This window comes from Hylobates moloch, unplaced genomic scaffold, assembly GCF_009828535.3.
Source record: "Hylobates moloch isolate HMO894 unplaced genomic scaffold, HMol_V3 SCAFFOLD_2, whole genome shotgun sequence".
Taxonomy (NCBI): Eukaryota; Metazoa; Chordata; class Mammalia; order Primates; family Hylobatidae; genus Hylobates; species Hylobates moloch.
The window spans coordinates 23986053-24058141 of record NW_026652277.1 but is presented as its reverse complement, the minus strand read 5'-3'; the positions used below and the strand labels follow the sequence as shown (position 1 = coordinate 24058141).

The window sequence follows — 72089 nt, the reverse complement described above, 5'->3', positions numbered from 1 at the left end:
TGGCCCCCTTCCTCCTTTTTCTTTAGTATCTTCTATATTTGGGACACTCTGCTAGAGGAAACAGTAGAGTCAGGAAACTCTTTCTCAAAAAATTGTCTGTAAACCAACTGCATCCGATTAACCTGCGGTGCTGGGGAGGAAAACTCTTGAACTCCTCTAAACTTACCAAATATACTCCCAGCATGATAGGGCCAAGAAATGCATTGTTAGCTCACACCCCTGGTGATTCTCATGCACACAGAAGACTGAGAACAACCAGTGAATCAGGAAAGATACAAACTCTGCAACTTAGAAGTTGTCAGCCGGGCGTGGTGGCTCAAGCCTGTAATCCCAGCACTTTGGGAGGCGGAGGCGGGTGGATCACGAGGTCAGGAGATCGAGACCATCCTGGCTAACATGGTGAAACCCCGTCTCTACTAAAAATACAAAAAATTAGCTGGGCGTGGTGGCGGGCGCCTGTAGTCCCAGCTACTCGGGAGGCTGAGGCGGGAGAATGGCGTGAACCCGGGAGGCAGAGCTTGCAGTGAGCCGAGATCGCGCCACTGCACTCCAGCCTGGGTGACAGAGCGAGACTCCGTCTCAAAAAAAAAAAAAAAGAAGTTGTTTGTCCTTAGTAGAGTTACCTGACTTCGCTGAGTTTCAGCTTCCTTAGCTGAAAAACCTCCAGGGTCCCTCTGAGGAATGGAGAGGAGAAATGTAAAGCATACTTTCTGGCATACAGCATGTGCTCCATAGAGAGTCATTACTTGAAACTAGATGCTGTGGAGGGTAAGAGGTTTAGACAATGTAATTGTCATCACCTTTCTTTTTTCCTAAAACCTGTCCAACTCCCCTCGACATCAGTGGTTCTCAGTCTTGGCTGCTCATTGGAATCACCTCATGAGTTGGGGTGTTTTAAAAATTCTGATGCTGGGTTCCCAGATTAATTCCATCAGAATCTCTGGGGGTGAGACCATGGCATCATGATTTTTAAAAATTCCCCAGGTGAGTCCAACATGCGTCTGTCTACATTCCCTTCATTTTCTGTCTTTTCTTTCTGTCCAATAGCAGGCTTGAGCCTCTGTTTTGGAAAATAGCCTGGGATTATGCCATGCCCACCTCTGACCAATTAGAGAATTGTACTTTTTTGATTGTTTTTAAAAGGGACAGGTTCTGGTGTCCATCTTGTTTATTGTGAAAATGGACACCATATAAGTCTCGAATTAGGGCTAAATGACAATGCTGGTAAGGTGTGTGGTTTTTTTTTTTTTTTGATCGTTTTTTTTTTTTGAGACGGAGTCTCGCTCTGTCGCCCAGGCTGGAGTGCAGTGGCGCAATCTCGGCTCACTGCAAGCTCCGCCTCCCATGTTCACGCCATTCTCCCGCCTCAGCCTCTCCGAGTAGCTGGGACTACAGGCGCCCGCCACCATGCCCGGCTAATTTTTTGTATTTTTAGTAGAGACGGGGTTTCACCGTGGTCTCGAACTCCTGACCTCGTGATCCGCCCGCCTCGGCCTCCCAAACTGCTGGGATTACAAGCGTGAGCCACCGCGCCCGGCCGGTAAGGTGTGTTATTAAACGACCTTCAAAGCGCACATGAGGAGCTTGACAGGGAAGCTTGGAGTAGGAGTGAAAAGCCCCAGTGAAGACAGACATGAAGGAAAGCTAGGGGGCTCTGCTGGAAGGCTTGGCAAATAAATATTTTCTAAGCTCTGCTGTGGAAAAAAAGGAGGAATTTTCTTTTTAACCTCCTGTTTACATTCAAACTAGTGTAAGACAAAAACCAACCAACTGGCTGGGTGTGGTAGCTCATGCCTGTAATCCCAACACTTTGGGAGGCCTAGGTGGGAGGATTGCTTGAGCTTAGGAGATCGAGACCAGCCTGAGCAACATAGTGAGGCTCCATCTCTACAAAAAATAACACACACACACACACACACACACACACACACACACACACACACACACACACACAACCAACCAACATGGATACAAACGGATACAAGTGAAAAGGATGATAGGATGGGATGGAGATTCCAGGGCCGCTGGAACGAAAAACCCCCAAACTCTCAGAGTTCCTTCTCCTAACCCTGCTTTTCTGCTTCTTTTTGTACAACTGTTTTACTGCTCTTTCTCTGGTGAACAGATTTCTCTGTTCCTCTAGGCACGGGGTATATGGTTTCCTCAGAGTTCCTGAGTTTATGTGTACATTTCTGGCTAAACAAAGAGATTCAAACCACTCTTTGTTCTAGTTTCAGATTTTGTAGCAGAGGATTTTAATGGTCTAGGGTCAGGCATAACTTGTGACTACACAGATAATTTCTCTAAGGCCAACCAGCAGCTAATTCTGTGTGCAGTTGGTAATTTTACTTCCTTCAGATGGTGGAACAATTCGACTATAAAATGTACTTGCTGTAACTGAGGTTATAAGGTGTGTGCTCTTCCTCCTCCATGATCTCATTTTTACCATGATAAATGAGAACTCATTCATCAATAACGTCATGGTTATTTGCCAATTCTCTCTCTCTCTGTTTTTCACCATTTATCTAATCAGATGAATCAGTTATCTGATATGTGGCCATCAGCTGTAGATAAATGACACATGTTGGGGAATGTACTATTATTGTGACAGTCATTCATTGTAGAAATAGAACACATGGCATGTGAGCTGGATTGTATGCATGAGTGTGTGTGTATATCTACCATTCCAATCCATAACTTGTCCTTACACAAATTTAGATATTGAGTAAATGTTTCCAGTTTACTAGTTGTGGGACGTTGAGTAAATTATACCTCCTCTAAGGCCCAGTTGACTTATTTGTCAGATGAGGAAGAAAAATAATACTTATTATCATGTGAGGGTTAAACACAATAATACACCTAAAATGCTTAGCAAAACGCTTGGCACATTTAATAGTCACTCAAGATATCTTAACAATTACTGTTTTGGTTTTTATTATTAAGAGACCAATCTTCATCCCTAACTCACAAAATCTGCAAAGGACATACACATAAAACCTATATGCCATAGGTGCTTTATGACATTATTTTAAAGGGATCTCAATTCATGATGAATTCTTAAAAAAAAATAAAATTCTACCACCATTTGTTACAATCTGGCAGTGCTTACCAGTAGGGATCAAATTCTACAGGTTCACTTTCTCTAGACTCAAGGGCAGAGTAAAAGGGGTGGGGAGAAAACCCTCTGCCAATTGGTGACTTTGGCAGAAGGCTTGTTTAGAGATAAGCATTATTGAATGAGCTTCACTTTGCCCTATACCTAAGGTGATAAAACTGATAGACGTCATGACTTTCAGAAAGAGCAAGAGGTAACCTCACTGTCCAGTCAACATTGCTTTTGTACGGGACAGAATGTAAGTCCAAGACAGCATGTAGGGCACTCCTGAATATGTAACCCTTATAGAAGTTGTCCTCTCATCTCTGGCTGTAATCTTACTAGAGATTTTTGGGGAGGGGGAACGAAATCAGCATTTTAAAAAATTATTTATCATGTGCTAAGTACTGTAATTGTGCTATTTGTAATACAGTAGACCACTCTTATCCAGGGGGTTATGTTCTGAGACCCCTAATGGATGTGTGAAATTGTGGATAGTATGGAATCCTATATATGTATATTACGCTTTTTTCTCTATATACATACCTATGATAAAGTTTAATCTATAAATTAGGCACAGTAAGAGATTAGCAGCAATAATTAACAATAAAATAGAAGAATTATAACAATATATTGTAATAAAGGGCTGCTCTGCCTATGGAGTAGTCATTCTTTTATTCTTTTACTTTGTTAATAAACTTGTTTCCACTTTAAAAACAAACAAAAAATCCCCCAATATACTGTAATAAAAGTTATGTGACTATGGCCTCTCTCTCTCTCTCTCTTTCTGTCTCAAAATATAATGGCCGAGCTCAGTGGCTCATGCCTGTAATCCCGGCACTTTGCGAGGCTGAGGCAAGTGGATCACATGATGCCAGGAGTTTGAGATCAGCCTGACCAACATAGCGAAACCCCGTCTCTACTAAAAGAATAAAAATTAGCCGGGCATGGTGATGAATGTCTGTAATCCCAGTGATATGGTTTGGCTGTGTCCTCATACAAATTTCTTCTTGAATTGTAGTTCCCATAATCCCCACATGTCATGGGAGGGACCCGGTGGGAAGTAATTGAATCACGGGGCGGTTACCCTCATGCTGTTTTATATATATTTACATAATTTTACTGTATTCACCTACTTTCGAACCTCAGTCGACTGTAGAAAGTGCACAGGCAGATAAGGGGGGACTACTGTATTGTATGAGGAGACAAATCTGTGATGCAGTTATTAGCTCCATTTGACAAATGGGAAAGTTGCGGAGAGAAAGACACTAATGGAACAAGGACTAATGTAACAACTAGCTAAGAGGTGGAGTTGGAAATTTAAAAGTATTTCATTATGAAATATACACACAAAAATTAAACAAAAAACATACATATTTTAATAAATAATTATAAAGCAGACATATAACTGTAATCAAGTCAAGAAATAAAACTCCTTATGTATCCTTCCCAAATGATGATCCTTACATCTCCCTACAGGTAACCACTCTACTGACTTGTGTAGTAATCAATTCCTTGCTCTATTTAAAACTTATCAACCCCTAAGAACCACTGGTGTTTAACTTTATAAAAATTGAATCATACTGTAAATATGTCAATTCTCCCGAAATTGATTTATAGACTCAACAATCACAATCAAAATCTCAATAATTATTGTTACGAGTTGATTGTAAAATATCTACAGAAATGCAAAAGCCCAAGAATTGGTGAAGCAGTCTAGAAGTAAAATAATAAAGTAGGAAAACCTGTTCTACCAAATAGAAAAACTTACAAGCCATACTGAGGAAGACAGGGTGGTGTTGCCCCAAGAATGGACACATAGACCAATGGGACAGAAAAGAGCCTGAATCAAACTCATATTCATGGAGATACTTGATATGTAAGAAGGTGACATTGTAGACCAGTGGAAAAAAGGTGGTTTTTTGATAAAAGTTGTTGGGATAATTGGGTAACCATATGGAGGAAAATTCCCAAATACAAAAGTCAATGCTAGAATGATTAAATACTGAAATGTTAAAGCTATACAGCTTTTAGAAAATATATTGGAATATGTTTTCATGACTTCAGGGTTTGGAAGGATTTTTTAAGCCACAAAAGCAGAATTAGAGTTAAGTCTATAATTGATTGGGTCAAAGTCCATGCTCTTTTAACAGAGGGACAAATATCTCTGTCCTGTGGATTTCTTGATGCTGCATTTATATTTATGAAAGAAAAAAGAGAAAGAGATACTGGATTAAAAAATCTTGGAACAGCCTTGCAAGTAATGCTATTTCTTAACATCAAACACCATCATCTTTACACATACACGACTAATGCCCCAAAATAGCATCTTCTGTGTGCAAAATCAGGTGAAATGAATCTAATTCTGCTCCCTGACAGCCAAAGTTGAGCAGGGATGAGCACCGGCATGAGTCACAAGGTTCTGGAGCTTGTCACTTCTTCATACAGGGATCTGGGGTCCCCATATGTGATTTGTCTTTTGATTTTATTTCCTGCTGGACAATGCCAGGTCCACAGTCCTGAGTCTGTCAGGTAGAAGGGACTGCAGAAGAACTGCGTTAGACAGTGCTTGTTTCCTGGGAGGGGACCCAGATTAGCTAGGCTTGCAGAAAGGGCCATAACGACACGATCCAAGAACACACAGAGACCATGACAGCAAGTAGTCGTGATGGGATTGCAGATAGAGAAATGGAGAAAGCCACTGCTAGGCTGTCCAAAGAAGTGTTTGAGGGCAGCAGCCGGGCGCGGTGGCTTATGCCTGTAATCCCAGCACTTTGGGAGGCCGAGGCGGGCGGATCATGAGGTCAGGAGATCAAGACCATCCTGGCTAACACAGTGAAACCCCGTCTCTACTAAAAATACAAAAAATTAGCCAGGCGTGGTGGTGGGCACCTGTAGTCCCAGCTACTCGGGAGGCTGAGGCAGGAGAATGGCGTGAACCCCGGAGGCGGAGCTTGCAGTGAGCCGAGATTGCGCCACTGCACTCCAGCCTGGGCGACAGAGCGAGACTCCATCTCAAAAAAAAAAAAAAAAAGTGTTTGAGGGCAGTAATCCAGATCATCAGACAAGCTGAGCTGTGGCCTAGGCCCTTGTGGCCAGCTTTTTATATGCATCCCCATCAAGTGGGCATCCTAGTGTTCTTAGCAATGTCCCTTCCATGCTTTATCCTTCTGGACTAGTAAAGCAGCTCTCCATGTCTCTCTGTGTCAGTGTTTCCTCAGCAGCCAACAGGAGAAGAGAGGATCAGGCAGGCTCCCTGCTTGACAGTTTAGAGCACAAGCAGAGTTATATCAGCACTAATATCTACTCGCACTTAGTGTGGAAGGTATTAATTAGTATTCTTTGGTTGCAAGTAATAGAAGCAAGTTACTTGAATTAATATAAGGGGGGAAACGGGCAGGGGGAGGGAGGAAAAGAGGCACCATGGAACTCAAGAGTAGGAATGTAGTTGGGCTAAGTGAGGGACTGGAAAGGGGAACGAGAAGGCCCAGGGCTCACTGTCTCCATGTTTTTCTGATTTCTGCACAGCTGCTTCACTATGCTGCCCAGTTTCTCTGTTCCTTTGTACGTAGATACAAGGCAGGGGAATATGGTTGTCTAACATACTTACAATGATATTTCTTGAATTTACAAATTGTATTTCTAGCCACATAGTCTTAATCATAGGTAGTTCAATTACGGAGGCAAATCAAGTGATTGACACAGCTGGGTATACATCCCTGGCCCAGTCAGTTATAGCAAGTGGGCTAAGTGCACAGGACACAAACACGGCTCTTAGGGATCTACTCTTGTTAAGGAAAATTCCCACAGAAGGTGTAGGGAGGTTATTAGCTTACAGACTTGGCAGACCCACCAAAAGCTGTCTACTTCAGAGGGGCACTGTACAACCCTGGGAACATCACTTAATCTCCCTAGGTCTCTATTTCTTTCTATATAATAGAAAGGGGTTGAAATCAAACACCTTTTTTTGTGATCAATTACAGCTTCAATTTGCTGTATTTATAAACTCAGTACCACTCCTTTTCTCATTCTATGAAATTTTCTTTCTCTTTTTTTTTTTTTGAGGTGGAGTTTCACTCTTGTTGCCAGGCTGGAGTGCAACGGCGCGATCTTGGCTCACCACAACCTCCGCCTCCCAGGTTCAAGCGATTCTCTTGCCTCAGCCTCCTGAGTAGCTGGGGTTACAGGCATGCGTCACCAGGCCCGCATAATTTTTTTTTGTATTTTTAGTAGAGATGGGGTTTCACCATGTTGGTCAGGCTGGTCTCGAACTCCTGACCTCGTAATCTGCCTCCCTCAGCCTCCCGAAGTGCTGGGATTACAGGCATGAGCCACTGCGCCCAGCCATTCTATGAAATTTTCTAGAGCCCGACAACCAATCATTTCTGGTAACTACCGGGGTACATCTTTACAGAAGAGCCGCCATGTTTTACCCAAGACTCCTTTCCCTTTCAAATTGGCCTAAATTATTTTCCTTCTGGAAATTGGGACCAGATCAAGAAGACTATGTATAATAGGTGGCTCAGAAGGCAGATCAGGAAGCCTTGTGTGAATTCCTCTGTCTCTTTCAACCTCCACACAGAGGAGTGATTGCAGACATCCTGCACTAGGCAGGCAGATGGTTAGAGCTTGCAGACACCCTGCAGGAGGCAGGCAATGGTTAGAGCTGGATAGACTGTACTTGGTGGTTAGCTTTCTCCTCCACTTGCTGCTTGTGTTGTCTGCATACCAAGCGACAGTACATGGTTCATTTGCTTTAACTATGAACTCGATGCTAGCAAATAGGAACAGGTAGAAAGTGAATAACTATTTCCATACCATTTAACCCAGCAATCCCATTACTGGGCATGTATACCCAAAGGATTATAAATCATTCTACAATAAAGACACACGCACACGTACGTTTATTGCGGCACTATTCACAATAGCAAAGACTTGGAACCAACCCAAATGTCCATCAATGATAGACTGGATTAAGAAAATATGGCACATATACACCATGGAATACTATGCAGCCATTAAAAAAGGATGAGTTCATGTCCTTTGCAGGGGCATGGATGAAGCTGGAAACCATCATTCTCAGCAAACTATCACAAGATCAGAAAACCAAACACCGCATGTTCTCACTCATAAGTGGGAGTTGAACAATGAGAACACATGGACACAGGGAGGGCAACATCACACACCAGGGCCTGTTGCGGGGTAGGGGGCTAGGGGAGGGATAACATGAGGAGAAACACCTAATGTAGGTGTTGGGTTGATGGGTGCAGCAAACCACCAGGGCACGTGTATACCTATGTAACAAAACTGCATGATCTGCACATGTAACCCGGAACTTAAAGTATAAAAAACAAACAAACAAATAAATAAATAAAATAAAAAAAACACTGGCCGGAAAAAAAAAAAGAAAGTGAGTATTTCCTCAGTTAATCTCTCTCTCAGTTCCTCCCAGCCCTGCCCATTATCCACTTTTACGCCCTCGTGTACATCAGATTGTTTTCACACACTGGTCAAGTCTAAGTTGCATCACGGCTGGGGGTGCTCACACTCTGGCGCAGCTCCCCAGCAATTGCTCTGCTCAGCCAGAGGCCGAGAAGTGGGCGGGACACTGCAGCCCCTCTCGCTCTCCTCCATGACTCCATCCACTCGAGGCTCTGGGCACCACTTCAGGCTCCTCCCACCATTAATGACCACTTCTGTCATCCCAGGGGAATTCGTTGAGCAAATACAACCACTTGCTGGCCTTCTAGATCAGAAAGTTAACCACTGCTGTGTCCCAGCCATTTTCCTCAGAATCCCTGGACCCTGGGACAGCCTGATAATCCACCCTAGCATGAATGGGTGGACATAGGTGCGATTTGCAAGCCTCCTGTCATTTTTATTGATGTCAAGAATAATAACATCGTACCTATATAGTACCTCCTATTTCCACACTCTTTTCTTCTCTCCGTTTTCTCAAACAACCCTATCAGATGAGGGAGAGCTTTCATAGAATTAAGACCCCTGTCCGAGGGCTCAGATACCTGGAGGTGGCAGTTTGGTTGTGGCTACAAATGGGGCTGACGATGCTGGAGATTCTCCAGGCAAGGAGCTTTCAACTAGGTTCCACCCCCTCATTAATAGGCAGCCAGGGAGTCGTTTCTACTCTGCCGCTGCCGCTCTCTCCAGCCTCTAGGTGCAGACAAGAATAGAGGAGATCAGACGTTTTACAGTGTGTGAGGACGTAGACTTGAGTGTGACTTGAGAAAGACAGTTTTCCTGTCTGAGGACCCCACTATTCCACACACCCCCATAGGTACACACACATATACATAGAATATTTAGTATGAAAATTTCATTGCTGTAGCTACAGTTTGCTAATAAATTTCCATACATCCATTTCCAAATAGTTTTTAAAAGTTTTAAGAGCTGTTACAAATGGAATTTTACGTGGTAGATTCCGCAATCTCTTCCTTTTTTGTTTTCTGAATTGTGCAACTTGTTTATAAAGGCTTTCTGCACTTCATGGTTATATTTTTAAAAATTCTTCCCTAGTTGTTTTCAAGTTTTTTTTTTTTTTTTTTTTTTAATGTAAATCCTTTACTTAAGGGGATTTAACCCGGAGTAAAGTGTGGACTAAAGATCTATCTTCATTTTTCTCTAGGAGCCTGCCTAGTTCTACCAACACCATTAGGAAAGAGTTCACCAATTACAAGCAGTTGAAAAATCAGAAGTGTAGGGTCTATTGTTTGTAAGCTCTTGCATGCAATTTGCCAATTGTATTCTATATTATTGCTATGGGAGAGTAAAAATCTGGCTTATATACATACTACATAAACTGCTCTGGAAAAATATTGTTCAGTATGCTTAGATATATTTATAGTTATAAAAGGGTGCTTTGGATGAAAAAAATGCAGTGAGGACCCAGGAATAAAATAGTTACAGTTAATTAAAATATTTAAGATAGCAGTAGCATATATGAAAGATATATAGCATATATGAAGATAGCATATATGAAAAGTCGGCAGAAATTTTAAATCTCTAAAAGGCTGTGTTTTGCACTTTCTTCTGAGAGTCAGTAGAGTAAGACAAATGGACAAATCACGCAGAATAGCAGGACAGATAAGAGTCTGGAGAAGAAGTTTAAATGTGGGAGGGAGGCAATTTTGTAAGGGCTTTCTTAGGTCACCATGCGGGTGGCTTAGGCCTATCCTATGACTTTGGAAGGTCAAAAATGCTCAGTCCTCTGCCTTTCAGGGTGTTCATGGAAATGTAGTGGATTAAATGGAATATGTGAAGTGAGGAGGAGTTAGGGAAGTGGTGGGCAGCCTCTACCTTTTACATTCCCCTTCCTTTAGCTGCCTTATTAACAACTATAAAGTGACCTGGGGACTGAGTTCCTTTTCAGTGCTGCAATTGATTTTTCCATTTCCTTATTTGATATTTAATTACACTAAATAATTTTTGGAAAAGGTGTGAGGAGCAATCTTTGATCCAGGAATGGCATCAAGGAGCAGCCTTGACATCCTCCTAGTCTCCATCAGTGCCCTGAAGCCATCCTCCAAACTCATATAAGCTAAGTAAATCAAGGTGCTCACCTTGCAAAGCTCCTCCAAGACCAGGAACTTCTCAACAGTCTGACTGGGCTTGCTGCCCCTCAAACCCTCTATATAGAAAATCACTTCTAGAACTAGAAATACCATTTGACCCAGCCATCCTGTTACTGGGTATATACCCAAAAGATTATAAATCATGCTGCTATAAAGACACATGCACACGTATGTTTATTGTGGCACTATTCACAATAGCAAAGACTTGGAACCAACCCAAATGTCCAACAATGATAGACTGGATTAAGAAAATGTGGCACATATACACCATGGAATACTATGCAGCCATTAAAAAATGATGAGTTCATGTCCTTTGTAGGGACATGGATGAAGCTGGAAACCATCATTCTCAGCAAACTATTGCAAGGACAAAAAACCAAACACCACATGTTCTCACTCATAGGTGGGAATTGAACAATGAGAACACATGGACACAGGAAGGGGAACATCACACATTGGGGCCTGTTGTGGGGTGGGGGGAGGGGGGAGGGATAGCATTAGGAGATATACCTAATGCTAAATGACGAGTTAATGGGTGCAGCACACCAACATGGCACATGTATACATATGTAACAAACCTGCATGTTGTGCACATGTACCCTAAAACTTAAAGTATAATAATAATAAAATAAAAATAAAAAAGAAAATCATTTCTATCATATCTCTATTTGACATACGTAACTCTAAATTTACATTACTATATATTCCTGATTTCTACAAAAACTCAGAAAAAAGCAGATAAATTGATGAAATCAACACTAAAAATATCAGTCCAAAGAATGTTCTGAATAGTGTTATGAAGAATGTGATAATGAAGAAGTTTTACTTGTTATTCATTTATTCATTTACATTCATTCAGCAAGGAATAAATATGTCCCTGTTAGGAAACGTTAGCTTGCAAAAGCAGAAAGCCTATTTCAAACTAGCTTAATGAATAAAAAGATTAATTAGCCCATTTAACTGGAAAGTTCAGAGGAAGGGCAGGCTTTAGGGTTGATTTTTTTCAGTGGTTCAATGATGTGCTTCTCTATGTGGAGGTATCACTTTTATCCTTATGCTGGCTAAGTGTTTATAGAAGTTCCAAATTCACACCCTCATAACATAAGAGCTCTTCTGTTTCATCACTCACTTTGCCTGGACCGGGTTAGGTCAATGGTCTGTAGAGTGTGGCCCAAGGAATGGAACATGCTGATTTGCTTCAACAAAGTGTGCATGTGTGTGTATGTGTGGGTTGATATCCAGTTGAAGATCTAGTAGTTAGGCTGTGGAAAGGAGTAAGGTATACTTGGGTCACCTGACAACAAATGTCTACTGTAGAATGTGTGTCACTCTGTGGGAGATAAAAATATGAATCAGAGGACCTCGTGCTCTCAAGGGCCTCAAAGAGAGAAATAGTTAAGATATATTCCCTGAATATCTACACATTAACGTGCTTTCACTGCAGCGTTTGCCAACTTTGAGATTGTAATCAAAGCCTCATGAAAGAGAGCATTGTTATGTTTTGCGGGACTCTGGAGGGCACTGCAACCCTAGATTTACAGCACTTACATAATTAAAGCAAACAAAAAATGTAGTGAAAACATTGAATAAGAAGAGAAAAAAGCTAGAGCATTCACAATACTAATTCCTATCACCTGAGTATATTTGTTGATGGTCTGCTCATTTGTAACAGGTTTCTTATTCTGCATATGGGAAAATAAAATCAAATGTTACATTTTTCCTTCCTAGAGCTCCCTAATTCTAAGCTATTCCCTTGTATTTTGTGGCTTCATTTGACTTGTCTCTCACTTGGAAGCTACCACTGTGACAGGCCGAATAATGGTCCTGGGAGATGTTCTCATTAGAATCCCTGGAACTGTGAATGTTGCCTTATATTGCAGAGATTTTGCAGATGTGACCAAGTTAAGGATCTCAAGATGGGGAGATTACTCTGGATTATCCAGCTGGATCTAGTGTAATCACAAGAATCCTTGTAAAAGGGAGGGCTGTCACTGTGCTGTTTACCTCTGTTCTCCTGGTAGAAGCCAACACTGCTAGGCAGGAACGTGGGAAAAATCCAAAAAGGAATTGCTGAAGGCATGGATGATCATGGCTTTGTCACCTCATCTTGTCTTCAGGTCTCTTGTGAACCATACCATCTCTCCTTTCCTCCTCTAGTTTAGTGTAGATGGGCTTTAAAATGGTTCCTCAGGGTTGACATTTACTAAACATCTCTACACTGCAGTCACAGGCTGGGGTTGGAGAGTCGGGGTATCGGATACCCTCAGCTTGAACGTAACCCTTGTACTTAGGGACACAAATACAGCAAGAGCAAGCCCAGCTTGGTAATATTTTTAGAAAGATATACAAAAATTCTAAATCATGGGTAGTTTGTTAAAATTAACATTTAACCTTTAATTAATGACCTTCAAGTACTTTTTAAAAAGACATAAAAATGAGTGAAAATAAGGTGCTTTGGCCTGTCACCTTGTAGACCCAGGACTTTGTCAATTGCCGTTTTATTCTGACCCTTTTGTTCTTTAGTCTGAGGCACAAACGTGGTCCTCGCTACCACCCTTTCTTTGTCCCTGCCTCCACGAAGACCTAGCAAATAATAGAAAGAGCCCAAGAGAGCAGGAAAGATTGAGAAAGAACAGGGAGGATAAAAATTAAGATCAGGCAATCAAAAAGGAATAATAATTAAATCAAAGTTTGGAAATTGTCATGATGTAGTCCCAAATTATACAACCAGGGATGTAGGTGCAAATCCAGGTTGTATGAGTCCTAAAGCTTATGCAGTCTCTGGCCCTCTTGAAGAAAAATACAAATGTCTGATTTGCTAATGTTATATAAACAAATGACCAAATGAACCTATTGGCAGTGAACCATTTAAGGCCTTGGAAAGGGTCTGTGCAAGAGGGCCCCTGAAGCTTAAGCTTCATTTTACAGTAGATGCTCCTTTGCAGGGCCAAGGAACAGACTGCAGATGGCACTTGTGACACAGGTGCACATACCCTTCCATTTTCGTTGTCTGGTCCCAGGGCAGAAGCCTGATGCCTCCTGTTAGTGATAGCATTAGTGATGCTTGTTGGAGCATAAACTGGCTGTTGAGGACTCTGCAAAGGCTCATGTCCTGGAAAAGTTGAAGGGATTTGGTGGGGTCTCAGGACTTGATCTAAGCAGGGTGGCTGTGCCAACGGCATCAGTCTCACTCAAAGGTGACGGCTCAGTTTCCTCAAAAATATAGCTTTTGGCTGGGCACAGTGGCTCATGCCTACAATCCTAGCACATTGGGAGGCTGAGGTAGGTGGTTCACTTGAGGTCAGGGGTTTGAGACCAGCCTGGCCAACATGGCGAAACCCCGTCTCTATTAAAAATACAAAAATTAGCTGGGTGTGGTGAAACACACTTGTAATCCCAGCTACTTGGGAGCCTGAGGCAGGAGAATCACTTGAACTTGGGTGGTGGATGTTGCAGTGAGCTGAGATCGTGCCACTCCACTCCAGCCTGGGTGACAGAGCGAGACCCTCTCTATATACATATACATATACATGTATATAAATATATGTATGTATTTCATTCTTTTCAAAATTCTGTTTGTATGTTTAGACAGGGCCCTCAGAAAAGTTTCAGTGGGCCTCACTGCATCAAACACTGTTGATGTCTGGTCTCTTGGACTACTGAGTTCACGAGGATGGCATCTGTGAGCTTTGGGAGTTTGCTTCAATGCAAGCAGATGCAACCCAGAACAGTGAGGGCATTAACATCCCTGGGGCAACCCTCAACCAATGGAGGAGTGAGTGGAAAAATGCTCCATATTTCCCCTCCTGCAGCGGGACAATGCTAAAATGTGTCCCACAAAACTCGTTAGACAGCCCTGTTTGCCCAGGGTAGTGATTCCCTTATGACTGCTTTTCTCCCATCCCAGTCAGTTCCCCACTTCCTCATTTCTGCTTCCTGGGATTATCTCCAGTGCAAGCTGTCTGCTTCCAGGTCTTTGTCTTAGGGTCTGCTTTTAGAAAAACCCAAAGTAAGGCATTACTTAAAACCACATGGCTACTCATTAGGGAAAGTCAAGACTTTCTTTACTTAATTATGGGGATGGAGATAAGAACATTTTTCTATCTTTTATTTTGAAATCTCACTACCAGTCCTAATCATCTGGTAATTTAGAGGATACTCTGCTTCTCTTTCCTTCAACTGGCAGCAACTTCTTCTTTAGGGGCCATGTCCATCTGCACTCCCAAATTATAACACCCAGAATCAAGCCGGATCAGATACAACACTAATGTGGGAATATCTAATGCAAACATGACATTAAAAAAAGAGACCGTTTTATATCAGTCTTGGACTTTACTCGCAAGGCTTTCAAAAAGTCACATGGAAACAATTGCAATGAAAGGATTTTATGCACTTTTGGTGCAAAGTTTATTTATTCAGATTGTCTTTATAGTTGGATCTCATCGTGTTAGAGGATTTTGGAGAAACTCTTCAGTTTCACTTTCAAAGCTATAGATGTCTTATTTGTATAATTATTATTTTTTGGTAGAGACAAAGTGACCCAGTTTGAGGGTTCAGTTAGAATTTTGTATTCTTCACAGATTTTCCTATTGAATACACAAATTAATTCTTTTGTTTGATGATTTCCAAAGCAGTTCTTGGCAACAATAACTTTTCACATTTTCATGTAAAAGCAAATCTTACGTAAATAACCAGCTGCAGAAGCTTTGGGCTTCATTCTAATCCATCGGAGTCAACTTGACTTTTCTGTTTTATTTTTAAAACTTTAAATATCAGAGAAAATTCATTATCTTGACTTTCTTTTAAAATCAGACTAATCAGGGCTTCATTGGTTAGGATAAAGAGGATTAAATTAAACTCAAGTTGTCAGGCATCTGATTATGGACTTCAAGAGCTGGGAAGAGGCCAGGCACGGGTGGCTCACACCTGTAATTCCAGCACATTGGGAGGCTGAGGTGGGTAGATCACCTGAGGTCAGGAGTTCGAGACCAGCCTGGCCAACATGGTAAAACCCCATCTCTACTAAAAATACAAAAATTAGCCGGGTGTGGCGGTGCCTGCCTATAATCCCAGCTACCTGGGAGGCTGAGGCAGGAGAATTGCCAGAATCCGGGAGGCAGAGGCTACAGTGAGCCAAGATCAGGCCACTGCACTCCAGCCTGGGCAACAGAGTGAGACTCCATCTCAAAAAAAAAAAAAAAAAATTAGCCGGGTGTGGTGGTGGGCTTCTCTAAGTCCAGCTACTCAAGAGGCTGAGGCTGGAAAATCACCTGAAACCAGGAGGCGGAGGTTGCAGTGAGCCAAGATTGCGCCACTGCATTCCAGCTTGGGAGACAGAGTGAGACTCCATCTCAGGAAAAAAAAAAAAAAAAAAAAAGCTGGGGAAGACACTGATTTCCCTGAAAGCCAGAACTTCAACTCTTGAGTCACAAGCGACGACACTGAGGAGTAGTAATCTAGAGTCTCATCCTGACATCCTTTGACCTGAACAGGGCATAAGAAAACACCCAGCTCTTGTGTTGCCCACAGAAACAGTTGACCCTCACATTTCCCCATTAAGACTTGACAACAGGAGAATCTCCCAGTGCTTCTGTAGAAGTTGAGATTCTTTATTCCTACCCACGTCTAAGTCCGGAGGTCTGATCCTGAAATACACTCTGTGAGAATGCTATGAGTATGAGTATGCTATGGACTGAATTGTGTCTCCCAAAATTTATATGTTGTGCCCTAACCCCTAACGTAATGGTATTTGGGGACAAGGGCTTTCAAAGATAATTGGGTCTAAATGAAATCATGAAGGTAGGGCCCTCGTGATGAGATCAGTGCTCTTAGAAGAGACACCAGAGAGCTTGCTGTCTCTCTCTGGCATGTGAAGACAGGGTGAGAAGGCAGTCAGGGAGAGAGCCCTCAGCAGAACTTGACCATGTTGGCACCCCAGTCTTGGACTTCCAGCCTCCAGAACTGTGAGAAAATAAACTTTCGCTGGTGAAGTCTCCCAGCCTGTGGTATTTTGTTACAGCAGCCTGAGCTGGCTAACACAGTATATAAACTCTACAAGCACCACTGGGGTATATGGAAGACTCAAATATTCTCCTTGCCTCTCCCTTGGAGCTGTTTAATTTAACCTATAATTGTTCTGATAACTGTATTTCCTAGAATCACACATTGACTGTAGACCGGAAAGAAGGAGGTTTGGTTGCGTCCTGACTTTTCATATATATATAGTCAAATATGAAATATATTGTTATCTATCTGTACACCTAAAAAGGGCAGATTTACTGTGTATAATTTTATACTTTAAAAAATCTGAACTTAAAAAAATCAGTGCTTGGGAAACTGGTTTCTATGAAGAAAGTCTTTAGCCAAAGAAGAGAGATTGGGGGTTGGGGGGAGAAAACCTGAAATAACTGGGTTTATTTAATTTAGAAAAAACAAATTTAGCAGGGGTTTAATAATATCTGAAATCCAAATGTCAGTTTTTCCTCTCCACCTTGAGGGTCACTTTGCAACATTCTATTTGAAGGAAAAAAAAACAACAGATTCAACTATGAGTAGCTGACTTGGTTGCACTACAGTGTACAGTGAGCTTTGACATATCGGTCCAGAAGGCCCATGCTGGGTGGATGTTGGTCTGTCCAAGTTCAATCCTTTTCACAGACTCCCTGCCTGAGTGAGTTTGCAGAAATACTTGTTTGTTTTTCTAAGTGTCCAGGAGGTAAGTGTTGGAAAAGAAATACACACACATACATATAATGCACAGACACTCATTCCTATCTCCTAAGGACTAATATAAATCCTTAAAAGACACAGACTAAACTGATAAAAAAGAAGAGAATCATTTTCCTAATGAACTCATAACTTAAAAGGCTTACTTTGCCCACAAGAAAATTGGGTGATAGTTGGAACTCTTAATTGTTCCATTACTGAGTCACTACCCCAATGGGAGCTTTCTTGTTTCAAACACCTCTCTTGCTTCAAGTCTTTAGCCCAGTATTTCTCAAAATATGTCCTCAAATTGCCACTATCAGAATTATCTGGAATGATTGTTCAAAATCCAGATACTTGAAAATGAATTTCTTTTTTTTTTTTTTTTTCTTTGAGACGGAGTCTTGCTCTGTCCCCCAGGCTGGAGTGCAATGGCGCTATCCCAGCTCACTGCAAGCTCCGCCTCCCGGGTTCACGCCATTCTCCTGCCTTAGCCTCCCAAGTAGCTGGGACTACAGGCGCCCGCCAACATGTCCGGCTAATTTTTTTGTATTTTTAGTAGAGACGGGGTTTCACCTTGTTAGCCAGGATGGTCTCGATCTCCTGACCTTGTGATCCGCCCACCTCGGCCTCCCAAAGTGCTGGGATTACAGGTGTGAGCCACCATGCCTGGACTTAAATATTATTTTAATTTCTCTTTAGGACTTCCATTATCTGGGATAAGTCTTTGTCTTATCATTTGTCCTTGTTTATATATTAGTGGTTCTCAAAGCATGGTCTTCAGATTAGCAGCACTGGCACCACTTGTGAGCTTATTAGAAATGAAAACTCATGTCCCTTCCCACACCTAATGAATTAGAATCTCTGGGATTGAGGGTCAAGAAACTGGTTATCAATCTCTCCAGGTGATTCTTATATATAAGTTAAGACTTAAGGCTGGGCGTGGTGGCTCACGCCTGTAATTCCAACACTTTGGGAGGCTGAGGCGGGCAGATCACGAGGTCAGGAGATCGAGACCATCCTGATTAACATGGTGAAACATTGTCTCTACTAAAAACACACAAAAAATTAGCTGGGCATGGTGGCAGGTGCCTGTAGTCCCAGCTACCTGGGAGGCTGAGGCAGGAGAATGGCGCGAACTTGGGAGGCAGAGCTTGCAGTGAGCTGAGATCATGCCACTGAACTCCAGCCTGGGCGACAGAGCGAGGCTCCAACTCAAAAAGAGAAAAAAAGATTTAAGAACAGGGCCCAGCCAGGCCCAGTGGCTCACGCCTATAATCCCAGCACTTTGAGAGGCTGAGGTGGGTGGATCACCTGAGGTCAGGAGTTCGAGACCAGCCTGGCCAACATGGTGAAACCCCCATCTCTACTAAAAATACAAAAGTTAGCCGGATGTGGTGGCGGGTGCCTATAATCCCAGCTACTTGGGAGGCTGAGACAAGAGAATTGCTTGAACCTGGGAGATGGAGGTTGCAGTGAGCCGAGATCGCGACACTGCACTCCAGCCTGGGTGACAGAGCAAGACTCTGTCTCAAAAAAAAAAAAAAAGAACAGGGTCAGGTGGCTCACGCCTGTAATTCTAGCACTTTGGGAGGGTGAGGCTGGTGGATCACTTGAGGTTAGGAGTTTGAGACCAGCCTGAAGAACACGGTGAAACCCCGTCTCTACTAAAAATACAAAAATTAGCTGGGCGCAGCAACATACGCCTATAATCCCAACTACTTGGGAGGCTGAGGCACGAGAATCACTTGAACTTGGGAGATGGATGTTGTAGTGAGCCGAGATCACTTGTACTCCAGCCTGGGTGACAGAGGAAGGTTCTGTCTCAAAAAAAAAAAAAAAACAAAAAAAAGATTTAAGAACAATTGTTTTATTTTTGTATTTTCTTCTTTGCTATGGGAGGGTTTCTCAGTCTTCTAATTTGCTGACTTTTCCCCCTCAGTTGCATATATTCTTTCAATTATCCCGACTATGTGTCCTATTCTTCTTTAATTTAACCTTAAATTGGGTTCAGTAGACCAGCAGCCTCACTATCACCTGGGAACTTGTTAGAAATGCAAAATCCTAAACCGGGTGTAGTGGCTCATGCTTGTAATTTCAGCACTTTGGGAGGCTGAGGCGGGTGGATCACTTGAGGTCAAGAGTTCAAGACCAGCCTGGCCAACATGGCAAAACCCTGTCTCTACTAAAAATATAAAAAAATTAGGTGGGTGAGGTGGTGGTATCCACCTGTAACCCCAGCTACTCGGGAGGTTGAGGGAGAAGAATCACTTGAACCCAGGAGGTGGAGGTTGCAGTGAGCTGAGATCATGTCATTGTACTCCAGCCTGGGTGACAGAATGAGACTCTGTCTCAAAAAAAAAAAAAAAAAAAGAAATGCAAAATCCCAGGTTCTCATGTAACACCTACTGAATCAGAAACTCTAAAGGCAAGCCCCAGCTATTTGTTTTAACAAGCCTTCCATGGATTCTTCTGATCCGTGCTTAATTTTCAGAACTATTGCCAGGTGTGGTGGCTCATGTCTATAATCCCAGCACTTTGGAAGGCCAAGGCGGGCAGATCACCTGAGGTCAGGAGTTCGAGACCAGCCTGACCAACATAGTGAAACCCCGTCTCTACTAAAAATACAAAAATTAGCTGGGCGTGGTGGAGCATGCCTGTAATCCCAGCTACTTGGGAGGCTGAGGTACAAGAAACACTTGAACCCAGGAGGCAGTGGTTGCAGTGAGCTGAGATCGCATCATTGTACCCCAGACTAGGAAACAAGAACGAAACTGCATCTCAAAAAAAAAAAAAAAAAATTCAGAACTATTGCTCTTGTATTTTTTAATGAAAATATTCCTGGTTTTTAAATGTCTTCTTGTCCTTACTTCAAGTCATATCTTCCCTTAGTTCTGTTAATATGTTTATTAAGCTAATTTAAAACTCTTGATTTATTTTTTTCTAATAATTTGGCCAATTTTGCTACTTGTAATCTTTTGTGTTTGTTTCCATTTCTGAAATGCTTGTGCTTCTCAAATGTCTTGCTATTTTGGCCTGTGACTCTGCTCACCCTGTGGGTTATTGGTTATTGGGTGGGGCAATGCATATGGAGGAAGGCCAGAATCCCCAAGCTCAGGGACCAGGGTGCAGCAGGTGGAAAACGCTGGGCTTCAGAAATCTAGTCAAGCACACCCCACCTCACACAGCCACTATTCCAGGCTTTACACCTAGGAGAAGAGGCTTAGGACAGAGAGACCCAGTTTAGATCACCATTCTTGGCCAGAAGGCTTGGAGCAGGAGGGGTGTGAAAGCAACAGCCTGAGGTCAGTTAGTCCTTACACACATTCCTCCCACAGACGTTACACTACAATATGACTCCTGAGAGCACCTGAACCTGAGTTCTGAAGACACTGTATTCCAAGGCAATGGCAGGGATGGAACCAGGGCAGAAGCAAGCAATTTCTCCTCCTGTTCTCTCTTAACACCATGCTGGGCTGCCTCTTTCCCAGACGCACTCTTCCCCAACTTTCAGACACCAAGTTCAAAACACCCCCACACAAGGATGTCAGACAGTATCCTCTGTTTTCCCTTGGTAGTTTCTGCTACCTTAATCTTTGGGGCAGAAATCAGGAGTTGTTCAGTATCCTGGTGAGATGTGTTGAGTTTTCAAAGTTGGCACTAAGAGCTTCCATTAGTTCAGCCCTGGTTTCTAAGCACTCTCAAATGTATTATTTCATTCTCGCAATCACCTATGCAGTAGCTTGCACATGTGGTATTATTCTTATTTTACAGATGAAGAAATGGATTCCGAAAAGCAGTGACTCACTGAGGTCACACAGTAGTTGAGTGGCAGAACTAGGAGAGAACTCTGGTCTCCCGCCTGGTTGAACAGATCCTGCTGTGACCTCTGACCTGTCAGCCAATGTGCTTGTGGTCTGGGAACAGGGACCTTGAGCCCTGCCCTGCGCCTGTGATTCTCTGGACTTGCCTCACTCATGCAGATGAAAGTTGACACTGCGGAGTGCATCTTACTGTTTCCTGCTTATGACTAGATTTGTCTCTAATGGAAAGAGGGGTTTCTTGTTGTTCCGGGCCCACTGGACCTACTGCTAGGATACCATTGATTTTAAGAAAAGGATGTTTTTAAAATGTTTTCCACATGCTCAGACACCTTAGTGTCTCAAAAAATGAGAAAATATGTTAGAGATGTCAAAACAAATAAATGATGTTTAAAGTCTCTTCTGTGCTTAAAAGAATAAACCCGGCCGGGCGCGGTGGCTCACGCTTGTAATCCCAGCACTTTGGGAGGCCGAGGCGGGCGGATCACGAGGTCAGGAGATCGAGACCACGGTGAAACCCCGTCTCTACTAAAAATACAAAAAAATTAGCCGGGCGTGGCGGCGGGCGCCTGTAGTCCCAGCTACTCGGAGAGGCTGAGGCAGGAGAATGGCGTGAACCCGGGAGGCGGAGCTTGCAGTGAGCCGAGATCGCGCCACCGCACTCCAGCCTGGGTGACAGAGCCAGACTCCGTCTCAAAAAAAAAAAAAAAAAAAGAATAAACCCTTTTTAACGGATGCTGTTGGTGCCCCACCCAGATCCCTTCTGTCAGGTGGTACACTCAGTCCCTATTTGCGGTAAGCTGCTGATGGCCCACAGCTGCCCCTTTCTCTGGAGAATGGCCCAATGGGGCTGGCTGCCCAGAGATGTCTGGAAATAGCCTCATCCTTCATCTGCAGCAACCACTCCCTGATACAATAAAGGCCCGGCTCCTTGTTAAGGAAGGTTAATTGTGTGATGTAATTTTTGTTCCAAAGATCCTTCTGAGGCCAAATAAATTCTTACACATGAATTCCTGTCTTAGGCTTTGCTTCTAGAAAACCCAAACTAAGATACTCTTTAATCAACAGAGAATGTATTAACGCACTTCAGGCGCTATAGGGCAACATTGAAACTTGGTATATTTGAGGTTTGACATTTACCATTTCTAACGTCCCTTGACACTGCCTCTTTGACCCATGACTTATAAATGTGTTGCTTAACTTCCTAGTGTTTGTACCTTTTCCTGTTATTATTCTGTTACTGAGTTTTAGATTAATTCCATTATGGTCAGAAAATACTTTGATTAATGTATCAGAGTTCAACAGTAAAAGAAGAACTTCTAGGATATCTGTAGCTATCTATATGAGACACACACATTTATGCTTATACATATTTACATTTATAGGGATTTGTAATGGAGAATTGACCTCATGCAATAATTGTGGTACCATCCCTGTAAAGCAGCGCAAGCTTTGGGAAAGTGAAGACGAGTGTAAGGTGGGTAGGACAACAAACTGGAATCCAAAGCATAACATGGAGCCATGAGGACAGATTGAACCCCAGCTGAGTTTTTGTTGCCTCTCACCCTAGTGGTATGGGTGTTCTGCATGGGCTGGGGCCCATTGTCATGAAGCTTAACACATACCTCAGGTCCAGGAGTTGGAGGAGCTAAGGGGGAAGCCATGGGAAGTGGAGGAGTTGCAGGCTCAGTCACTGCCTCACACCAAGGAGGTAAGTCAGTGACAATGTGTGAAGGCCACAGAATGGCCACTGCTTCACTTCCTCCCTCAAAATGTTACACCAGAACCTCTCTGGTGGCCCACTCTAACCACCAAAAACATGCAGGAAAAGGAATTCTTGGAAATTACAAGAATCTAGAATTTAATCCAAGCAAGTTGACACATTACAAAGTGACCACAGTCCTTCCCACTTCAAATAAGAACCTATGCATAGCTTGTAAACCATGTTAATCTCCAAATAAAAACAATCAGAACTTCATGTTTTCACCTAACATGATACATCTATACCACCTACAACCAAAAACACATTATTTCTTTTCCCAGAATGGGATACAGAGTTCCCATGGCCCCTTAAAAAAAACTTGAGGTGATGTTTATTTTTCTCTTGCATTCTAGCCATACTTTTCCTTGCACTAATTGTGTACTAGGAACAACAATTTCCCTTAATGATCAGGATCAGTCACCCCAATGAGATAAAGTAACCACCTTATATAAGTGTTGGTTCAATGTCATGAGGAGCCCTAAGTGGTCAGGTGGCAGTCTCAGCTTCTTTTCCTTTCCTTTCCTTTCCTTTCTTTCCTTTCCTTTCCTTTCCTTTCTTTCCTTTCCTTTCCTTTTCCTTTTCCTTTTCTCCTTCCTTCCTTTTTCTTTCTTTTTTTTTTTTTTATACAGAGTTTCACTCTTGTTGTCCAAGCTGGAGCGCAATGGCATGATCTCGGCTCACTGCAACCTCTGCCTCCCAGGTTCAAGTGGTTCTCCTGCCTCAGCCTCCCGAGTAGCTTGGATTACAAGTGTGCACCTCCATGCCCAGCTAATTTTTTGTATTTTTAGTAGAAATGGGGTTTCACCATATTAGCCAGGCTGGTCTCGAACTCCTGACCTCAGGTGATTTGCCCGCCTCCATCCCCACCACCATAAGCCCATTTCCTCATAAGCCAAAGTGATAGGATGGGCAGTGATAGGAGTGATTGAGTGATTGCTTCTGACCATCATGGGGAAATTTGTTCTAGATTGCTTCTAGAAAAGTAATCTGCTAATGAAAACTCTATAGAAAGGAGGAATTAAATAAAGCAGCAGTTCAGAAAGGGAAAAAAAAATTGAAAATCCTAAGATAGACATCCTAGGTCCGGAATCTCAGTTATATCCCAGAGCAATATTAGGAGACAGTGAAAAATAAAAGCAAATTATTGAGTATTTGAAAGGAATGAATGATTAGTTTTATCCCTTAATCTTCTCCCTTTCCTTCTTTTTAAATTCTGATCACACCAAAAACATGAACTATGTGTTTGGCATGATAAGGGCATGGTTCACATCAGGGGAATCCTCAATGTGTCCTGAATGAGCAAAGTTAGAAGACCTTGGCTCTCTGCAAACCCTTCTTGCTTTCTAAATCTGTACTTTCTACTCTCACAGTTCCATTTCCACTTTAAATCCTGTGCTACTGTTGCTCTCTTCTTCTCTCTAGGGGATGGAAAATGAGCTCTGGATTTCTACTTGCTTGTGGTAGCTATTTATTTCAGTTCACAGATGATATTGCTATTGATATAAAAAGTAGCAAGGATGCATAAGTCAGCATTTGGTGGCCAATGTTTCATTACGTTCAAGTCAATATTACCTGGTAGAATTATAGTGTATTTGTTACTGTGTCACTTGGGTGAGTTTTCCTAATTAACATTTTCACACCTGTCACTGATTGATAAACAGTTTTGCTTCTTGCTTGCTAGTAATTGAGAATCAGTTCATCAAAATAACTGGTTTGACTGCATTTCATTAGGGGAGTCAACCATCCATGCCAGTTGATGACTCTTTCACGTGTCAAATAAAGCAGTGTGACTGGCCTGGGAGTCAGAGTCCTCTGGGTGCCAGTCCCAGCTCTGCCTCTGAGGCTGTGGGGGCACTTCAACCAGAAAAAAAGCAATTGTGATATATGTAAATCTAATATAATACTGAGCATATGAAATAGCACAGCTAGAGATACAACACAGATATGGCAAAAACCATGATTACTTTTACATCAACCTATAGATTTATAAATACAGATGTAGTTAGGTGCAAAGTTACAAACTTAAAAGATACAAAAGTAAATTCCAGTTAGGGTGTAATAAGTGAAGTCGAAGAATTCTAAAGTCTTTGCATTAATCAGGAAGAGGACAGAAATCTCAGTCAATACTGGATTTTAATGATTCAAGGATGTATGCTCTAATTTCTGGGGTAACCACTTAAAAATGTTAAAATGGCAAATAACTTCCAGATTCATGATGAGTAAGAAACAAATGGAATGATAAAAAAATGCTCAATTTAGCCAGACAAACTGGATAAGCAAAAGAAATACTCAAATATACTCCAAATAAAGCAAGAAAGGAGAGAAAAAGGAAAAAGGAACAAATAGAACAAATGATCATTAATAAAAAGGATATATTTAAATTCACATGTATCAGAATTACATTACATACAAATGCTCAAATTAAAAGACAAAGATTGTCAGATGGAATAAAAAAATACAACTCTATATGCTATTTATAAGATGCCCATCTGGCCAGGTGTGGTGGCTCAAGCCTGTAATCCCAACACTTTGGGAGGCCGAGGCGGGCAGATCACGTGGTCGGGAGTTTAAGACCAGTCTGACCAACATGGTGAAACCCTGTCTCTACTAAAAATCCAGAAATTAGCCAGGCTTGGTGGCGCGTGCCTGTAAATCCCAGCTACTCAGGAGGCTGAGGCAGGATAATCGCTTGAAACTGGGAGGCGGAGTTTGCAGTGAGCTGAGATAGCACCACTGCACTCCAGCCTGGTGACAGAGCGAGACTCCATCTAAAAAAAAAAAAAGATGCCTATCTAAACTCATGGATATAGAAAAGTTGGCAGTAAAAGAGTAAAAACTCTCTTCTTTGGGAATATTTAATAATCATACATTTGTATGCATGTAGTAATATACTCTGAATCTTATAAAGCAAAAATTGATGGTACTACAGAGAAATAAAAAAGTCAAGTGTATTATGGGAGACTTTTACACCTATCTCTCTGTAACTTATAGACAAGCAAACAAATATTCCAACAAAGATATATAGAAGGTTTGAACATCATCAAAAACTTAATGACACACATGGAACACAGAATTCATACTCTTTTCAAGTACACATAACACACTTAACAAAATTGACCACATGCTGAGTCATAAAATAAGTTTCAACAAATTTCAAAGGAATGATAGCATGCAGAGTATGTTCTCTGAACAAAATGCAGTAAGAAATCAATTAAATCGATAATTTAAGACCTTCTCACAAAGAAAATACCAGCCTCAAATGACCACTCAGTAAATTCTACCTAAAATCTAAAGAATAAACAATGCTAATATTCACAAATACTTTCAGAGACTAGAAAAGTAGAATTTGTTTTTTGAGGCCAGCCTAACTCTGGTACTAAAAATTGAAAAGGACATTATCAGAGAGAAAATTTTCAGGCTAATCTCATTCAGGAGCACAGACGTGTAAATCCTAAACAAAATCCTTGCATACCACACGTATATGTAATAATGCATCATGACCAAGTGGGTTAATTTCAGGCTAGTTTAGCATTTGAAAATCCATTTGTGTACATCATTAATGTAATTTTCCTGCCAAAAATGTTTAATCTGAATTTAATCATGAGAAAAATTAAATTCCCACTGGCATTTTTCAAAACAACTATCTTGGACTCCTAAAAAATGTCTATGTGATGAAAGAAAAAAAAGATAGAAAAATATTCTGGATTAAATGAGAATGAACAGAAGCACCAACTAAATGCTATGCAGGATCCTAGAGAGGATTCTGAATTTTTAAAAAAGGCTACAAAGGACATTATTGACACAATTTAGGAAATTTGAATATAAATTATACATTAGATAATATAACTTAATGTTAAATGTTCCAAATATGATCATTGATTTGTAGGAGAATGCCCTTGTTTTTAGGGGAGACAAAGAGGAATACTCCTTGTTTTGGGGAGAGACAAAGACCATGCTCTCCCCTGTGCTGTCCCGTCTGCCATGTTGTCCTATCTGTCTCTTTTTGTAAAGACAGGGTCTCATTATGCTGCTCAGGCTGGCCTTGAACTCCTGACTCAAGCAATCCTCTCCCCTTCGCCTTCCAAAGTGCTGGGATTACAGGTGTGAGTCATCACACCTGATCCCAAAGAGAAATATTTAGGGATAAATTGCCTTAATGTCTGCAACTAAATCTCAAATAGCTCAGACAAAAAGAAATCTTAAATGGCTCCAATGGCTGAGCCAAAACCCAAACTGTGTGTGTGTATATGCACGCACATGTGTGTGTACATAGATAGTAAAGCAAGTGGGGCAAAATATGAACAACTGGTGAATTCAGGTGAAGGATATGATGTGAAACTTCACTGAAGCTTTGAAATTTTTTAGAATAAAAACTTGGAGAAAAATGTATAGAAAAAAATTTATAAGGATTTTCCTGGAGAAGGAAAAATTTAAATAACAAAATGTAAAATGGCTACTGATGTGAAGGAAATGAACAATTAAAATAAGGTGATAATGTAAAGTGACTTTAAGAGAATGCACAACGAAAAGGAATTCCTCAAAGAGGACTGAAAGCATTGACGGTCAGAAAAAGATCACGTGCTTTAAAAGGAAGAAAGAGAAAATCAATATAGTCACCACATGTACAGAAGAAAGAAGAAATCATATCATCCTTTAAACAGATACACATATCCTTTGATAACATTTCTCATTCACAGTCTGACCAACCTGGTGAAACCCTGTCTCTACCAAAAATACAAAAATTAGCCTGGTGTGGAGGCATGTGCCTGTAATCTCAGCTACTCAGGAGGATGAGGCAAGAAAATCGCTTGAACCCGGGAGGAGGAGATTGTAGTGAGCCAAGATGACGCCATTGCACTCCAGCCTGGGCAACGAGAGTGAAACTCTGTCTCAAAATAAGTAAAATAAAATAAAATCACTTTCTAAATACCAAGAACAGTCAGAAAACGGAATTTTGAAAAGGATACCATTTGCAATGGTACCATAATATATCAAGTACCTCTGAATAAAACTAACCAAATGTAGACCCACCGAGGCATAGACTCTTTGTTTCAGAAAAATTGGAGAGCATCCTGGATTTTCCTTGCCTCTACTTCAGCTTGACGTCCTACCTTGGATATTGAGAATATTTTTTTTCTTGCTCTCCCTGAAAAATATCCCTCCGCCCTCTTCACAAAGTGCCCTGTTTAAAGCCTGCTTATGTGCTTGCCTGTACCGCCCCAAAGAGACCTTATTATCTTAGTCAAGTGAATGCGTGCCTTGTTGGAGGACGTGAGCAGGAAAATTCACTGCTCCTCAAGGCTTCACTAATCAAGACCACCTGTGTCATTTCTGCAGCCCCTGAATGCATGATTGGGATGGACGTACAGACACTCCCTAACATACCATTGTTCGCTTGGAATTCTTTCATTTTATGGTGGTGTGAAAGCGATACTCATTCAGTACAAATTGTACTTCAAATTTTGAATTTTGATCTTTTCCTGGGCTAGTGCTATGTCATAGGATACTCTCTTGTGATGCTGAGCAGTGGCAACGAGCCGCAGCTCCCAGACAGTCATGGCATCACAAGGATAAACAAGTGAGATCTACAGTGTGTTGTGCTGCCTGATGACTGTGCCCAGCTGCAGGCTAATGGAAGTGTTCTGAGTATGTTTAAGGGAGGCTGAACTAAGCTATGATGTTCAGTAGGTTAGGTGTATTAAGTACATTTTTGACTTAGAATATTTTCAACTTACAATGTGTTTATCGGGAGGTCACACCGTCATAAGTTGAGGAGCATCTGTACTTGGCAGTTGGAGTAACCCCCAAGTCCTTGGCCTGTGGAATAAGAGCTATCATGGTCGGGTAGGCAAGGTTGGAGCACCCGAAGCTACCTCTCCACATTCCTGTTCCCCCACCAACAAAGATGATAAATCAAAGACAACATCACATTCTAGGGAGTTGATGGGGGAGACTAGTGCCACTCTTAAAAATCTAAAGGATGCAGGAGTGGTAGTTTCTATTCCTCATCACATCTCTCCATTAGCCAGTAGGGCACAGAGACTACATGACAATTATGGAGAATGACTGCATATTGTTGCAAACTCAGCCAAGCAGTAGCCCCAATTACAGCTGCAGTACCAGGCGTAGTATTGTTGCCAGGGCAAATTAGTAAGACCTCACCTACATGATAAATGGCTGTTAAATCGGGGGAATATACTTATTTTTAAGCTAATCGTAAAAGAAAATCAGAAATAATTTGCATTCCTGTGGAATGGACAACATTCTTTACACTTTTGTCGTAGAGCTATGCTAATTCTCCTGCCCTATGTCGTAACTTAATCTGAACAGATTCAAACTATCTGAGCATCCTGCAGAGTATCACAGTGATCCATTATGCTGATGACACCATGCTGACTCAGCAGGAGGACTAAGAGGTGCTCCTCACTATGACCCAGTACACTGGAGGCCTGGGTAAAACAAGCATGCTGGAGAGGGCGGGAGATAAACCCTATGAAGATGCAGAGTCCTGCCATTTTGGTAAAATAGATGGTGGCTGCTTTCTAGCCACACTCAGTGGTGGCCTTGAAAGAGCAGCAATGAAAAATCTTCCCATTGGCAGCACTTTGAGTAGCACACTTGGTCATCCACCTTGTGTGGAAGGAGGAGTAAGGTGCATATATATATATGGAGTTATGAGCGGTGGTGAATGGCCTGGCTAGCTAGCCAGGACTCTGAATGTACTAGAATACCTGAGACAAAGGAGATATGGGATAGAGGCATATAAATGGGTATAGGGAGTAAATACTACTTGTTTTTGTCACCAGCCACCCCACAACAGGCACAATGGACTCATGAACAAAGTGGACACAGTGGCAGAGATGGAGGCCATGCATGGATCAACAGCACGGACTCCCACTTACCAAGACAGATTTAACTACTGGCCCCTGGCATAGCTAATCTTCTCACAGCAGAGAACAACACTGAGCCTCCAATATGACACTATTCCTTGAGGAAACCGATCAGCCACTTGGCGGCAAGTTGACTTTATTGAGCCCCTTTTATCCTGGAGGAGCCAGAGATTTGTTCCCACAGGAATAGAGTGCCTGATGCACAGGCACAGAATCCCATAAATCAGATCGTCCAAAGAGCAGAGCCATACTATAGTGAAGACGTGCAGGAGTGGGCCCGTGCCCATGAGATTGGCTGGTTGTATTACACTCACACCCTCCAGAGGCAGCCAGGTTGGTAGAATTGGAGTATACTACTGGAGGTGCAGGTGAGGCCCCAGCTCAGGGGCAATTGTCTGCAAGCATGGGGTGCCATCCTTCAGGATGCAGTAGCTGCACTGAATCAGGGATTTCCACGTGTCACTGTGTCTCCAATACGATCCTGGATCCAAGAGGCAAAATCAGGCAGTGGCCCCACTTACCTTCAGTGACTCACTGGAGAATTTTATTCTCTTCATCCCTGCAGCTTTGGGGGGGTTGGAGGCCCTGGTCTCATAAGGGGGTGCACTTTTGCCGAAGGAAAAAGCAAGGGTATTGTTAAACTATAAGCTAGGACTGACACCTGAACACCTTTGACTCATTATGTCTAGGGAGTAGCAGGAGCCCCTGTGTTGGCAGGGTTAATTGACCATGATCAGCAGGTAGGTAGGGCTGCTGTTCCACAGTAGGGGCAGGAAGGATATGTGTGGAACCCAGAGGACATACTTTGGTGTCCTTGGTGCCCCTTGTCTAATCGTAGCTGTGAATGGACAAATATAGCAGCCCTAGCCCAAGAAGCGCATGGTCACCAGGGCTCAGACTCCTTAGGAATGAAGATTGGTGTATGTCCAGATGAGTGGAACTGTTAGCTGAGGGTGAGTGGAATTTCAATCGTGGACAAGGGACATGATGAGTCCAGTTGTGGCCCTGGGATTATTTGCATGTCTGGGGTCCGAGAGGACCACACTGACACAGCCTTGATTTTGACACCATGGAAATGAGGCAGCTACCTGAAACCTCACTCACAAGTGATATGTCTGTTGTATTCAGGAAGGAGTCATTTCTTTCTATATCTTCCTTCCTTGTTATAAAAACCTAAATTATAGGTAATAAAGAAGAGTGGAGTATGTTGAAAAGTAGACCCTTAGTTTTCAATTATTTTTTAGTTGGAGAACTCATAACACACGGATGAGGCTTTCTCCTTCCTCCCACTCTCTTGAACATAATAACAACTCTGATAAGGGGCGGCGGGCACTCTCTGAGCATGCTAACAAAATATGCTCACAGGAGTGTCAATCTGTGAAAGGTCTGATTATCTCAAAATGCTCTTGCTCCCTAGAAGCAAACCACAGAGACCTCTCTTTCATCTCCTCCTCACCAGCTCCTGGCAACCAGCCTCAGCATTATCCAACCGGGATCCAGAGTCACAAGCGTAGTTTTAGGAGCAAAAAATGTTTAACAATAAGACCCTGCATTTTTATGATGAACTCAGGAAGGAAGCTTTTTACAATTAATTTTCCTCTCAACCTCCCCCTTAGCTATCATTAAACAGCTGTAGCAAAATTATTTTCTTTATGGAACAAAAAATAAAACACAGGCTGGGCACGGTGGCTCATGCCTGTAATCCTAGCACTTTGGGAGGCTGAGGCAGGTGGATCACATGAGGTCAGGAGTATGAGACCAGCCTGGCCAACATGGTGAAACCCCCATCTCTACTAAAAATACAAAAGTTAGCCAGGCATGGTGGTGTGTGCCTGTAATCCCAGCTACTTGGGAGGCTGAGGCAGGAGAATCCCTTGAACCTGGGAGGCATGGGTTGCAGTGAGCCGAGATCGTGCCACCGCACGCCAGCCTGGGCAACAAAGAGAGACTCCATCTCAAAAATAAAATAAAATAAAAATAAGTCACAAAGTTTAATAATTATTAGAAAGGCAATAGAGAGATAATGGGAAAAATCAACCCTGAAATTCAAATTTCTTCCAGTTTAGTCTATTAGCTTCCGAATGAACCTCTCATGGCAGCATCATGTAACTAAGAGATCTTCGATGTCGCACTTTTCTCCAACTTCCTTTTGCCAGTGCCGGGCTAGAGATTGTGTGTGTGTGTGTGTGTGTGCATGCGCGCGTGCACTCATGTGCTCCTGCTTGAGTACATACAGGGGATGGGCATAAGTGATGATAAACTTGATGATAAGAGGAAGATGATTGGTTAAAAGATTTCTTGGCCGGGTGCAGTGGCTCACGCCTGTAATCCCAGCACTAGGAGGCTGAGGCAGATAGATTGCCTGAGCCCAGGAGTTCAAGACCAGCCTCCTGGGCAACATGGTGAAACCCTGTCTTTACAGAAAATACAAAAATTAGCCAGGCGCAGTGGTGTGCACCTGCAATCCCAGCTACTCAGGAGGCTGAGGTGGGAAGAATGCTTCAGCTTGGGAGGTCCAGGCTGCAGTGACCCAGGATAGTGCCACTGCACTCCAGCCTGGGCAACTACCCTGTCTCAAAAGATAATTTCTTACCTGACAGGTAAATGACTTGGTTTGGGTGATACAATCCGTGAATAGACAAAGCAGAAGTCTCCTGACTCTGAATGCCCTGCTTCAGCTACTGCTGCTGTTCCAGAAATGTCTTTATGCGTGTGTTTCTGTGTATACTCCTTGTTCCCTTCTCAATCCCCACTGGATGGTGATTAACCAAGTTCCTTGCTAGAGGTCTGAATTATTCTATCACTTTTTAATATTTGCTGTTACCATCCCAACCCTTAATATTCCCTGCAAAGGGTAGGTAAACACTTTTCTAGTAATTTTTTTTTGTTTACATCATATTTTATTTTATTACAGTCAATAAATATACTTTTATATATGAAATCATTATAGAATACATATTTTAAGGCACTAAGTCTCAAAAGTGAAGGAACCTGTTATACTTTGCTCTCTAATTTGAAACATTAAAAGATGAGAAGTAAATCTGCCAACTTATTTTGAGTTTGCAAGCTTACATTTAATAGAATAAATCAGGTAGCTTCATAAATCAAGCAAGAAAATTAACAGGCTAGAGTCTGAATTAATAATCTTGACATGGTTTGATTATCACTTGGTTTATTCTGATTACTCATTTACCTTTTCATTTATGAATCTAAACTGACAATTTCACCTTTAGAGGTACAATAGAGCTATTAACTGATGAGACACATCTACCCATTCTCTGTAACTCTGGACATCGCATCTTGCATTAAAATGCAAATCATTCATGTCTTGAGCCTCTTACTGAGCAGTGAATGTGTATCCCTGCACATTCCATTTCTCTTTCTGCTGGGATTTTCTTTGGAGTCAGTGGTGCTGTCCCTAAGCAGTTCTACGTGGGCTTCTTTCAGCATCTGTAAGACAGGCGCACAAAGCTCCAGTGGGCATCCACCTCTAATCCCAACCAGCCTCCACAAGACTGACTTAACGAGCCCACACACAAACAAAGGACACAGAAAAACCAAACAAAACAACACTGCTTGCTCCTTTCTAACCCTCTCCTCAGTATCTTCAATAGACATTTGAAATGTGATGTCAACGGAAAATCTGGGACTCCGAGTCAACTTTTCATAAAATGTGTGCCAACTTTGCTAACCATAAAGTGGGATTTCTTGTGCCGAACACTTCTTTTGTTTTGTTTTGTTTTGTTTTGTTTGCAGGACTCTTTTTAATGCTTGGGGAACCAGTAGTTACAGCTGCGATTCTGTCTTAGACTTGATAAACTATTCTTGACATCAAAGAATAATTGATTCCTGTAATTGGTTTGTGTTGTTAGACGAAACAGAAGCCATGCCGTTAGCAAATCACTTGCTCTCATTCAAACAGCCTGATGATTTTAATAATGAAAAAAGACTTTGCTGACTCCACTGGATGCGCAGGCGGGCTCGAGGCACTGAGTGTTCCTTTATGCATCGAACTCATAAACAAATAAATTATGCAACAAAGCCTCTCAAGTTTTTGCCTTTCTGTTTCCCAGCCCAGGGTGCTCTTTCTCACACCCTGGGCAGCTCAGGAGAGAATGGCAAGGCCCTCTGCTGGAAGCACATCAAATGCAGAAACTAGGCCAGGCGGTGCGAGACGGTTCCCAGGCCCCACTGCCACTCGAAGCTTACGCTTTAGTTCGTTTTAGAACCAAACTCTGGCACTTCAGAACCTCCCTGCTAATGCTTCTGCTGATTGTAAAGGCAGTGTGTGAGAATCGGAGGCAGCGTCAGGCAGCCCTCAGGAAAAGCAGGAAGGAGGTTAGGCCGTTTTTAATTCTCTCTCTATATATTTTATAGGCCCTCTTTGCAGGCCCACGAGGCTGTTTTTGGAATGGGAATGATCCTGTAAGAATGGTTCTTTGGCTTTAGTCCTGTCAAATGATGTGACACTTGCTGTGGAAATGTAATTGTGCCCTTAAAATTGCAACAATAAGACAACCTAATACAGGCTGGTATTGTTCTAATGGTCACTGCACAATTTTTTGAAAATTTGTATTGCTTTTTTAAACATTCCCCAAATTTTAAACATTCCCCCTAAAAATAAAGTAGCCGACTCTTACCTTTGTTTTGCATGGAGTATTCTCAGAGGTCACACTTTCAGTTTTGGTTCCCATAGCTTCTTCTAAAACTAAATCAAGGAAGGTATTATGGAGAAGACAAAATAACATAAAAACCTTAAGAAAAAAAAACTTTTTGGTATCTTAGCAATACCTTTAATGAAGAACAGAAGGAAACGTTATGTGTTAAAAGAATGGGCCGGGCTCTGTGGCTCAGGCCTGTCATCCCAGCACTTCGGGAGGCCAAAGAGTGTGGATCACAAGGTCAGAAGTTCGAGACCAGCCTGGCCAATATGGTGAAACCACGTCTTTACTAAAAATATAAAAATTAGCCGGATGTGGTGGCACACGCCTGTAGTCCCAGCTACTCAGGAGGCTGAGGCAGAAGAATCACTTGAACCTGGGAGGCAGAGGTTGCCGTGAGCCGAGATCACACCACTGCACTCCAGCCTGGGCGACAGAGTGAGACTCCGTCTCAAAAAGAAAAAAAAAAAAGTCACTATTAAAATTACTTTAAGATTCTTTTGTAGTATTTTACCATCATCATTTATAAGTGGCACTAAGCCCATTTTACCTACTCCTCATTCACTTTATTCAAAGGAAATTCTTCTGGCCCACTATTAATAACACTCAAGCTCTGAGTTGATGCAGACATAGAGTGACAGATTGCCCCAAGCCACAAGCCACACTCTCTCCTCTACCCTGCCCTATGGGATCAAAGGACACATCTGCTTGTGAGGAATGCTTGCCAGGTCTGGGTGTGAGCATGCTCTCTGAGTCCAAAGACGGTGACCCTATTATTAATAACTTATGTGGACTCTCAAGTTTCCAAGCATTCACTATTCATATCTATTTTCTATGCTATATTGATTCCTAGCTTCTCGCCTTTATCCTAACCCCAAAAGGCTGAGAAACGAGTAAAGAAGTTGAATTTTTTTTTGTTTTTGAGAGACAGGGTCTTACTCTGTCACCCAGGCTGAAGTGTAGTGGCACAGCTCACTGCAACCTCTGCCTTGCAGTCTCAAGTAATACTCCCACCTCAGCCAAGTCCCAAGTAGCTGGGACTCCAGGCGCACGCACCACCATGTCTGGCTAATTTTTGTATTTTATTTTTTGTAGAGACAACCTTTCATCGTGTTGCCCAGGCTAGTCTCCAGCTCCTGAGCTATCCTGATCTCAACTCAAGCGATTTGCTTACCTTGGCCTCTGGGATCTTATAGGCATGTTGCTATGCTGGCCTGAATTGTAAAAATATAACTAAAGCAAAAATGACAATATCTATCATTTTTATCATGCTTTATGCTCTTCAACATGGTTTTACAGTGCTAATTTACTTTCTAATCCAGTGTATGTTCATAACAAAAAAAAAATTAACCTAGTTGCATAATATAGGTAAACAAAAGATATATTTTTATGATAGACTGTAATTCTGAATAACAAAGGTCCTCAAAAGTTAAATAGTAAAAGATATTTTAATATTTTAAATATTTTTAAAGAGAAAAGCAAAAGAAAAAAATAAAAATTAAGGCCGGGTGCAGTGGCTCACGCATGTATCTCGGCACTTTGGGAGGCTGAGGTGAGCAGATCACGAGGTCAGGAGTTTGAGACCAGCCTGGCCCACATGGTGAAACCTGTCTCCACTAAAAATACAAACATTAGCTGGGCGTGGTGGCACACTCCTGTAGTCCCAGCTACTCAGGTGGCTGAGGCAAGAGAATTGCTTGAATGCAGGAGGTGGAGGTTGCAGTGAGCCGAGATCCCACCACTGCACTCCAGCCTGGGTGACACAGCAAGACTCTGTCTCAGAAAATAAATAAATAAAAATTAAAAAATAAAAGTTAAAAATGCGAAGTTAGGCTGGACGCGGTGACTTACGTCTATAATCCTAGCACTTTGGGAGGTCAAGGCGGGTGGATCACCTGAGGTCAGGAGTTCGATACCAGCCTGGCCAACATAGTGAAACCCCATCTCTACTAAAAATACAGAAATTAGCCCAGCATGGCGGCAGGTGCCTGTAATCCCAGATACCTGGGAGGCTGAGGCAGGAGAATTGCTGAAACCCGGGAGGCGGAGGCTGCAGTGAACCGAGATCACAGCACTACACTCCAGCCTGGATGACAGAGTGAGACTCCATCTCAAAAAAAAATAAAAAAAAAAATAAAAACCACGCAAAGTTAAATGATTCAGCATATAGCAAAGAATTGTCACACTGTAGCCTATATCTTTTTTTATTAGAAATGTTTCATGTATTAATCACACAATGCTGAAATACTATACACTGTAGTATTTGTGGTGCATGGCACAATGCAGACATGCACTTTTAAATATGCTAGCTAGTCTAAAGTAAAAATAAATGGCAAAACAGTATGTTCTTTCAGCAAAAACTTATATTTGGAGTTACATGAACACAAACTGAAAATTTCAATTTAAGAGTCCATGTAGTTACTTTTCAGCTATCTTTTTCCAGTCCTAAATGGAAAGTTACACATTTATTTCTTCCCTGCCTCACTTCCATCATGAATAACAAGGTGCATATGCTCATTATGACTAGACCAGGGTTTGAGGGGTGGGTTTGGGAGAGGGAACAAGAAAACATCTTAAAGATCCACGGACCCACCTGTTAGAATCCCATCAAGTTGGTCCACCATGAACTTTGCATCTTCTTCAGTGAAGCACATAGGTGGTTTTATTTTAAGTACATTTCTATGAGGTCCATCGGCACTGAGAAGCACACGTTTTTCTTTCATCCTAATTTGTGTAGGAAATGCATGTGAGTGCATGCAAAGGATAACTATGATTACTGAAGAATTATGTGAACATAGAGCAGTTTAAGTATTCTGCATTTAAGAAGCCCACATTATAAATAGGACGTATTTAAACTTTCCTTTTTCAGAGGGATGGGAGGAAGTCAAGCAAGCTTTCAAGTGGGTAGGCCTCCTGCAGCCAAGATACCAAACAGGTGGGTGTGGGGGTGAATTACTTGTAGATGATGTGCTGAGCTTCAGCTGTGGCAGGGGTCCTTTTCAGGTGGTCCTTCACTAAATCAATTCCAATAAAAAGGCCAATGCCCCTGCGAGAGGTGAAGAAAAACTTGACCCACAATCTGTCCACCACTTCATTGTCACAAAAAGTTAACACTATCACCAAACTTCCATTTAATTTCCAAGTTTAATTCTAACTAATCCGAGATACCAATCTATGTTCACAGTTGTTTCTACTTTTGGAAATAAATTAGTTTTTGTCATCCAGTTTTCTTTTCTCAATTATAAAAGAAAATGGCTTAAAAACAACCCTTTCATGCTATTTAGTTTCTCAGGATGTTAATGATGATAAATGTTAGCATACATATATATGTCAATATTTCATACATATATAAGAAAAATATCCAGCTTTTCAGAATAGCATTTTAAATAATTTTCAATAAATTATTTAGAGCTACATTAAGTTCCTTCTTTTCATCTTTTGGGTGCTGACATTATCCTAACTTTATTAAAAAAGTATAAAAGCCAGGAAAGACATATATCCAAATGTTTTTTGTTGTTGTTGGTTTATTTATTTATTTTATAGAAACAAGGTTTCTTGTTATGTTGCCCAGGCTGGTCTCAAACTCCTGGGCTCAAGCAATATTCCTGCCTCTGCCTCCCAAGGTGCTGGGATTACAGATGTAAATCACCACATCCCGCCCCACCCAAATGTTAACAGTGGTGATATCTGGATTCTGGAATAAGAATAATTTTTGCTATCTCTGTTTTTTGCTGTTTTCTAGATTTAGTTTTATGTACTTTATTATAAACTTACAAGATAAAATATAAGCTATTACTATTATTGTTAGAGACAGGATTTCACCCTATCACCCAGGCTGGAATGCGGTGGCACAATCTCGGCTCACTGCAACCTCTGCCTCCCAGGCTCAAGCGATTCTCATGCCTCAGCCTCCCGAGTAGCAGGGATTATAGGTGTGTGCCACCACACATGGCTAATTTTTTGTAGTTTTAATAGAAACGGGGTTTCACCATGTTGCCCAGCCTATAAACTACTATTATTTTGAAAAAAATAAGTAACTACATGACAACTTCATAATGAACATACCTAATATCTCCTATCAAAGTGTGTTTAGCCTTCTGTTTTTTCAGTAACTCAGTGAGATAATTCCCTACTCTCGTGGCATTTCCTTGAAGGTCTTCATTTTCAATTATATCCAGGACAGCCAAAGCAACAGCACAAGATACTGGATTTCCTCCATACTGTAAAATAAAAAAAAAAAAAAAAAAAAAAAAAAGACAACTGAGAAAATATACCAGTTGAATGAGTGGTATTCCTTCATCCACGAGAAATTTGGCTCATACATACTAAGTGAAGATATAATTTGAATAAAATGTTCTCTTATAATATTAGTTTCTCATATTTAGAATAGAGCATGATTCTATTTATTCAGGATTGAGTGAAAATTCATTCTAAATTATATTATCCAAGCTGCATAACTGGTATGAAGGACTACCAGTGATTTTATTTGCTCATCCAAACAAAAGCAGACATTATGTTGGGAGTTCAGGATTTCACAGTGTTGCCCAGTGGGGGAAATAGGGGTTTCTGCCCTTGAAGAGCTGAGTAAAAATAGCTAAGCAATGACATTTTCCACAAACAATTTATGTCCTCAGATTTGAATCTTACTTTTAGCTGTAACGAGTCCTATTATATATACTGAACAAACTAAAATAATTTTTCCAAGCTTAAAGCTTATGGGGATAAGGCAAAGAAATATAATAACCCAAAGATAAAAATTTAGTATCTCTTATGACAGCCGTATAACATTTATAGTACTGAGTCATCAAAATACTTTAAAAGTGTTTTGGAAATTTAAGTATGATATGAAACAAAGAAATGAAAATATCATAACCTGTAGAATTTAGCAGGGCAACCATCTATCATTGGAAAAATTAATAAGACTGTTTTAGGACGGGTAAAGATACACAAGCAGAAATACAAGGAGCATTTTGTCAGACAGAATAAAATCTGGTTAGATAAAAGTTTGGCCATACCTAATGCATGTGGGGCTTAAAATCTAGATGACGGGTTGATAGGTGCAGCAAACCACCATGGCACCTGTGTACTTATGTAACAAACCTGCACATTCTACTCATGTATCCCGGAACTTAAAGTATAATTATACATACATACATATACATATATATATATGTGTGTGTGTGTGTATGTATTTAAGATGTTTTATTAAAATAAGAAAAAACTTTGGCCAGAGTTCTGGGTGGTTAGCCAGCAATACTGAGCTTTATTCTTTACTACATTGGCAAAAAATATAAGAACATGCATTATTTTTCCTTCTTAGCATTAAAGTTGGAGACCAAAATGTACCGTATTAAAATATTCCATCCCAGAGCTGCTGAAGGCTTCTGCAATTTCTTTGGTTGTTACCACACATGCCACCGGGTGGCCATTGCCCATCGGTTTTCCCATTGTGACGATGTCTGGAACAAAGTCTTCACCATACATTTGGAAGCTCCAGAAATGTTTCCCGACTCGGCCAAAGCCCACTTGAACTTCATCAGCTATAAACACACCTCCTACTCCGTGTACATATCTGGAAAGCAAAGCGGCAGTCTAATGCCTTCAGGTCACTGAGAGCCCCAAACCCACCCACAAAGATGCAAATTATTGAAGACAAAAAAAAAAGTTGTTAACCTGAAGCCTTAATTTTTGTTAAAAAACATTTCAGTACTCTAAGCCCCACATAAATGTCACTGACTTTACAATATAATCACATAATTTTTAGATTAGATATATTCCATACCAGTTGGGTTTGTGCTGCTTAAAGTAAGCTATATTGCAGTATTTTTTTTAAGAGATGGGGTCTCACTCTGTTGCCCAGGCTGGAGTGCAGTGGTATGATCGAACTCCCTGTAACCTCAAACTCCTGGGCTCAAGCCATCCTCCCACCTCAGCCTCCCGAGTAGCTGGAACTACAGACGTGTGCCACCATGCCCAGATAATATTTTTAAAAAGTTTTTGTAGAGAGGGGGATCTTGCTATATTGCCCAGCTGGTATTGAAGTCCTGGCCTCAGGTGATCCTTCTGCCTTGGCCTCCCAAAGTGCTGGGATTATAGGCATGAGCCACAGCACCCAGTCCTATTACCGTATTTTAAGTGGGAAGAGAAAAAATCAAACAAGTAGTTGTTAACAGGGTTAGTTTTCAAATATTTACTAATTGAGAAGGCTTGTGTAATGGTTAATATTGAGTGTCAACTTGATTGAATTGAAGGACACAAAGTATTAATCCTGGGTCCCTGGGTATGTCTGTGAGGGTGTTCCCAAAAGAGATTAACATTTGAGTCAGTGGGCTGGGGAAAGCAGATCCACCCTTAATCTGATGGGCACAATCTAATCAGCTGCCAGCGAATATAAAGCAGGCAGAAAAATGTGAAGAGGAGAGACTGGCCTAGCCTCCCAGCCTACATCTTTCTCCCATGCTGGGTGCTTCCTGCCCTCAAACATCGGACTCCAGGTTCTTCAGTTTTGGGACTTAAACTGGTTGTCCTTGCTTCTCAGCTTGCAGACAGCCTATTGTGGGACCTTGTGATCATGTAAGTTAATACTTAATACCACCGTGTGTTTGTGTGTGTGTGTGTGTGTATGATATGTGATATATATATGATATATATATGATATGTGATATATATGATATGTGATATATGTATGTGTGTATATATATATATCTCTATATCCTATTAGTTCGGTCCCTCTAGAGAACCCTGACCAATACAGATTTGGTACTAGACAATCAGAGAGGATGCAGGCTGGGGGCTGGAGCAGAGTTCTGAATCCCCGCTGTTGGACCATGTGTAAACCTTGTACTTGCTGGATCTTGGGGAAGGCTGAGAGAGCATCCAGGAGCCCTGGGATGGCAGTCACTCAGGTGTGGCTATTTACCAGCTAATCAGGAATTATTTTAATATGTTAGCAACTAGTATGGCCCTGCAGAATTGTCATAGTGCTCTCAGTTTGACGAAGGAGGCCCAAGTCAAGTACATACTCTGCCACTTTCTGGAAGTAGCCTGCTGGAGGAATTATTTGTCCGCCACAACTCTGCATGGATTCAGCAATAAAGGCAGCAATCTATACAAGAGAAGATGGTGTCAAAGTCCATTAGGCCCCCCTACAACCCCCCTAAAAAGAGGATATCTTATAGAGCAGGTTATTTTAAAAATGGCTAGGAATAGATCTGTAGCAAGTGGCAAACTGGCCATTTGATTAAAGAAAAAGGAAAAGGTGTCTATGCAGGAAAAGCAATTGATTTAAAGCTTTAGCTTCTGAAAATCTAGGGTACCAATAAAGCTACCATGAGAAATAGAGGAGATGAGAGGGCAACTTCCTTTTCTCTATCATTACATGCAGCAGTTTCTTAGGATGAACTGAATAAGACTGCTATTTTTGTTAGTCTTTGGTTATGAACCCGTAAAAAGTTACCTAGGTTCCAAAAGCATTGTTGTGATGCCTGTTTCTTAAGCTTGGTGAAGTAGGGCTGCTTGAGGCTGGAATTTGCACCATGAAAATGGGAGGGTGGTTTGTGACCACACACTATAGTTACTGTGCTGTATTTCTAGGTTTTGCCCTAAACCATGCTTAACTCAACAGTGGGCAGTTAACAATAGGAACTACAGATGAATCATTCTAGAGACTAAGAAAAGAGAAGTAGGAAATAGATAATGTTTAAGAGAAAGCACAAAGAATGTGAGATAAGAAATCAAGAGAACCCAGGTTCTAGTTCAGATTACCCCTTAGTAATTGTATGACCTTGGGTTAAATCCTTCACTTTTTAGATATTTGGTTTCTTAGCTGTAAAATGAGGCTGTTGGACTCAAGATTTCTGCTGTACAATCCATGACTTTGCAAGCACATCTAATATTCTGAAGCACTGATCTTATATTTGTTCATTGCTTTCATCACTGCTAATATGATAGCAACAGTCCAATAAATGTTGAATGCTAATGTTCTCAAAAAATTATTCAAACCCTCTTTTAGCAGCAAAGAGTCCGTAAGATCTTGTTAATGTAAATTTTTTCCTAAAAGTGTTGTTTGCCATTTGTTTAAACAGGTACAGACCACATTTGAAGGGGAAGAATATGAAGCTTCCCACAACACATAGAGCTGTAGGTCTACCTGCACAGATGTTTCACATAAGAAGATACAAAAAAAAAAAAAAAAAATGGGTTGGGGAAAAAAAAGAAGCAGTTAAGAAATGTGAATGGCTCTCTAGTCGTGAAGACAAAAATATTTGAGTTAATTAGAAAAAGAAAAGGCCTCATTTTTATTTCAGCTAAGGTTTTTTTTTTTAAATAGCCAAGTCTATGCCATAAGCCAATTTTAAGGCAAAGTACTGTCAAGTTGCATTAAAATCCACATAAGTAACCTGCAGATGGGCTGAGAATTGAACATTAAGCTGAAGACAGTAGGGTGAAGACCGAGAAAGTGAAAACACTTTTTTCCTGCTCTTAAGGATTTTGTTTCTGTCTTAGAAGTCCAGGCCCACATCGGAAGAACATTTTCTGCCTTGGCTTACCCAGGTGCAAACTAGCCCCAGGCTCCATGGCTTCAAAAAGGTTGAAGTTCAAGGGAAGCACCAAGGCTCCCTTGTGGGTCTGGAAATCTGCATTGGTCCTGAGGTCCCAGGGCTACTTTGCCTCTTCTCTTCCCTTCACCATATAATGACCCCTACCCCTCTAGACTAGACCCTGCATACCACTGAAAAGGTCAGAATTAGGCAACCAGTTCTGGAACCAGATAATGGTTGTATTTCCAGGATAAATACAAGTAGACAGTGTTAGAGGCATGATTGTAATAATGCATTTTTGAAATTTGAATCAAGTGAAAATGTAACTAGAGAAGAACAGAAAGGGACATTAGATATAATCCTTTTCCATCTCTTTAGTGAATCCCAACAGTTTTAATCCCTTTTATAAAAGATACTGAAATGTTTCCAAAGCTATAAATACAAACCTTCCTTCCACTGTTCTGAGCATCTTCAATGATTTTCTTCACTTCATCTGCGTAAGCACTGGCTGGGTCTGCATGGTCTTCTCTATATTTTCCTCTGTAAGTATCTGGAGTTGGTGCCTGAAAACGTCAAATAATGCAGTTGCTTGTAATTTGCCCTTTCGACAAACCTTAAAAAAAAGGCATTTCCCCACAAGAACATGTTAGAATGGTGATCATGTGAACTTAAGATACTTTAGGTTTTTTTTTGTTTTTTTTCCTTAACATTTCTAAATTCTGTTTAGAACTGACATCTTTGAATTGTGAACAGAAGCTTGGATTTGCTTCCAGACTGTTATAAATCAAGACTATATCCCTCCTCACGTAAATAGAACATTCAAATCAACTAGTGATGATACTATTTAAAAATGTCAGTGAATGGAAACTGTATTAACTAGTCTGTATTTAAAATGAGCCAACACCGATCAACTATATTACAAATCGTAATCATTCAGAAAACTAGAGTGTGTTAGCACTCACTCCAGATCTTAAAATCTTGAAAGTACTGATGATTCTCAAGAAATTTAGCCAGGCGCGGTGGCTCACGTCTGTAATCCCAGCACTTTGGGAGGCTGAGGTGTGCAGGTCTCTTAAGGTCAGGAGTTTGAGACCAGCCTGGCCTACATGATGAAACCCTGTCTCTACAAAAAATACAAAAATTAGCAGGGCTTGGTAGCGTATGCCTGTAATCCCAGCTGCTCGGGAGGCTGAGGCTGAAGAATCACTTGAACACGGTAGGCGGAGGTTTCAGTGAGCCAAGATCATGCCACTGCACTCCAGCCTGGGTAGCAAAATGAGACTCTGTCTCAAAAATAAATAAATAAATAAATAAATGAATAAATAAATAAAAGAAAAGAAAAAAAATTATACTGATCCTCAGTTAAGACAAACACACCAAATATATTTCACTTTTTCAACAACTCGCTTGGTTTCTTTATTTTACTTAATAAAGCTATATAATAATTTAGCTTTATTATACAGAGCAATTTACTTTTTTTTTCTTTTTTCTTTTTCTTTTTTTTTTTTTTTTTTTGATGGAGTCTCGCTCTGTCACCCAGGCTGGAGTGCAGTGGCACGATCTCGGCTCACTGCAACCTCCACCTCCCAGGTTCAAGCGATTCTCCTGTCTCAGCCTCCCAAGTTGCCGGGACTACAGGCACCCACCACCACACCTGGATAATTTTTGTACTTTTTTAAAGTAGAGACAGGATTTCGCCATGTTGTCCAGGCTGGTCTTGAATTCCTGACCTCAAGTGATCTGCCCACCTCGGCCTCCCAAAGAGCTAGAATTACAGGCGTGAGCCACTGCGTCTGGCCAAGAGCAATTTAAACACACACTTAGTTCAACTCTGAATTTTGAGTTGACATTTGTGAAAGAAAATGTAACTGAAGATTAAGGAGCAAGAAAAATAAAATGATAGCTCTGAACAACTACTAAACTAATTTTCCTATTGTAATACTCATCAATGTATTTAAAATAGATAAATAGATTTTAAATAACATTCTGTCTTTATTTAGCCCTTTGACCTTAGCAAGCCACATAACTGCTCTTGATTTTAGTTTCTCTTTCATGGTTCATCTAGATGAAAGCATTGGGCTGGATTATCATTAAGCATTCCTCCAATACTAACATTCTGATTTAGGATTCTAAGACACTTACCACATGTACAAATTCTTTTTTGACATCTTTTCCTTTCTGAAACTTATATGGGCTAATCTCAATTAAGGATGATAGGTGACCATGGTAAGCACTGAAGAGAGAAAAAAAAAAAACAGTAGCCAAAATAATTCCAAGAGAGATGTTTTCAAATATATGAAAACCAGTGTTGCATTTCATCCATATGCATCCATCCAGGGAGAATCTCAACATTGGTGCCAGATTTGACTATATGGGATCTAATTTTTCATGGCAAAACTGGCCCTCAATGTGTGCAATTCTTCTTTTACATGTAATAAAACTCATAGAAAGCCAAGCATGTGTCCTCATTGACAATTTCCTTTTAGTTGGGAAAAACTGATGTATTTGGATTATATTGCTAAATTAGATTGTCTAAATGTGAAAAATTGTTTTCTATATCCTCATGCAATACTTTACATGTATGTATTCTTTAAATGTGTTAAAAGAATATGTGTTACATTCTAGTAAATTTAAAAACAACTTTATATCATAGAATGGGCATCTGTTTCCGTTTGGGATGATTTCTAAAGCATGTCCACTTGCAAATATTAGGCAAATATTACTTGAGAAGGAAAAGGAGATCTTTTTAAGAAGATTGAGGCTAACCATATGCAGAAGAATAAAACTGGACTCCTGCCTTTTACTATATACAAAAATTAACTCAACATGGGTTAAAGACTTAAATTTAAGACTTAAAACTGTAAAAATCCTAGAAGAAACCCTAGGAAATAGCATTCTGGACATCAGCCTTGGTAAAGAATTTATGAATAAGTTCCCAAAAGCAATTGGGAAGGGCATGAAATGAGGTGCATATTTAACTTCACCCTCTACATCTGAAGTTATTGAGTGGGATGGAGGAGTAGACAGAAATTTAAATGAAAAAAAAATCCCTAGGCTAGGCTCGGTGGCTCACACTTGTAATCCTAGTGCTTTGGGGGGCTGAGGTGGGTGGATCACTTAAGGTCAGGAGTTTGAAACCAGCCTGCCAACATGGTGAAACCCTGTCTCTACTAAAAATACAAAAAAGTTAGTCGGGCATGGCGATAGGCGCCTGTAATACCAGCTAATTCCAGAGGCTGAGGCAGGAGAATTGTTGGAACCCAGGAGGCAGAGGTTGCAATGAGTGGAGATCGCGCCACTACACTGCAGCCTGGGCAACAGAGCGAGACTCTGTCTCAAAAACAAACAAACAAACAAAAACTCTAACAAAGATGGAAGTTGCCAGATTTCTGGTTTAAAATGTAATAAATTCATGTTTGAGAGGTAAGATTATATAGTGATTGTTAATAATTACAGGCTAATGAAAAAGTTTTAAATTTTACCTGGCTGCCGGTTTTCTTTAAAATTTGCTCTAAATTGTTATCTTTAAAATTAGTGACTGCGAATAATCGCAATAGTGAAGTGAATGCTTGAATTTTTTTGGAAATTAATTGTATTCTTATTTGGAAAACAATTTAATTACTTACATGTTACTAGTGGCTCAATAAATAATGTGTGAAAAGTAATCCATGATTCATGCAAACTCCATGAAGCTACATCCCCCATAGTACCCAAGAGAGCCTCTCCCACTTCCTGGTACTTAGAAGGAATTAAATATCTCACTGGATTTAAGCTGGCCTTGATAGCTTAATACATAAATTTTAAAAACATTGCTCCATATATCTGTCCTCTTTCACATGCGTTTATGTTATTAGTATGGATAGGATCAATACAATTTTGTCTCTGAAGAAGCTTCTTGCTTAGAAATCTTGTGTCCAAGACTTACTGGTCAAGAGTGATCACATCCTGGTGGCCTCTGAACTGCCGAGCCAGGCGTAAGGCTAAGTCGTTGGCTTCGGATCTATTAAGATAACATAGAGAGAGAGGACACTGTGACACAGTCTCTTTTTGAAACATTTAGGATATGCCAGACACGGTAGCTCACGCCTGTAATCCTAGCGCTTTGGGAGGCCAAGGAGGGCCGATTGCCTGAGCTCAGAAGTTAAAGACCAGATTAGGCAACCCCGTCTCTACTAAAATACAAAAAATTAGCCAGGTGTGGCAGCGTGCGCCTATAGTCTCAGCTACTTGGGAGGCCGAGGCAAGAGAATTGCTTGAACCTGGGAGGTGGAGGTTGCAGTGAGCGGAGATCGCCCCACTGCACTCCAGCCTGGGTAACAGAGTGAGACTCCATCTCCAGAACAACAACAACAACAACAAAAAACATTTAGGATGTTAATTACAAAAGTTGTAAGATCACATTTATTCAGAAACTTATAAAATAGTAAGTTGAAATCCTCTCCTTTCTCTATCTTGCCTGCCCACTTTACCCTTCTAATATAAGTTTCCTTAGATGTTTTCAATAAAGAATGAGACATATAGAAGAAACCCAACAAAAATTAAGGATATGCTGCCCATTTCAGACTGTAGTCTGGTTCAGCCACATAGTGACTGAGGACACGAAGAAGCCTTCATTAAATCTGATCTCCACAGGAGGAATGGGAGACTGAGGGCCCATTAGCTTGGCTGCCAACCCTATGTCATATTTACCCAACATTTGACTAGCTTCCTTCTCTATAAACTGAGTATCAAATTTTTTCCTATATATTTCAGACAATCTAAATACACTACCCAAAAAAAGGAAGAAAATAATAATAAGTGGAATGTTTACTATCTGCTAAACATCATGCTGAGAATTTTACTTGTATTTATTCTCATAACAACATTACAAGTATTGCCATCTCCTTTATATGGATAAAACAGCCTCAGAGAGGTAAAGTGATCAGAATAAGGTCTCATAGTTAATATGAGGTAGAGCAGGATTCAGACTGAAGACTTGTTTACTTTAAGAATATTTTGTTGGCCAGGCATGGTGGCAGTGGCTCATGCCTGTAATCTTAGCACTTTGGGCCGGGCGCGGTGGCTCACGCTTGTAATCCCAGCACTTTGGGAGGCCAAGGCGGGCGGATCACGAGGTCAGGAGATCGAGACCACGGTGAAACCCCGTCTCTACTAAAAAATACAAAAAATTAGCCGGGCGTGGTGGCGGGCGTCTGTAGTCCCAGCTACTCGGAGAGGCTGAGGCAGGAGAATGGCTTGAACCCGGGAGGCGGAGCTTGCAGTGAGCCGAGATTGCGCCACTGCACTCCAGCCTGGGCGACAGAGCGAGACTCCGTCTCAAAAAAAAAAAAAAAAAAAAAAAAATCTTAGCACTTTGGTAGGCCAAGATGGGAAGATTTCTTGAGGTCAGGAGTTCAAGACCAACCTGACCAATCTAGCGAGACTTTGTCTCTAAAAATAATAAAGTAATTTTTTTAATTAAAAAAAGAATATTAGTCGCAGGCGCAGTGGCTCACGCCTGTAATCCCAGCACTTTGGGAGGCTGAGGCGGGTGGATCACGAGGTCAGGAGATCAAGACCATCCTGGCTAACACAGTGAAACCCCGTCTCTACTAAAAATACAAAAAATTAGCCAGGCGAGGTGGCGGGCACCTGTAGTCCCAGCTATGGGGGAGGCTGAGGCAGGAGAATGGCGTGAACCCTGGGGGGCGGAGCCTGCAGTAAGCTGAGATCATGCCACTGCACTCCAGCCTGGGTGAAAGAGCGAGACTCCTTCTCAAAAAAAAAAAAAAAAAAAAAAGAATATTAGTCTTGGCTGGGTGCAGTGGCTCATGTCTGTAATCCTTGCACTTTGGGAGGCTGAAGCGGGCAGATTGCTTGAACCCATGAGTTTGAGACTAGCCTGGGCAACATGGTGAAACCCCATCTCCACAAACAATACAAAAAATTAGGCCAGGCATAGTGGCTCACCCTGTAACCCCAACACTTTGGGAAGCTGAGCCAGGCACAGTAGTGTGTTCCACCACGCTGGACATAAATTTGGTTTTAAAATATCTTAATGAAAAGTGAATCACAGAGAGTCATATAATCAAATATTCACGGAATGTCTAATAGTTAATTTTCATATACATTTCTTTGTTTTTTGTTTTTTTTTTGACGGAGTCTCACTCTGTTGCCAGGCTGGAGTGCAATGGCGTGAACTTGGCTCATTGCAACCTGACTGCAATTCTCCTGCCTCAGCCTCCCAAGTAGCTGGGACTACAGGCGCACACCACCACGTCCAGCTAATTTTTGTATTTTTAATAGAGACAGGGTTTCACCATGTTGGCCAGGATGGTCTTGATCTCTTGACCTCGTGATCCACCCTCCTTGGCCTCCCAAAGTGCTGGGATTACAGGCATGAGCCACCACGCCGAACCATATTTCGTTTTTAAAATAGGAGTTTCTACTATATATCTATATAGCTTTCCCCAATATAATATTGCATTTTAAGCACATATTTAGACATGCATTTGCAAAAACATACTTCTAAATATCTGCATAATAGTCTATAGAATGGATATATAATGATTTGAATTTACAGAATTTAAAAGTTGGGGCCAGGCACGGTGGCTCACGCCTGTAATCCCTGCACTTTGGAAGGCTGAGGTAGGCAGATTGCTTGAGTCCAGGAGTTCAAGAGCAGCCTGGGCAACATAATGAGACATTCACTAAAAAGCAAACAAAACAAAACAAAAAACTAAGTTAAAAAGTTGAGGTGGCCCGAGGTGCCTGCGTGGAGATGGCCAGCCTGTGGGTGTTGGTACTGGCCCCAGGGTCCCCACGCTGACCCCGAGGCGCTGCTGGTGGCCCTGTGCATGGCCTTCCAGACCAGCCCACGCCTCTTGGGGCTCCTTCTGGCTGGGCACGGTTGCTCATGCTTGTAATCCCAGCACTTTGGCAGGCCGAGGTGGGTGGATCACCTGAGGTCGGGAGTTTGAGACCATCCTCACCAACATGGAGAAACTCCATCTCTACTAGAATACAAAATTAGCTGGGTGTGGTGGTGCATGCCTGTAATCCCAGCTACTCAGGAGGCTGAGGCAGGAGAATCACTTGAACCCGGGAGGTGGAGGTTGCAGTAAGCAGAGATAGTGCCATTACACTCCAGCCTGGGGAACAAGAGCAAAACTCCACCTCAAAAAAATAAATAAATAAATGAAAGTTGAAATGAATCTATTTGAGTTTCCTTCTTTTTTCTTTTCTTGTGTTTGTGTTAGGGAAATATGCTCAATTTTCAACAATAAAAAATCTTTAAAAAGTCTAGCTTGTTGCCAGGCACAGTGGCTCACGCCTGTAATCCCAGCACTTTGGGAGGCTGAGGCGGGCGGATCACAAAAAATTAGCCAGGCGTTGTGGCGGGCGCTTGTAATCCCCGCTACTTGGGAGGCTGAGGCAGGAGAATAGCGTGAACCCGGGAAGCGGAGCTTGCAGTGAGCCAAGATCGCACCACTGCACTCCAGCCTGGGCGACAGAGCAAGAATCCGTCTCAAAAAAAAAAGTTTTAGCTTGTTTAGTAGAGTTATTTCTTGGCTAAAGTTCCTCATACACTCATTGAAAGACTATCTTCGCCTATCAATCCTTAAGCTACTTATTGCACTGCCTAAGGAGGTGAGCATCATTTGACCGGTTAGATTCAGAGTCATAGAATAAAGTGGGAGAACCAGAAAGGCCAGGTCCCTAATGTGTGATCACTTACTGAATGGCAAGAAATTCAGCAAACCTTTTTGGACAAGCTCCACCATGAATCAAAAGGAAAGATTTGTGTGCAAGAGTAGACAAAGTTTAGTGGGAATGGGGAGGGGTGGGAAACCATGAAACATACCCTGAATTTGTAAAATAACAAACAGAGAGTTTCTCCGGCAGAGTTGCTGAAAGGCGCTTGGCATACTCAACAATGTTGTCGTGGAGGAATCGAGAATTTGTATTTAGCAGTTCCATCTGTTTCAGGGCTGCTTTGACCACTCCTGGGTGACAGTGTCCCACTAAAATTTATGAAACAAAAGCCCAAGAAATAAGTTAGAATTCTAAGTGCCTGGGAATGAGAGGAATTATGAAGCAAGCAAGCAAACAAACAAACAGAAGTTGAGTTCCTTTCTCTTCCATATTTTGCTGCGATTTTCCCCACTAGGACTACTGGCCCACTCAGCAAAGGAACTGCAGCCACTGCAATTCCCTAGACAAAGATTAAGTGTTCCAAGTCAGCTTTACTCCGTGAACATTTCCTCCAAAGCACTGCAAGGACAGGACATTTACCATGGGCAACATTGTTGATGCAGTCCAAGTACTGTTCACCGTTCTCATCAAACATGTACTGCCTCTGGGCTCTCACTATTTTGATGGGATCCGACGCAAAGAAAACTTTGCATGAGGGCCTAGAAATAATCAAAGGAAACACTTTGGTCTGGTAGGACTACTCTCAGTATTTTTCCTTCCCAATGAAGGTCCCCATGAGTGGAAAAGTACAATTACATAAAGGAAAATGAAAACACAACCTGGATGACATACATTTCTTTTCATTTCATGTAAACCTGGAAACTTTTATGTTAATCCCCCATTCATGATATTGTTCACATTCCTTATGCTTGTTATATTAAATATGCCATGATTTCACAATTTATTAGAGGTACATGAATCCACTCTCTGATGGTTCTAATCACACAAACCAATAACTAATTTTCCTTTGAGAAATTTTGTTCTATCAGAAAAAAAATAACCAAGTATTTTTGGGGGGCTTAATGTGTCAGAGACTGTTATATATTTTGTAAATATTATTTAATCCTGTCAACAATCCTATGAAATAGAGGTTATTATCATTCTCACTCTTATAGGTGAGGAGACCAAGGCACAGAGAAATTAAGAAACTGGTTTAAGGTTACACAGATGGAAAATGAGAAAACCAGAATTTGCAAGTAGGCTGTGTTGTGCTGTAGCCCAAGGTAGACATCTGTTTCCCCTTCAATCTAATGTATAAAGACATGAATAGCACTGAAAGCTAAATGCAAATAACCTAGAGTTAAATACTATGAAGGAAGTTTTATAGATCATTTTCCTTTTCATGTATTTTGAGTGGTACTTGTCCTGGATCAAATGGATTTTCCATTATTAAATAGTGAAATTCAATTATTCTTCTAAGCATTTAATATGTTGTTTTGAGCACAATAAAGTCATCCATACATTTATTTGGATGAATGTCTGGAGTATACATTTTAGCACGTAGAAATTTCATAAAGGCTTCTAATCTTGGCTTTATGAACATTTAAGAACTAAAGTTAAATATATTTATTTATTTTGGTGATTTTGCATACATACAAAAAAACCCTTACACACATTAGAGGTAGTTCTAGTAGTAGAAATATACTAAATTGATATGTAACCGTTTAGAAGGAATTTTGATTATTACAAACAGTAGGTAACCTCAGATTTAAAAATTGCATAAGGTTGTGTTACATATTGATGTTTTTTTAGTCATCATGAGCTGAAATGAAAATAATATTTTATAAGAATTTCTTATTGGTTCAAACTCAGCTGTTAGTTTATACCTACAAGTTAAAATCCAAAAAAAAAAAAAACTTTGTTAAGGATGTGAGCTGAAAGCTGCAGACTTCACATTGCCTTTTTAATACACTTTCCTCCTTGCCCGTCAGACTTCAGGTAAAATTCTCCTTTTTCCAGTCAGCCCATGGCTACACTCGTGCTTTTAGAAAATTTGTTCTGCTCATGTCAGAAACCATTAGGCATTTACTGGAATCTAACTATGTAAGATTGAAAACTAACGGAGTGAGTGATTAGAAAAGGTAGGGTAGTGATTGATTAATGGAGGAAGAACTGGATTATTTTGATCCCACTTTGCGGCTGAGAGAGATGGAACTAGTCTTCCAAACCATCCAGAACCCCCTCCAGTTGGGGTGAGGAGCTTCAGTCTGAGAAACTGTCCAGCATTCCTCCGAAGAGGATGCGGATTGTTTTCTTACTTGTAACCCCAAGGGCTCTCCCATGCCCACTGGCCCCGCTGCAGTCGTTCATTTCAAGTGAATATTGCAGACGGTTGACTTTACAGTGTTCGAGGTCATTAATCATCATTTATATTTACACATATCTTTTTAAAAACCACACACAAAACACTAACATGTTAATCTCATCTGCTTGCTCCTGTGAAGTAGAATGTTATTCCTACTTTCATAGAAGAGACGATTAAAGTAATTTGACAGAGGTCACACAGGGAATATGACACCCAACGAGGGCCAGAGCCCCTGTCGGTCTTATATACTCACCATTATATTACTAAGTCGTTTGTGACACGGGCAAGACAAGCAGGCTGGGGAGAACACAGCTTGGGAGACCAAGCTGGGTAAGAGGGATCTAAATAAAGTCTCTGCTTTTCTAACAGAAGGTGGTTTCAAGTTTTTCTATTGGCTAGATTAACCCTTCACCGCTTAACCAAGCATGCAAGAAGAAAAAGCTCACTTTAAGTAAAAATTGTCACAATTAGTTTGTTTGCAGAGCCATCGTGAAAAAATATTTCTGAGTTCACAGTTTCCAAAAACTTTCGAGTTGGGTCGGGGTGGCGGAGCGCTATCTTTCTTCCACCCATCTCCCATCCCTGGAATGGTGTAGGCTATGGCTATTGGCCGTCATCCACCAACCCCTCTAGCCGGCCGGCAGCCCCCGCTAGTCCGCCGGCTGCAGAGCGAGCCGGGGACTTTCTCGGGCGGGCAGGAAGCCCAGCGCTCCGGGCTCCAGGAGCGTTTCTGGGAGCCCGCGCGGCCCCTGCAGGTGGAGGCGCGCAGGGCGCGTGCACAGGCGCGGCGGGCACGGAGGGCGGCTGCGGCGCGTCGCTTCTCCCTAGCCGGCTTTCTCTCTCCACCCTCTGCACTCGTTATTGCCCCCTCTCTGCACTTTCTTCCGGGCCAGGGTGCCCTTACCCGATGTGCTTCTTCCTCAGCGCCAGGGTGTCCCGCTTACTGTACAGCTCGCACATGGTGGCGGGGTGCAGGGACGCTGCGAAGGTGCAAGATGCCACTGTCTTGTCTGCGCGCCTCCTACGCGAGCCTGGGACTGCCTTGGCGGCCCCGGCCTTCCTCCCGTTATCCCTCGTGGCGTTCTCTTGCCCGGGGCGTCGGAGGTCACTGGTGGCATCAACTAGCTAGGATCATCTCCCTTTTAAGTCTGGCTCTGGCGTTGCCCTTTGCCAAGTCCCTCCTTCTCCCCCGCCGGGGCCGCGGGCAGGTCGCCGGGCTAGCAGCTCATTCGCCACCACCCTGTCCTGCCAGGCCGGCTCAGCCCTACCCGCCCCTATCATTCCTCTGAATTCGCCTTTCATTCTCCTAACTTTGCCTCGTCTTTGCTTTTCATCCTCCTCTGCCTGCGAATTCCCTCCTTCCCACGTTCTTTCTGGTTTCTTTTTAGTGTAGTCCTTTATTTTCTGGTAAAAATTCAGGAGCAAGGCGCTTCCCGGATCAAGACTCACTGCGCAGTCCGATAAGGTAACCTACCATTTACTCAGCACAAGGACGCGTCCTAAGGAGAAATAACCCGGACTCAGCCTGTTATCTCCCTTGGCAGTGATGATGTATGCAGTGTTTCAAACATCTCCTTTAACAATAATTACACTTCTAATTCCTCTAACTATACAACTTACAAAACACATTCACATGACTTATCTTGTTCAGTCTTCAAAACAACCCTGAGAGATGACCACGAGTGTTACCCCATTTACTAAACGGGGAAAGTGAGGCTATTCCCTGTTCTAATGATTACACATCCACTTGATGCTGAAAATGGGACTCATTCTTAGATTTCTTGACTTCCTTCAAGATAGTCTTCCCACACGGATCATATCTGAAACTAAATATGTGCACAGGTAGAAACTTTTTTTTTTTTGAAACGGCGTCTGGCTCTGTCGCCCAGGCTGGAGTGCAGTGGCGCAGTCTCGGCTCACTGCAAGCTCCGCCTCCCGGGTTCACGCCATTCTCCTGCTTCAGCCTCTCCGAGTAGCTGGGACTACAGGCGCCCGCCACTATGCCCGGCTAATTTTTGTATTTTTAGTAGAGATGGGGTTTCATCGTGTTAGCCAGGATAGTCTCGATCTCCTGACCTCGTGATCCCCCCCTGCCTCGGCCTCCCAATAGAATCTTAATTAACTGTATCATTAAATCATACATTATTTTAACTAGAAGTCATCTGGTTTAACTTCTCTGCTCTGTAGATAAGAACGATGAGGCACAGGAAAGGTGAAGATTTATTCAAGTTCACACAGTTATTGGGTTAAGGATAGGTCATTTTATTCTCTCTGTGTTTTGAAAGGGCAGCAGGGAAAGCCTAATTTGCATGTATCAACACATTTGATAAATAATTGCAACTGATCTTTCTCTTGAAAAAAGTTATTAATGTATATTCATGCACTGCAGGAGGAGTAGAATTGGATTGCTTAAGGTAGAAAGAGAAATGGAGTCCTTTGAGGAACAGTGTGTTAATTTCAGGTTTTAGGCCAGGCACCATGACTCATGCCTGTAATCCCAACACTTTGGGAGTCCAAACTGGGCGAATCACCTGAGGTCTGGAGTTCCAGACCAGCCTGGCCAACATAGCAAAACCCCATCTCTACTAAAAAAATACAAAAATTAGCTGGGCGTGGTGGTGGGCACCTGTAATCCCAGCTACTCGGGAGGCTGAGGCAGGGACAATTGCTTGAACCCGGGAGGCGGAGGTTGCAGTGGGTCGAGATCATGCCACTGCACTCCAGCCTGGGCAACAGAGTGAGACTCCATCCCCCCTACAAAAAAAAAAAAAAGAAAAAAAAAGAATTCCATGTTTTATAAATGAAGAGCAGGAAGCACTTTGGAGACTTGCAAGAAATCCCAACTATGTCATCTTGGTCTAGTTCTGTGCCTGAAAGATATTGCCAACTGTATATCTACTCTCAAACTACCTTGACCTGGTGAAGTCGTAGTCACGCTTCCTTCATAAAACTTTATGGATTCTTGTTGTTAATATTCCCAGTGCCTTAAGAAACTCTGGATTAAGAGTCTTGGGTTCTAGATCTGGTTCTTCCATAAACCAGCTAGGCTTCTTAACCTTTCTGAGGCCAAATTTCTTTGTATTGAAAACTGAGCTCTCTGGCTGGTGGGGAGCTACACAGCTGTAATACCAACACTTTGGGAGGCTGAGGCAGGTGCATCACTTGAGCTCAGGAGTTTGAGACCAGCCTGGGCAACCTGGTGAAATTCTGTCTGTACAAAAAATTAAAAAATGAGCCAGAGATGGTGGCATGTAGCTGTAATCCCAGTTACTCGGCAGGCTGAGATGGGAGGATCCCATGAGCCTAGGAGGAAGAGTCTGCAGTGAGCTAAGATTGTGCCACTGCACTCTAACCTGGATGACACAGTGAAACCCTGTCTCATAAAAAGAAGAAACTCTCTGACTGAAAGCATTACAAGTAGGGCTTGAATGAAATCATGATTTGGTCTTTATAAGGGTAGAGTCCTGAACCCTCTTCTTTTCTCTTCACTCTTTCCCAAGAGTGCTAACTTATGTTTTAACCATTTATTTAGGAGAAGGCTTCTTAGATTCCTTATCTTTTATGGGAAATCAAGTCACCATTACATAAAAGATAATTTCCCCATTATTTAACTTTTTTCACAATAGAATATATAATATTGACTGAGTACCAAGGACAGTCTTTAAATAAAGAACTGACACATAATGGATCAAAATAAGGATGGATGAAAGTTGACAGACATCCACACTATACAAAGCTTTATCAAAAAACAAATCCCAAGGTATTTTGGGGTATATTTTCTCATGTGCTTCTCAAATGTAGAATTATTTGATAGGAATGTATGCTGTAGTGCCTTTTCTCTCCAGAAGTTGACACTTGGGCCAGGCATGGTGGCTCACACCTTCAATCCCAGCACTTTGGGAGGCAGAAGTGGGCAGATCTCTTTAGATCAGGAGTTCAAGATCAGCCTGGCCAACATGGTGAAACCCCATCTCTACTAAAAATGCAAAAAATTAGCCAGCTGTGGTGGCATGTGCCTGTAGTCCCAGCTACTCAGGAGGCTGAGACAAGAGAATCACTTGAACTTGGGAGGTGCAGGTTGCAGTGAGTTGAGATTGTGCCACTCCGGCCTAGGTGACAGAGCAAGATTCTGTCTCAAAAAAAAGAAAAGAGAAAAAGAAGTTGACGTTTGCTCAATTTTGGTCCTGACCTTATTGATTGGCCCACTGTATTAGTGAGTCCTGATCTGAAGGTCACAGATTTCTCAACAACCTAGGCTTGGCCAAACAAACCATACTTGTGCATGACTGAAATGAGGAGGTACAGCCCACACAAGCTTGGGAAAATAAGAATTCCATTCAATAGTCCAATAAGAAGACTCTGAATGGCAAGTTTTAATTTTCTTATTGGTAAAAACCCTGTAAAAATGTGTGGGTGAACTGTATGTTCCCAAGAACAGAGATTATTCAGCTTATTAGACATTACTCAAGATGGAACATGGGCATTTGAAATTTTTCACTCTTTCCTGTTACCCTGTCGTGCCCTAATCTACCCTGTGCTTCACAGGGATTTGTATTTTCTGAAAATCATACATCATCTGGGACAAATTCTGGGTGTGGTGCTTTTCTGACCTGACACACGATATCCAAAGAGGACATCCTTGACCCCAGACAGAACTTGGCATGAGCAATATAGTTCACATGTCTAAACTTCACCTGAGAAGTCTACACTGCTGTCAACGTGTGCATAAAACTGTGCACACAGCTCCTAGTTCAGATTAGAAGGAGGCTGACAGGTTAAAACAGGTGTCCATCTCTGGGACTTCAAACCCACTTCAAAGAAGCCATTTGACCACAAACAATATGTGTGGGCTGGGTGCAGTGGCTCACACCTATAATCCCAGCACCTTGGGAGGTCAAGGCAGGTGGATAACTTGGGGTCAGGAGTTTGAGACCAGCCTGGCCAACATGGTGAAACCCTGTCTCTACTAAAAATACAAAAATTAGCCTGGCGTGGTGGCGTGCACCTGTAGTCCCAGCTACTTGGGAGGCTGAGGCAGGAGAATTGCTTGAACCCAGGAGGTGGAGATCACACCACTGAACTCCAGCCTGGTGATACAGTGAGACTGTGTCTCAAACAAAACAAACAATATGTGTGAATGTGTGCCTCTACTGTGTATCAATGGCACATCAAGATTGTGTAAACTGGCGGGGCACAATGGCTCACACCTCTAATCCCAGCACTTTGGGAGGCTGAGGTGGGACGATCAGTTGAGCCCAGGAGTGCGAGACCAGCCCAGGCAACATAGTGAGATTCCATCTTTATTTTCTCTAAATAAATTAATTAAATTTTAAAATTGTATAAACCTTTTTCTCTACTCCCTTCATCCTGAAGTTCCCTTCCAAACTAAGTCCAGAGGAGTCTTCCAGACTTGTGTTTGTGTGTGGTGGGGGAGACTTCTAGAGAGGGGGCAGTAAGGTTATATTTTAAATACCCCAGGCTCATCTTAGTTCTTACTGAAACCTCTAGCCAACCTATGAGCCACATACAAAACTCAAGAAGCTGATGACTGGTACTTGTACTTCATGGTGCTCCAGATGGAGACAATATGGCTTCATTTTATTTCTCGTGAGTTTATCTCCAATGGTGAAGTGGAGCAGAATATGCCACTGTGGAATAAAAGTTAATTTGAGCTGAAGGCATTTGAGAATCAACAGATGACAGAGAGGCTTGTTTTCTCAAATCCCTTATCTACCTAAAAGCATAGTCTCCCAAAGGAACTCAGTCATCTGAAGTCCCCTCCCTAGGAGTTTCACAAAGAGGGAGGATTGACTCTTGTCACCAGAGCCAAGAAGCCAGCTTCAGGATAAGAGATCACCTAAGCAGACGTTGCCACAAAGCTATCTTATCTCCCAAGTATTTTCCTAAGGACCCATTTATTCTTCCTAAATGTCCCATTATTATTCCTAAATGTCATTTTTTTTCTCTTTTTGTTTTTGTTTTTTTTTTTTTGAGTTGGAGTTTCACTCTTGTTACCCAGGCTGGAGTGCAGTGGCGTGATCTTGGCTCACTGCAACCTCTGCCTCCTGGGTTCAAGCGATTCTCCTGCCTCAGCCTCCCAAGTAGCTGGGATTACAGGCGCCTGCCACCATGCCTGGCTGATTTTTTTGTATTTTTAGTAGAGACGGGGGTTTCACCATATTGGCCAGGCTGGTCTCGAACTCCTGACCTCAGATGATCCGCCCTCCTTGGCCTCCCAAAGTGCTGGGATTACAGGCATCAGCCACTGCGCCCGGCCCATTTGTTTTTTTAGTAAGTGCTCTTCCTCTCTTCCTCTCCCTTCTTTTCTTCTCTTAAGACGGTTTATAAGCCCCCAATTCTTCTTTTTTTTCTTCAGATGGATTTTTGCTCTTGTTGTCCAGGCTGTAGTGCAATGGCGCAGTCTAAGGTCACTGCAACTGCTACCTCCTGGATTCAAGTGATTCTCCTGCCTCAGCCTCCTAAGTAGCTGGGAATTACAGATGCCCACCACCATGCCCGGCTAATTTTTTGTATTTTTAATAGAGACGGGCTTTCACCATGTTGGCCAGGCTGGTCTCAAACTCCTGGCCTCAAGAGATCTGCCTGCCTTGTGCTCCTAAAGTGCTGGGATTACAGGCTTGAGCCACCGTGCCTGGCCACTAACTGTTCTTTTAAGTCACACTTTTCTTTGTGCTCCCACATACACACATGAATAAAAATTTGTCTTTTCTTTCATCAATCTGTCTTCTGTCAGTTTACTTCACAAGCCTCAGCACTGAATCTAAGTGGGTAAAGTTTTTCACCTCTGCCAGGGTCAACTTCCTAGAGCAAAGGTTGGCAAACTAAGACCTAGGCACCAAATCAGGCCCACTGCCTGTTTTTGTGTGACCCATGAGCTAAGAACAGTTTTAATATGTTTAAATAATTAAAACAAATCAAAAGAAGAAGAGTATTTCATAACACTTGAAAATTATATGAAATTTAAATTTGTGGTCAGGTGTAGTGGCTCACACCTGTAATCCCAGCACTTTGGGAGGCTGAGGCAGGTGGATGACCTGAGGTCAGGAGTTCTAGACCAGCCTGGTGAACTTGGTGAAACCCTGTCTCTACTAAAGATACAAGAAGTTAGCCAGGTGTGCCATGTGCCTGTATTCCCAGTTACTCTGGAAGCTGAGACAGGAGAATAGCTTGAACCTAAGAGGTGGAGGGTGCAGTGAGCTGAAATTGTGCCCCTCCACTCCAACATGGGTGACGGCGAGAGACTCTGTCTTTAAAAAAAATAAAAAGAAAGAAAATAGAAATTTAAATTTGTGTCCATGAATAAAGTTTTATTGGAACATAGCCATGGTCATTTGCTTATGTATTGTGTATGACTGCTTTTGCTTTAGAACAGTGGAGTTGAGTAGTTGTGGCCTACAAAGCCGAAAATATTTGCTATCTGGTTCTTTAGAGATAAAGTGTGCCCCTCTCTGCTCTGTTACCTTACCGCTCTATCCTATTGCTATGTTTTAGTCTCCTCATAGCACTTCTCACTGTGTCCATCTTTGTTTACCTGTTTTGCCTGCCCTACTAAAACATGAACTCCCCAGGGGCGGAGACGTTAGAAGCTTTTTCTTCACCGCACCCCCAGCACTTTAAGCACAGTACCTCACACATCACAGGTGCTCAGTATGAATGAGTGGATAACAATAGACAGCATTTCTTTTTTTCTTTTCTTTTCTTTTTCTTTTTTGAGACAGAGCCAGGCTCTGCCACCCAGCCTGGAGTACAGTGGGACAATCTCAGCTCACTGTGATCTCCGCTGCTTGGGCTCAAGCAATCCTCCCATCTCAGTCTCCCAAATAGCTGGGACTACTGGTGTGCACCACCACACCCAACTAACTTTTGTATTTTTTTGTGGAGACAGGGTTTCACCATGTTGCCCAGGTTGGTCTCAAGCTTTTGAGCTCAAGCAATGTGCTTAAGCGATCCACCTGCCTTGGCCTCTCAAAGTGCTGGGATTACAGGTGTGAGCCACTGTGCCCAGCCAATAGACAGCATTTATTGGACACTTACTATATGTCAGGCACATGCAGTATGTCTTTAAATTCTGGGGATAACCCTGTTGGATGGATACCATTTGTTATGGCCTGACTAGTGTCCCCCCCAAAATTCTGTGTTGAAGTCTCCACCCCTAATACCTCAGAACATGACTCTACTGGGGACAGAGACTTTAATGAGGTAAAATGAGGTCACTGTGAGGGGTCCTAATCCTCTATGACTAGTGTCCTTATAAGAAAAAAAAGATTGCCCAGGTGCGATGGCTCACACCTATAATCCCAGCTACTTGGGAGGCTGAGGCGGGAGAATTGCTTGAACCCAGGAGACGGAGGTTGCGGTGAGTTAAGATCGCGCCATTGCACTCCAGCCTGGACAACAAGAGCGAAACTCCGTCTCAAAAAAAAAAAAAAAAAAAAAGAAAAAGAAAAAAGATTAAGACACAGATATACACACAGAAAAAGACCATTTGAAGTCACTGAAAGACAGCAGCCATCTATAAGCCAAGGGGAGAGGCCTCAGAAGAAACCAGTCCTGCCAATATCTTGGTCTTGAACTTCTAGACTTCAGAACTGTGAGTCAATACATTTCTGTTGTTTAAGTCCCCCAGCCTGTAGAACTTTGTTACAGCAGCCCTAACAAATTAATATGCTATTGCTGTTACCTTTTTCAGATGAGAAAACTGAAGAACGTAGAGATTAAGTACTTCTGCCATTAGTAAGTAAAAGAGCCAGGATGTGGACACTGGGAGTCTGATTCTTATGCTCGTTCTCTTAACTACTATGCTATGCTACCTCTCTGTGGGTGAACAGTCAGAAAAGATAACAGGAGAGTTTACTGCAAAAAGTTTCCTTCTTCCAACTGGATAATACGTAAGAATTTTCCAAGGACACTATCCACTTAGGGTCTCGATATTTTCTTTTGGAGCAACTGGCAGAGTTTGGGAGGTGAGTAACAAAGTCCCAAGTTCCATGACTTGGCAGAGAAGTACTGTATCCTTATGGTGAACTGGGGAGGTGCCATTCAGCTCTGCAGGACTTTCATAGAATGTAGAAAAAGACGGTTGCTTTATTCTATAACTCTTAATTCTGGCTGCTCCACACAGTTTTGGCAGACACGAAGTATCTGCTTCATGCCTATGTTGACAGCCGTACCTCCACTAATACTCTGAAAAATTCATATTTCAAGGACACATTTCAAAAAACATGGATCTAGGTGATCTGAACATTGGAAATATGATAGCTGAAGTGCTTTTAGTTCTAAATAGAGAAGGCATAATGTGAACTAAAAGTTTACACTTGCAACCTGGATTGGTTAGGGTCATGAAAAGCACAATTTCTAAAAGTATGGATTTATTTTGCAAGGAAAAGGAAAGTGTATTTCTCAGTGTACATGGCAGGTTAGCACTAGACAAACTTGCCTAATAACAAGAATCACCCAGGAAGCTTGTGGAAAGTACAAATCCCCAGCCCCATCCTGGATCCACTAAAACTGAATCTCCAGAGTGGAGTACTGGTAACCAATATTTTTAACATGTGACCCCATTACCCTTCTCTCCCGCTTAGGAAATCAAGTCTAGCTAGTCTATCTCTGTTTAGTAGTTTCATGGTATCCCATTTTTCTTTCGCAGCACTTGTCACAATTGTAATTAATAAATTAGAAGCTGGGCACAGTGGCTAATGCCTGTAATCCCAGCACTTTGGGAGGCCAAGGGGCAGATCACCTGAGGTCAGGAGTTCGAGACCAGCCTGGCCAAACCTAGCTGGTGAAACCTCGTCTCTACTAAAATATAAAAATTAACCGGGCATGGTGGCGGGCACCTGTAACCCCAGCTACTTTGGAGGCTGAGGCAGGAGAATTACTTAAACCCAGGAGGCAGAGGCTGCAGTGAGCCAAGACCGTACCATCACACTCCAACTTGGTCAACAAGAGAGAAACTCCATCTCAAAAGTAAATAAATAAATAAATAAATCAGGAGCTTCCCAGCAGCTGAACATGTGGAGCTTCCTGGAGGCTGGTGCCCCAGGTAGTGCATGGAAGCTCCATATGCCCCTTCCCTCATACCTCTCCTTATGCATCTCTTCATCTGTATCCTTTGTAATATCCTTTTATTTATTTATTTTTTTTCCTGAGACAGGGTCTCACTCTGTTACCTAGGCTTGAGCGTAGTGATGTGATCTCAGCTCACTGCAACTCCCACCTCCCGGGGTCAAGCAATTCTTGTGCCTCAGCCTCCCGTGTAGTTGGGATTACAGTCGTGCACCTGTGTTTTTTGTATTGTTAGTAGAGACAAGGTTTCACTATATTGGCCAGGCTGGTCTCGAACTCCTGACCTCAAGTGATCCCCCCACCTCGGCTTCCCAAAGTGCTGGGATTACAGGTGTGAGCCACCACACCTGGCCTCCTTTGTAATATCCTTTATAATAAACCAGTCAATGGGCCTAGTAGAGAAAAAAAGAGATGAAATTCGTTTTACGTAAGTTAGAAGCAACGCACTGATACTTGGCACGGAAGTATTGGGCATGTTCGAAAAGCATTACATGACATGTGCTGTGGAAAGGAGAAAATGTCAGATACACAGAAAGACTGGAAACTCTTTTGAGTCCTTTTACTTTCTGTACATATGTGCCTTGGATTGTTTTCCAAAGTCAACACTTGACAGAGATTGAGGCAGAAGTAGGAAGGCTCTCTTGTACCAATATGTTCAACATTCCTCAAAGGAAGTGTGAAGATGAAGAATCAGGAGGAGAAAAGACAGCTTGACTTCTGTACCATTCAGGAGAATGATGGCAAAACACCTAGCAATGAAAAAAGCCATTAGCATCTGCTCTTCAGTCATGTTCACTCTGCTGCCACCTCTCAGAAAAAGCTTAGCATGGCATTGTGTTTGAAGTAAACTGTTTGAATTAATTACTTAAAAAATTAGATGTGTCATTATATATATATTTTAAGCAAGCTTATTAGGAAAGTAAAGGAATAAAAGAATGGCTGCTCCATGGGCAGAGCAGCCATCGTTATATCCTTAAGGTCTATTTTTTCTCCCTAGAATCAAAGTTCTATAAGCTAGGGACTGTATATGACCTTATCCCTCTTACCCTAGCAACTAGTCCAGGGTCTGGCACACAATAGAGTCTCAATAAATACTTAACAGATAGATGTCAATTTTAGTAATTAGTGGATAGCAATCACAGCTACAAATTATTGCCTCTTCCCACCATGTGGTTGGCATATGCTGGGTACTTGGATTTACATCTCTCCTATCTTCGTATCGGCAGGGTAGATTTTATCTCCATTTTCACAGAAGAAAACTGAGACACAGAAGGTTGTATGATTTGCCCAAGGCCACCAAGCTGCTTTGGGGTAGAACCAGGACAAGTTTCCCGTCTGTTTCTGTTTTACTCTAAAATCTGTGCTCCTTCCATTCTGACTGACTGCTTTGAGGGCTACCTGATGTGCCATTTTTATCTACCCTCTTCCCAAAATTCCTGTTTTCAAAACTGTGTGTTTATTCTCTTCTTTGCACTACCAAGATAGTCTCTGCTAACATAGAGTTAAGACAAAGCTCCTTGCACATTTGACTGAGAATGACAGCATCAGCTGATTTTCCTGGAGAAAGTCTATGTTTGAAAATCACAGTGAAATGGAACAATCTTTTTAAAAAGCCATCTATGCAGCAGCATTCAGCTGACATATTATAGTTCCTTTTTATGTGGAAGAAGTCCAGAAATGTCAGTAAGTCTCTAGGTAAGTAGGTACAGAAATATTGGGTGACACTGCAATAACAGACATGGCACACGGGGGTGCCCACGCCTCCAGGCAGCTTTCCAGGAAATAGCTTCACTGGGAACTGGCAGGCCTTAGGAGCCATGCGGCTGCCAAGTTCTTGCCCAGTGAGAGCCCTTTCTTCCTGGCTTGTCCCTGAGACTGCAGGGACATGGAAGCAGACCAGAAGCAGCAAAAGTTGTGCAGTATGTGTGTTCAATTTTTAAAAATGGAAGTAAAGTGGGTATCTAATTTAATATTATAAATTAGGTATTATAAACTTTTTGTTTGAAATTTTTACTTATTTATTTATTTTTGAGATAGGATCTCACTCTGTCACCCAAGCTGGAGTGCAGTGGCATGATCACAGCTCACTGCAGCCTTGACCTCCCTGGGCTCAGGTGATCCTCACACTTCAGCCTCCTGAGTAGCTGGGACGACAGGCATGTGCCTCCATGCCTGGCTAAATAATTTTTGTATTTTTTGTAGAGGGGTTTTGCCATGGTGTCCAGGCTCGTCTGTAACTTCCGTGCTCAAGTGATTCACCTGCCTCGGCTTCCCAAATTGCTGAGATTACAGATGGGAGGTACCACGCCTGGCCCTTATAAACTTTTTGTTTTTTTTTCCCACCGAGACAGAGTCTTGCTCTGTCGCCCAGGCAAAAGTGCAATGGCATGATCTTGGCTCACCGCAACCTCCGCCTCCTGGGTTTAAGCAATTCTCCTGCCTCAGCCTCCCGAGTAGCTGGGATTACAGGCATGTGTCACCACGCCCGGCTAATTTTTTTTTTTTTTTTTTTTTGTATTTTTAGTAGAGACAGGGTTTCCCCATGTTGGCCAGGCTGATCTCGAACTCTTGACCTTGTGATCCGTCCGCCTCGGCCTCCCAATGTAAACTTTTTAAAAAGTTAAGTATACTGAGGTTTTCATGGCATTTAATATTTGTAGTCTTGAACCTTTAAATACCACTCCTTCCCCTTTAGTTTTCCTGATTATAAAGATATGTGGTATGATTTATAGCAAGGAGAAAATTGGTACTGTAAAAACCAGAATCACGCTTCTTTTGGGAAAGAGGGCTACTGTGGAAAGCAAAATGCCTAAGGCTTCTGGATATGAAATTGTAAGCTTCGGGGCAGGGTCTTAAATGGGCAGGGTGAGTGACTAGATTGCATCCCCTGGAAAAGAGGAAGAGCATTCTTGCTCTGGAGATGGAAGGCTCAAGGAGGAGAGACCAGGGGAAAGAAGAGAGAGATGAGATGAGCCTGCAGAGAAGAAAAGGTCAAGGCATCTTTCCATTATTCCATTTTGATTTGCTTGATTTGATACAGTCATGTAGACCCTTCATGCCACCAAGCTTTAGGCAAGCGTATCATACACACACACTGTGTTTACCATGTCACTGTTTTGTGGAAATCATGAGAACAGGGCTGAATTCCACACCTGTGTCCCCAGGAAGAGTGAAACTAGGATTTTGCAGGCGTGGGAAAGTGAAGCACAGATGGTAAGGAGAAAACAGCAACCTCAGCCATGCCTGGGAACCACTGGCTTCTGGATCCTGTGTGGGACTTCTCCCAAAATGTAGAAGGGGGTTTATAGGCACTATTTCCTAGATTTTGAGGGGGCAAGATGACATTTGGGTTGCATCAGTGGAGTTTCCCAGGCCTGTCTCTTGTATTCATCTTTGGTACCTCTTTTCTTTTTAGGGAAACTGTGGTAGAGGGAAGAGGAGTTTTGGAGACAGGCTAACCTGAATTTGCAACCGATCTCTGTTTCTATTGCTTAACCCATTTGAGCCACTTATTTTTTCAGCCATAAAAAAAAGTCTCACAGGACACAGGATTGTGAAGAGGCTTAAATTAAAAGACATCTCATACACAGGTTAAAAATTCAGGTCTTAACGCCAAAGTGCTTGATTCAAGTCCTGGCTCTACCATCTGCTAGCCCTGTGACTTTGGATAAGTTATTCAATTTCCTCTTATAAAAAATGGGGCAGCTGGGGGTGGTGGCTCACGCCTATAATCCTAGCACTTTGGGAGGCCAAGGTGGGCCAATTACTTGAGGTCAGGAGTTTGAGAACAGCCTGGCCAACATGGTAGAGAAATCCCGTGTCTACTAAAAATATAAAAATTAGCCAGTGTGGTGGCCTACGCCGGTAATCCCAGCCACTTTGGGAGGCTGAGGCAGGAGAATCACTCGAACCTGGGAGGTGGAGGTTGCAGTGAGCAGAGAGCACATCACTGCACTTCAGTCTGGGCAACAGAATGAGACTGTGTCTCAAAGAAAATGGGGCAAATCAGTGCATCTAGCTTCCATGTTGTTGGGAGTGTCAAATGAGATAATACAGTAAAGCACTTTAGTGTAATTGCCAGACAAGTTCTTCTTGCCCACTGCACAGATAAACCCAATTCACTGAGACATGTCATTGCAGTAGAGAAACAATTTAATTATTGCAAGGCAGCTGAACAGGAAGATGGGATTTATTATTCAAATTCACTTCCATGAAGGCTCAGCGGTTAGGGTTTTTCAGGAATAGTTTGGTGGACATGGGGACATTAGGGAATGGGTGCTGTTGTTTGGTTGGGGATGCAATCATAGGGGTGTGGAAAAACACGGAGTACTCCTCTGGGTGGAGTCCTGAGTCATAGGTTTGGGTGGAGTCCGTCAGTAGCTAGAAGGCAAGAATCTGAAAAAGCATCTCAAAATATCAATCTTAGGTTCTACAGTAATGATGTTATCTATGGGAGCAACTGGAGAAGTCTCAGATCTTGTGACCTCCAGCACAGTAAAGGATTATAGCAAGGCACGCTATGCCTACATTTTAGCAGAACTCAGGCCCCTCCCATAAACCCTTGGGGGCTTTCATTAGTTTTACAAAGGTGGTTTCAGTTCCTGAGCAAGGAGAGGGTTAGTTTTAGGGAGGGACTGTTATCATCCTTGCTTCAAAGTTAAACTATAAACTAAATTCTTCCCATGGTTAGTTTGCCCTATGCCCAGGAATGAGTGAGGACAGCCTGCTTGTGGGTCTAGAAGCAAGATGGAGTCAGCCATGCTAGACGTTTCCCATTATCATAATCTTTGCAAAGGCAGTTTCAATCATGTCTGGTATTACAGCAAGTGCTTAATAAGTGGCAGCTATTATTATTATTATATATGTAAAATGTCTGGTTTCGTAAGACATTGATTAATGACTTTTGCACTTTGATTTTATCTAAATATAAGAGCTGTGAATTCCCATGCTACCCACACCTCTTTTTCCCAGAAGAATTAACTAAAAGAGACTAAACCGATCACTTATGTTAGTTATGAAGGTTCGTAGAAGCTTAAAAAACACCTCTGCACTTTTTAAAAATAAAGACTTCTGACCAAAGAAGTTTAAAATGTTGTTGAGGCCAGGCGTGGTGGCTCACGCCTGTAATCCCAGCACTTTGGGAGGCCGAGGTGGGCGGATCACGAAGTCAGGAGATCGAGACCATCCTGGCTAACACGGTGAAACGCTGTCTCTACTAAAAATACAAACAAATTAGCCGGGCATGGTGGCGGGCACCTGTGGTCCCAGCTACTCAGGAGGCTGAGGCAGGAGAATGGCATGAAACCGGGAGGCAGAGCTTGCGGTGAGCCGAGATGGCACCACTGCACTCCAGCCTGGGCGACAGAGCAAGACCCCGTCTCAAAAAAAAAAAAAAATGTTGATACATACATATATTTTATTTGGAAAAAAAAAAAAGGTACTGTGAGTTCTAAGAGATATACTCCATGTTTTTCTTTCCACTTCAACAATCTCCTTGTCATTTGTCCTCTAATGCAGAATCTTCGACCTGCCAGTGTGCATCCTGTCCCTGTGGACAGCACACTCTGCCTTTTCCTGCTACTCAGTTTTCCTCACACTTCGTTCTGTTTTCCTAGTACTGCTTCAGGTTGATAGCATCTTTCCGTGGTATTTGAGGCATACGCTCAAATGCCAGGATTTTGAATGTCATACTAAAGAAAGAGGATTTTTTGTTTGTTTGTTTGGAGTCTGAGTCTCACTATTTCACCCAGGCTGGAGTGCAGTTGTGCAATTTTGGCTCACTGCAGCCTCGACCTCCCAGGCTCAAGCAATCCTTCCACCTCAGCCTCCCAAGTAGCTGGGACTACAGGCGCATGCCACCACACCCAGGTAATTTTTGTAGAGACAGGGTTTTGCCATGTTGCCCAGGCTGGTCTCAATCTCCCAGGCTCAAGTGGTCCTCCCACCTTGACCTCCCGAAGTACTGGGATAAATAAAGAGGATTTTTTGTTTGTTTGTTTGTTTGTTTTTGAGACAGAGCCTCACTCTGTGACCCAGGCAAGAGTGCAATGGCACAATCTTGGCTCATTGGAACCTCCACCTCCCGGGTTCAAGTGATTCTCCTGCCTCAGCCTCCTGAGTAGCTGGGATTACAGGTGTACACCACATTGCCTGGCTAATTTATGCATTTTTAGTAGAGACGGGGTCTTGCCACGTTGGCCAGGTTGGCCTCGAACTCCTGGCCTCGGGTGATCCACCTGCCTTGACCTCCCAAAGTGCTGGGATTACAGGCACGAGCCACCGTGCCAGGCAAAGAGTTTTTTAAAAGGAAGTTTTGGGAAAAGAAAGAAGCTTTCCTGCTCGCCCTTTGTCATGGTGGAGCAGAACTATTTAGTGCTCTGATTGTGAGGAACTCTGCTGAGATATAGAATAGCTTGGTGTGAGAGTTCAGACTTTAGAGTTAGAGGGCTTGGGTTCAAGTCCTGACTCTGAGCTTACTTGTGTGGCCTTGGTCAAATCACTTAGTTTTTCTCTTTTTTGGTTTCCTTGGGTAAAATAGGGTAGCAGGCTCTGCAGGGAAGAGGGGTAAATAAATTAATAATCCTGATGAACGGCAAATATGTTGGTTCTTATTGTTAATGTGCTAGGCTATTTTAGTGAATTATTTCTGACCCAAACCAGTTTCCCACCTCCAGTTTCAGGAAGATAATAAACCTAGTAGTGCTGAATTACCAGGATGTGTGTAGGGCTAGTGATTGATTTTATTCCTTATCCCTGAATGTGCATCACCCTGCACTTTGCTGTAATCTTGAATTAAAATGGTTCTGAGCCTCCTAATAGTAACTCATTATTGACAGCTTTAGCTTTCTTGAGAGGTCTCATGAGACATCTGAAACTCTTTCTGCCTGGAGCTAGAGCCAGGAAGCTTGGATTCTAGTCCCTATTCCTCACTTCCTATGGGGAATTGGCAGCAAGGCAATTCACTTTCCTGAGCTTGTTTCTATAGATTGGGTAAGATTCAGATGACATTTTACAGGAAATGATTTTTAAGTTGGGGAATGTGCAAAAGATAAGCTATTGTGTGATATGTTGATAATAATGGTAACAGTAGCAAGTGCACTTATTTTATTAGTAGGTGTGACCTCAAGGCTTACCTAGAGCGTATATTTTTAGTTCTTTTAGTCCTCATAATGCTGAAGATCCTAGGCATATGATTCTTTTCCATTTACAGTGGTGGCAGTATTTGGGCAAGATATTATATGGAAGAAAGATTATAAAATGTATGTTAGTCAAATGTTGCTAATAATTTGCCATGATATATAATTTGAAGAAGGAAGATAGAGTTTTGGGGAGATTATTATGTGGAGTTACACTAACCATGTCCTTTTTGGATAACTTTGGAGAGAGTAGAGGGGGCATATAGGCATTATATTTATAGATCCTCTGTAAATTTTAAAATTTTTATTTGAGACAAGCTCTCACTTTGTTGCCCAGGCTGGAGTGTAGTGGCATGATCATAGCTCACTGCAGCCTCAACCTCTGGGCTCAAGCGACCCTCCCACCTCAGCCTCCTGAGTAGCTGGGACTACAGGTGCACGCCACCACACCTGGCTAATTTTTACAATTTTTTTTGTAGAGATGGGGGTCTCACTTTGTTGCCCAGGCAGGTTTCAAACTCCTAGGCTCAAGTGACCCTCCTGCCTTGGTCTCCCAAAGTGCTGGGATTACAGGCATGAGCCACTGTACCTGGCTCTACAGATTCTTTCATGCTCAAAAATAAATGAAAATATACTCTCCTTTATTTCCAAATGTACTTTTTTCTTGATCCTTGAATTACTTTCTTATTTTGTACCTCAGTAAACACACTTAGTGATTAGCAGAGGTTGAAGGAGAAATCACAAGCTGTTTTCCATAGTCTTAACTACATTCTGTCATGGAATAAAAATGATGGATTGTCCTATGTGTTCCAGCAGAACTATTAGGTACACCATTTTCTGGGAACCCCTCCTTTTGAATTCTTCTCATTTTGAGGGTCACCATGGCCCAAAGCCACCACCGGTTTCAGGGGACAGCCCTAGGACTCCATCCACTCCCAGACAGGTCACTGCTCTGCCTGTCCATTGGTGATATATAAAAGATAATGTATGTATGTATGTATGTATGTATGTATGTATGTATGTATTTTTGAGATGGAGTTTCACTCTTGTTGCCCAGGCTGGAGTGCAATGGCACGATCTCAGCTCACTGCAACCTCCGCCTCCCAGGTTCAAGCGATTCTCCTGCCTTAGCCTCCCGAGTAGCTGGGATTACAGGCATGCACCACCATGCCCAGCTAACTTTTTTTTGTGTGTGTGTGATTTTAGTAGAGACAGGGTTTCTCCATGTTGGTCAGGCTAGTCTTGAACTCTCGGCCTCAGGTTATCCGCCCACCTCGGCCTCCCGAAGTGCTGGGATTATAGGCATGAGCCATCATACCTGGCCAAAAGATTTTTATATATTAAAGATCTACCACTGAAAAATAGTAAAATCTACCATTTAATCTATATTTAAAATCTTCCATTGAAAATGAATTTGTGCAGAAACAAATTCATTTTCAATTGTAACTGAACCTCTGTTAAACCCTAGTTGGAATATAATTACTCACTAAGAAAACCCTGGTTCAGGGCTTAAAAACAAGGTAGATAATATACAAGCACTTTTTCTTCACTTTCAGAACATTAGTTCAAGAACTATTTAATGTTTCTTTTCAGTTTTCCCCATAACACTTTCTTTGTGTCACTAATATAGGATTTATTTTATGCCACTGGAACATTCCAATGCGTTGATTTTATATTGCCATATAGGTTGAAGGCAGAAACCTTGTTTTCTTTTTTCTTTTTTCTTTTTTTTTTTTTTGAGACAGAGTCTCACTCTCTTGCCCAAG

General features: G+C 42.0%; 1 protein-coding gene across 5 annotated transcripts; it reads right to left on the bottom strand.

Moving 5' to 3' along the window:
- Positions 1 to 32752: 32752 nt before the first annotated feature.
- ETNPPL (ethanolamine-phosphate phospho-lyase) lies at positions 32753 to 54242 on the bottom strand. 5 transcript variants are annotated; one of them, XM_032170292.2, is made up of 13 exons: positions 54006 to 54242; positions 51337 to 51455; positions 50906 to 51065; positions 46988 to 47062; positions 45205 to 45295; positions 43509 to 43625; positions 41545 to 41627; positions 39869 to 40094; positions 38588 to 38742; positions 37479 to 37568; positions 37116 to 37246; positions 34502 to 34569; positions 32753 to 33311 (listed from the first exon to the last, which is right to left on the bottom strand). In XM_032170292.2, exons 1-13 carry the CDS (start codon positions 54059 to 54061, stop codon positions 33183 to 33185), a joined length of 1500 nt encoding a protein of 499 aa, XP_032026183.1. In that variant the 5' UTR covers positions 54062 to 54242; the 3' UTR covers positions 32753 to 33182. The 5 variants fall into 5 exon arrangements, with proteins under 5 accessions (XP_032026183.1, XP_032026316.1, XP_032026237.1 ...); XM_032170425.2 differs by lacking the exon at positions 54006 to 54242 and adding an exon at positions 53355 to 53799 and having other exon boundaries at positions 32754 to 33311; XM_032170346.2 differs by lacking the exon at positions 37479 to 37568 and having other exon boundaries at positions 32754 to 33311.
- Between the last annotated feature and the right edge of the window lie 17847 nt (positions 54243 to 72089).

Bases quoted from the DNA above. Each gene is read 5' to 3' on its own strand.
- ETNPPL (XM_032170292.2), bottom strand. From the start codon at position 54,061: ATGTGCGAGCTGTACAGTAAGCGGGACACCCTGGCGCTGAGGAAGAAG. The intron at 51,456-54,005 runs GTAAGGGCACCC...GATTATTTCTAG, and splicing joins CTGAGGAAGAAGCACATCGG to GCCCTCATGCAAAGTTTTCT. The intron at 33,312-34,501 runs GTAAGAGTCGGC...CCTGTCTTACAG, and splicing joins ATACTCCATGCAAAACAAAG to ATGCTGAAAGAAGCCCACGT.